This window comes from Mercenaria mercenaria, chromosome 14, assembly GCF_021730395.1.
Source record: "Mercenaria mercenaria strain notata chromosome 14, MADL_Memer_1, whole genome shotgun sequence".
NCBI lineage: Eukaryota > Metazoa > Mollusca > Bivalvia > Venerida > Veneridae > Mercenaria > Mercenaria mercenaria.
The window spans coordinates 62762440-62834528 of NC_069374.1; the positions used below are offsets into that span (position 1 = coordinate 62762440).

Here is a 72089-nt window from a genome sequence, read left to right on the forward strand (position 1 = left end):
AGACCCACAGGATTCGACCTTAATTTTTCAATGTTGGAGTTAGAATTCTGTCTCATTAAATATGTTTACTTGAGGCACCATAGAAAAAATGATTTTACAGTTTTATTTTATGTTTTATAATTGTTTAACAATAGTTTGATGTTTCATTTATCAAAATTAATGCTGTAATGAATTCTCTGCAAACGTTTTAGATAGTAGCCATCACATAGAAATTTGTCTCTTCTTGAGAGTGAGGAAATACCATAAATTATACAAAATTTACAAAAAAAAACGGCACGGTAAAAGTTGTTTAAAATTTGCAACACGGTGTGAAACATGGTCAACTTTAAGAATATACAAAGCCAATGCCATTTTTTAAACATTAGTACTAGGGGTCCAATACCTTAAGTACTTTTACATGACGCAATTGGTAAATATTTGTATTATACTAATGTTATAGAACAGACATGTTAATATATCAATGGAGTTGTTCCGTGTTCCATCACTACTCGCAGGAAATATGTCTTAGTGGAAAGTTTGTCGCCTAAATGGAACGATGCCAATTCTGTTATTTTCCATAATCCAACAAAGGGAGAAATGACGAAAACATTTGTTTCAGTCTGTGATTTTGTAGATCCTGATCTTGTAAGACTTGTATAACATTTTATTTTCATTTCTCTGCAAAGTCACAGTTTTATTTTGTACACAGAGCAAATTAAAAAGATTAAAGAAAAGAATATTGACCATTTGGAAGACAAAACGGCAAAATTGCATTGTCTTTAAAGCGATTTTGAGCAATTCCCGATCAAGCTATATGGACATAGGACACTCTTCTACAAAGACATAATATGACGTGATTACTTTAGGTGCATGATTGGTAAGTATGGATGCCGCCATTATTTTAACACTGCAGTTCTCTAAGCCTATTTTAACATTGCAGTACACCAAGACTTGGAGATAAAGCAATTTGTCTGTAAACGATATATTTTAACAGTGGACATAGAGCATTTCACAAATTATGTGTTCGTTTTCTTGAGCAACTGAGGCTTTCAGGACAAACAAACTGGTACAAAAGAATCTCCCTTTTTTCTTAATGGAGACAGAGCACTTTAAGAAATCAAAATACGGTTTATAAAAATCTAAGGTGAGTTAGTTTCAGTGTCTTTAATTTTTAGAGCATACATCAAAATGTAATTCATCCATGGTGGGAATTGTGGGTTGCTGAAATTAAAATAAAAAACATGATCATTTTAATGCAGTTCACTACTCTGTACTCTGAGTTGAAAAGTGTCCATAGCTGTATTATAATGAAGGCCTTAGGAACTTGTTATTATGACAACAGTATCCATATGTGCCGCGCCATGAGAAAACCAACATAGTGGCTTTGCGACCAGCATGGATCCAGACCAGCCTGCGCATCCGCGCAGTCTGGCCAGGATCCATGCTGTTCGCTTTCAAAGCCTATTGGAATTAAAGATACTGTCAGCGAACAGCATGGATCCTGACCAGACTGCGCGGATGCGCAGGCTGGTCTGGATCCATGCTGGTCGCAAAGCCACTATGTTGGTTTTCTCATGGCACGGCTCAATTGTGTATATAACTTGTCTTATTCTTAACAGATAGATTATCATTAATTCTTTACTTTTTGATTTGAGAGCACTGGATGGCAAAAAGTGAAGGCTCCCCAAGTTAGAGGTAAAATAATCAAGCTGAATTTACAGCCACAATTGAACAATTCTGACATTCAGAAATACGTAAGCTGATTAATCAAGCTAAACTTAAAATGCCGCGTATAGAATTGAATAAATCTTATCATTCTGGAACTAGGGACCTATTTCATGGAATGTTTTGTAATATTTCAAACTCAACTTACGATATTGACAGATGTAGGGACGACGCACGTTTACGTTGTTGGCATTCACAAGAAAACGTCGCTGTAAGTCATCATGAGAACACAGCGAATCATCCCAGAGACCATTGTTCTGCAGCATTACACAGTCCTCGTGTTTATGCTGAAGATGATTGTTCTTCCTGTTTGGATTCCAATTTGAGTAGGTCAATCTGACTCCTGAATAACCAAACATTATAACCACTATGATATATTTACCGACTTCTTTTGTCGTTATGTATTTGTTATTTATTTGTTACTATACATAATTAACAATCTCTATTGATGATATTTTACATACTAACTAACACTAAAAATAGTTGCCAACCTGTGCGGATATCTGTTTGTTGATTTTTATCTACTGTCAGTATATTGTTTATAATTTCTTTGAGCAAAACAATCCCCTGTGCGATGATTGTATCAAATTAATATAATTTCAGAAATATACTATACAGTCATGTTCTTTCATGAGCATAATAGAAGCAAACAATATCACATGTGGTGGAATTTATTTAAGCTGTAATAATGTTTATCAAAATATATTTATCAATATATCTATATGACTCCCTTTATTATAAAGGACGAATTTACAAGCAGTTACATTGTATTTAATGTTCATGGTAGTTACTTTTCATTCCGGTAGTTTATGAACTTTGAATAGATTGTAGAGCGCGTAGATAGTGAGGTAGAAAAAGTATTCAGGTCTAACAGTACTACAAGGATTAGCGCGTGTAATGGCGAGGCATGTCTATGAAGACGAACATTTTGCTTTGGGTAGCCAGGGGTCAAAATTAATGCTGATTTTTGTTTAAATTTCAATGCGGTTGTATTTTTTATATCATAGGTAGAACAAAGCTAGATCATGTTGTATTTAGTAAAGGCAAGCTCGATTTGTGTGTGAATAGTTATACCAGGACAGACCAGTATGATTTTTTTGTAATTTTGCAATAACAAAATATATAAGACCCCATTTTTCTGTTCAGTTTATTTTGTACTCTGAAATAGATCTAGCTACGTACGTCAGCTCTATTTTATGTAAATATACTTGGAGTAATATCAAATGTGTGTAGGTCCATCATGTACATGTTGAAGTGAACAGACGTCAAATGATTTTAACATAATTCTGACTTAGTTGGGAATTGGTGCTGACCTTGTAATTTGTAAAACTATCTCCTTGTACTTGCATTTTATCTTGTTTGACGTTGTTTAATACTAGACTTTGGTTGAATAATTTTGTAAGAATTTTAAATGTTTAATTCGTCTATCGCAAACTGGTTTTCGGGATATGTATCTTTACAAACGCCTTGTATTTTATAAAACACTTTACAGCTGAACACAGTCTGTTATCATAATGGTAAAATGCTGAAACTGCTTCGGGAGGAAAATCCCAAATTAATTCAAAGACAATTTTACATGCAAACTCGCCTTCTGTTTATCTTGCTCTTTGACATTAATATGACTAACATGTATTTGCCTAGCACTCAAACTGGTATTGGACACCAAGACCCGTCTGCATAAAAAATATGAACTAAATGCAGTATCTGCATTGTTACCAGAGTCCCAAGCAAAATGTTCTTCTCTGTCAATGTCTTGTAAGCCAATCCATAAAAAGCGATGGTTTCCAACTTCACGGAGAAAATTCATAATAAAATTCTGGATGTCCTCGGTGTAGATTTCTAGAAGCTCCCCACCATGTCCAAGCCTATTCCAGCAGTCCGTCTCCGCATCGTACCAGTTCTAATAAAAATAATACTTCTTGAAATAAACTGTTTAATATACGAAGGAGTTTAGTACATATTATTCGCCGGTCCCTACTTTGTTCTGTACTTGACACATGTGTACTGGGCTAATAAGTAAACTTTCAAAATAAATATGTGAACACTAATTTCTTAAGTCATGTAATAAAACACTTACTGACCAGGAAGCCATTCAATAATTTAACTCGCGGTGGTTTAACACCCGGCTAAACTTTTGGACAAATGAGTCCTGCTGATATTGGAACAAACGTTGATCAAGCGGCAAAACGATTGGCGTGTTCTGTTTCCTTTTCAATATTAAAAACCACTAACAGTAGAGATAATATTTGAACAGTATCAATCCAACTTAAATGTATTTTATTTACTGAAAACAGAAAAAGGGTGTATATTAATAAGGGTATAGTCTGTTGCTTGGCCGAACTTTTATCTAATATATTATAAACATTTATAGAATATTCAGAATTGTACCTTAGAATTGTGGACAAGCTCGTAGCAATGACTTTTAAATTGTCTCAGCCATTTTGCGTCTTTTGACCTTATCAGGATGCCTGGGCATAAGTTTAAATTACCGTGAGCTGAAATACAGAAAGAGAAAATGATTTTTCAAAACAACTGACGGACTTATACATAATTCTGACTATTGAGATTTTACAAATCCATTACATCTGCGTTTGGTTACCGTTTGTCTGGTTGTGTAAACAATCATTTTTCGAAATAGTCCCTCATTTACTCTTACTGTTATCAATGTTTCATTATCATACTTAAGTTCTGTATGATTGTAAATATATAATATTGAGCAGATACAAAGTCTCTTACTAAGATGAGGTTTGTGTAGGAGGTGAATGGTGAATAGGTGTTGATGATTTCCATTGGTACGTAGCCAGTGCTGTGTGAAAATGATGTGGTGTTTCTTGGTGGTGTAAGGGCCAAAGTGCTGTGTGTGTTCCTGGGTGGAATTAAATAACCAGTCCGATGTAGTCGACCATCCTGAAGTTGTACATGTATGTTTTGTTCTGGCAGTCGTAGAATGTGTGCCAGAAGTTTTCTGTTTGGTTGTTCTTGTTGTTGTTGGTTTCGGCGTCGTAGTAGTAGTCATTGTTGTTGTCGGTTTCGGTGTCGAAGTTATGGTTGTCGGCTTCGGTGTCGTAGTTGTGGTAATTCGCTTTGGTTTCGTTGTGGTAGTGCTTGTCGTTGTCGGTTTTGGCGTCGTTGTGGTAGTGTTTGACGTTGACGGCTTTGGTGTTGTTGTGGTAGTGTTTGTCGTTGACGGCTTTAGTGTAGGTGTGGTAGTGCTTGTCGTTGACGGCTTTAGTGTAGTTTTGGTAGTGCTTGTCGTTGTCGGTTTCGATGTCGTTGTTGTGCTCGTGCTTGTCTGTTTTGTTGAGGTAAACACTAAATTTAGGATTGATGGATAGTGATAAATTTAGACATAATGCTAAAAATATGATTGGTTGAATATTGATATATTGGACAATTGCATACTACTGTAACATACTATCAATGAGGGAGTACCGGCTATGCATATACCCCCATAATTTAACATTATGTTTCGGTATCTTGCATTGTAATTTTATCTAGACTACGCAGACTATTAAAATTTAATTCATTGTAAGGAGAGGACAACCGTAGGCTGACATAGCTTTTTGTTAAATACCTTAACGTCTATTTTGTCAATATTCGCTGCATGTCATGCATTACTGAAATAAAAATATATTTAAACAAATTGATGATTAGATAGGCATTTATCACGCACACGACTTTATGTTGAACAGAATAACAATACAAAAACATTGAAAAATTGATAGGTACATGCTATGTTTATTCGTTTACCGTTAAAAAGCAACATCCACTTACATTTATCTTCCTCTGGGATACTCCCGGGACAGACTTGCATTTGCAGTCCACTGTCTGTCTTCACATACGCCGTCTTCAAGAGAGAAACATTATCTCAATGTTTATCATTTCTGAATTTCGGACGAACGCCACGTGCTAAGCATATTAGTCACAATATTTAAGTCTTCATGAACACATTTCATTTCGATAAAGGTACATTTGTTTGCTGTTTTTCTTTCTCTGTTTTTATGATATACAAACGGTAAGAGTGAAAGATTTCGCTATTTAAAGCAAAACTTCAAACGTATGTCGTTTAATCAATTTAGACAAATGAATAGGTATGTTTTCAACGACTGCATGTTTAAGTATTTAATACAATTCTTACTAAATGTTCAGTCATGTTTAAGTTTTTAATACGATTCTTACTAAATGTTCATTCATGATTGCAAACCATGTTTCTTCCAATTTGTTAGTAGATACAGCAGGTTTACAGTCGAATTCGTACATGTACCCGACCGGACTAGAGTTTTCAGATGGTGCGCCATGCATTTCAGTCTCCACACGGTAATTACACAAGCAGTTGTATTCGGCATATACATTCAAACTGAGAACACATAGTGTTATGCCAATAATGCTGAAGATTAGCCTTAAACAGAAACATTATATAGTTAGTCCTGACAATATTGGTTACCTGAAATACATACATGTAGTGTTATACCATTGGCCTGAAATGAAACCAAATTATGATATACGTTACCTATAATGCTGGAAAGTACCCTTAAATAGAATAATATCATGCAGTGCAGAAGACAAGGCTGGACTACAAAAAATGTTAAAACAGAGTGTAATACGATGATGACAACTGGCCTAAAAAGTAATCACCACAAAGTGAAATTACTGATAATGCTAAGAACTGACCTGAAATCGTGTCGGCACAAAGTGGAATTACTAATAATGCTAAGCACCGACCTGAAATTGAGTCACTACAAATTACAATTACCGGTAATACTAACGATTAGTCTGATAGAGTGTCAAACAGTGCGATTGCCAGTACTGCTTAAGACTGGCCTGAAACTGAGTCATCGTTAAGCGCATTTATTGATGAAAAACGAACATGAAAGAGAGTCATCATATAGCGTTACTGTTGGTCTTGCCAAAAACTGTCCTCAAACATATCATCACAAAATGTAGTTACTGATAATACCGAAGGATGATATAAATTAGAATCACTCCAAAATGCAACTATTGATAATGCTAAAGATTGGCATAAAGTAGAGTCACCTCAAAGTGCAGTTGCTGATAATGCTAAAGATTGGCAATATAATAGCGTCAACACAAGGTTTACTTGCTGATAATGCTATGGATTTGTCTGAATTAGAATCACCACGAACGTAAGTTACTGGTAAAGCTAAAGATTTACATAAAATACAGTCAACACAAAATGCAGTTACTGACGATACTGGCGACCGACCTAACATAGAATCACCACAAAGTGTAGTTACTGATAATACTAAACACTGGCATGAAATAGAATTAGCACAGAGTGTAGTTAGTGATAATGCTAAACACTGACATGAAATAGTCAACATAAAGTGTAGTTACTGATAATGCTGAACACTGTCATAAAATAGAGTCAACACAAAGTGTAGTTACTGATAATGCTAAACACTGGCATGAAATAGAGTCTACACAAAGTGTAGTTACTGATACTTCAAAACCCTGACATAAAATAGAGTCAACACAAAGTGTAGTTACTGATAATGCTAAACCCTGACAAAAAATAGAGTGTAGTTACTGATAATGCTAAAACAAATCAAGGATAAATATCAAACAGAGAATGCGCCGTTCCAAGAACGCACCACCACAAATGTTAACCCAGCACGCGGACGCGCACACGAACAAAATACACACACTCCTACATAAAGCAAACACACTAACACACACTCTCACACAAAGCAGACACACTAAGACAGAACGAACAAACAAAGGAATACAGTGGGGCCCGCCTTGGAACGGTCAGTGGCAAAACCACCACTGGGGAGCTTAAACCGGTTTATGGTACGCACCCAACCTCAGTCTTACCCCCACCATGTTCCAAAGACACCTGACAGTGTATATAAAAGTAATCCCCGCCAGGTGAATCTCTAACACACGTAGTGGAAACAAAAAGGCATGGCATGTAAAACACAAAAATGCTCCTGTATAATTATATAAAAAGCAAACCTTTAGAACCATAAACGTATGTACTCAATGCCTTTGCAGAAGACACAGCATTGGGAAAAACACTCTTAAGGGCCCGACGAAACAGGCCAGAAGACAGATATCAAAACAGTTCAGTCCTGGTGAGATTTAAAAAATGCTTATCATAGAGTCCTCTCCCTCTTCCGTCAGACACAATCGAAGAGGGAAGCGTATTGTCCAACTGTAAACGGGTTGAACACTAAACATGCGGTATGTCTCAAAACAGTAAGGTCGTAACCACTTTTATAATTTTACCAAATACAGTTGGAAAATTACCATGACCCAAGATCTTAAGAAGTTTGTAAACCACATCCCCATAAAAACGGGTTTTGAAATACCTTCTCGCAAAAACTTGCATGAAATAGAGTACAAGTACAAAGTACAATTACTGATAGTGCTAAAGACTGGCGACCGACCTGACATAGAATCACGACAAAGTGTAGTTACTGATAATGCTAAAGGCTGTATGAAATAGAGTCAACACAAAGTGCAGTTACTGATAATGCTCAACACTGGCATGAAATAGATTCAACACAAAGTGTAGGTACTGATACTGCTAAAGACTGGCGGCATGAAATAGAGTTTCCACAAAATTCAATGACTGATAATGTTAATGCATGGAACCACAAAGTGGTTAATGATAATGATAATGATAAAAATTGGCATGAACTAGAGTCATTTTACTGTGTAAGTGCCAGTGTTAGCGTCACCACAAAGTGAATATGCTATAAGATAGAAGGTATTAAATGCCCCCGCTACTATTTTCTCTGTGTAACTTACAATTTATAACATATTGTATCAGCATTTCTAGCACCTCACCTGCTGCGAGACTACCTTGTCTTGAAGGCAAACATAAAATATCAAAAAGAAAACAATATAGGGTTGACAATAACGCGATGAAACCATGGCCACGTGAGACACGTGATGAAAATGCTAATATTCAGAAAATACCGACTTTCACTTTCACTTTACCAAACAGCTTCGACTCAACTTTTGAAGTATATAACGTAGCTTAAAATCACTCGCAGGCATTCCTCTTTACAAATATGCATAAATAAAGCTTATATCTACCATGAAAGTGGCATTTATTGGGCGGGAACATTGCACTATATATTGATATGGACTACATTCGACCACGGAGGCATATCCGGCGAATTACTGCCTTCATGCCAATAATTCTAAAGACTGACCTGACACACGCACCATATAGTGTAATTGTTAGCAGGGAATTTATCCACGGCGCGAAGCGCCGGGGATGAAAATCCTCGAGACGGTAACGTCCGTATATAGTTATTCGTCTTTGTTGTCTGCATATACTGAGGCAATTCTTTCGATGTTTTCCTGTTCCGGTTTATGTACACACCGCAGACTGGTTGTCTGCATGAACATCCGAGCACCCCGAATCAGTCACAGAAATTCATAAATCGCGCCAACATGATTCTTTTACATCTTTTCGTAATGAAAACTGTACATACAACTGAAAATACACTTTTAAAACAGAGCGAGAACGCTGTGAATGACTTCACCGTTACGGCTTCTCGTAAATTTTGCAAAGTATGATATTCGCTGTAAGAGGTATGATGACACTAATTGTAAACTTCACTGTTTGGAGCGAAGTTTCACTTCCTTTTGAGTGTTGAATATTTCTTTGTAAGTGGCTATAAAAAAGATAAATCCCCATGCTAGGCGGTGCCTTAATTCATATTATAGTCAGCATATAGTGTAATAGCTAAAGCAATTAAGCCTCAGAGGTGTTATATGCTGTCACAGATCTCTGATCTGAAATGAGTCCCATATTGATACCTAACCAGAAATCGTGTCAGAAATCTGTCACGCTATAATGTCATCAAATCAAATGCCACAGACTCACCTTTTACTTTAATATATATTTAATCCAGCTTTCGTTTGATCCTACATAAAATGAACCACGCAACACCAGTTGAAAACGAATTATACACAAAAGTTTCAAATCGGTTCTTCTGTCTGCAATGTTTTGCTCACCACACAGTTGTCGCATGACAGAGGTACTCAACACTAGCGTTAAAGAATTGTTAATTATGGAAATATTTGTGAATTTAAACTTTCTACGGTATGTTTTTATGACCTTTGTTAAATGCTTATATTTATAAGCCAATTTAATTCATTCAATGAAAAAATGCTGATCCTGATATTCAAAATTAACCAAGTGCTAGGAACGTCTCACGACGTCGTCAGTTCCTCACGAGAGTCAGTGCGCAGATGTTGCGTTGCGGTTCGACCTGGTTAAGTAAACGAATAGGGTTACGTCATAACTTAATAGACGCGGACATCAGAATACGTTACGTTATGGTCGCCAGAACTAATAGTGTAACTGTTGCTATTGCTGAAGACTGGCCTAACATTGAGTTACCACAAAGCGCAGTTACTATGTAATTATGCTGCGGATTTGCCTGCAATGATGCTTTAAATTGGTAGAAAATATAAGATGCCAGTCTAATAAGGAATCACCACAGAGTGTATTATCATTAGTGCTTAAAGTCGACCTAAAATAGAATGATTGCTCAGTGTAATACAAAAGGTATTTATGGTTATCATGAAATAACATTGCCACATAGTGTAAAACAAAACAAATGGAAATTTGTCTGAAATAGAATCGCCATATAATTAAATACTACTAAACACCAAACTACTAGAATGTCGGTCTTAAATTCAGATATGTCTTCCGTGATTTTGTTCCTGTACCATTCACTTGAATACTAATATATTACATAACCCTTTGCTTCTGTTCAAAATACCCTGGCCAATGTCAGTACTTAACGTGAATACGCAGTTTCATACTATTGTTACATATAATGAAACCTGACACGCCAATCTGTTCGTATATTTTATATGCTAAATAATAAGAAGTGGACGTCATTTACGCCATTTGAACATTTGGATATAACGTGTTTGTCATACCTCAATACATAAGAAAAGCTTGCAACCAAGAACGCACTCTTTCGGTAGTTATCACGTTTAGGCTAAGAACAAGTCAATAAAATACCAATACCAATTCGTGACCATAAAGTCCTGGAATACTATGCAACAGTGCAGCGGCACGTATTTGAAAGAGTGACATAAAAGGACAGTCACTATGGATATTACCAGGCAAAAACGGCGTATGCAAAACAGGAAGCAGAAATATGTTGGGAGATCTTGGAACAATCATTCTTCAGCCCATTTCATTCGTGTTTGAAAGGTAATGAAAAACCATATAAATTCAAAGCTAATAATATGAAAGATAAAACAAAGATTCTCAAAAATGTATCAAATTTTACAAAGGAACATGGAGATTACCAAAAATGTAAACATAACCTCACAATACACTTTACAAAGCTAGCCGAGATGCACTAAGTCTTGGTTTGCTCCTGATTTCCAGATTTGGCTATTGTTGTCAGTTCACATGTAAAGGCATATACATCAGTATGCACATTATGATTATATATTTTCTAACATAGAAAAGATCGTATTTTAAACTTTTATATGACAGAAGTGAATACATTTGTATGCATACTAACATGTTTTACTCCATGTAGAAATGAAATATCAGGTTATCTTATCACGTTGTCCAACACTTCACAAAACTATAGCTATTTGTAGCACAGGTCAAATTGTAGAAATTGTACATATTCCGATGTAATCGAGTCATGCTTAACTTACTAGCCAAACAAAGCCTCTCTATTCATAAACAATCAATCTGAATATTTAAATGCGTATAATTATGAAATTCTTTAAAATGCTGGGCCTATTCGTTTCAACCAACCCGGGACCCGCCGGTCACTTGAATGTCGAGAAAAATTGCCCGCCGGTTTATGAATGAACAAACGATCACATGAGCTGCAAGTAAAAAGTAACAACTTTTCTACTTTTTTACGCTTTCCATGTGTGGCATATTCCTTGTGGCTGGTATTAACGCAAGGTTTCAGAAATCTGCATTTTGAAGCCCAACGATTTCGGTTTGTTTGGCAATATGTATCTATCATTATGCTACAGATAATTATAAGGCATAAATTAATGTAAGGTTTCTACATTTTAATCAGATACACTTGTATATTTTATTACTGGCTTTTCTTAGATCTTAAAAGTAAAAAGAAGTATAAATTGAGCTACAAACATAAAATATATACATATACAAAAACATATTAAGTGACCTATGTTAAAATTCTGCTCTACGCAGTGATATGAAAAGGTAAATGTATGGGTCAGTTTGCGGAAGGTTGTACAAAGAAATGGGTTTTAGCAGGCTATTGAAAGCGGCCAGCTTCCCTAATTCTGACGGGATGGGAGTTCCAAAGCTTAGGAGCATTGAACGAAGAGTTATAATTGCTATACATCACGGTTTTAGTCTTTTGATCTTAGTATTCTGACCGGTCTATACACTTCTATCATATCCCTTATATAAGAAATGGATTGATTGTGTGGAGCCCTAAAGGTGTGGGTCAGAACCTTGTACTGTATCCTGTATTTCACTGGAGCTCTTCAGTACCGGTGTAATATGATTGTGACGGGCTGTCTTAGTGATGACCTGAGCTACTGTGTTCTGGATATGATGCACTTTGCCAAGTGTGCTGATTGAAATACCACTAAACAAGGCATTACAGTAGTCTCACTTCGAGGTAAACAGGCAGTTGATAATGGTCGGAGTGGCATCACTGGTAAGGTACCATCTGATGTGACGAATTCCGTGTAATTGTGCATATCAACCCGGCACACAGAGTTGATCTGCAGTTTCATATCCATACTGTTGTTTAAAACTGCACCAAGATTCCTTACACGTTTCGTTGATTTATCACAGTCACCAGCCTTCAGTGAGACGTCCTTAGTGAACTTTGAGTTACGCTTTGATAAGAATAACATTACCTCTTTGTTATCACCATTGAGCTTCAGCATGTTGCGATGCATCCTGAAGACAATTGCAGCCAGGAAACTCTCGATGTGGCGCAAAGCCTCGCTTCTAGCCAAAGCTTCCATCGGCTTAAAGGACAGGTATAATTCAGAGTCATCGGCTGGCAAATGATGAAACTGTCCATAACGTTTGTATACGGCACCATGATATAGTGCTTTGATTCTTCTCACTAATGACAGTTGAGAATATTATGTATTCTTCCCAATTAAATGTCAGTAGACTTACACAGATGAACAAGGTTTCGCCGTGCCCTTAGCGGTGTTTCTGTTGTTGTCCTGCATTGCTATGTGGTCTTAAATAAATATTAGTCTTTTACACAGCCGTACAAGTACTTTTGTAGGGTTTCGTTTCTGGGCGGCTGCGTTCTTTGAACGAAAGTATTCCTTCTGGATATTCGTCCTTTCTTATATATTGTATATAATCTTTGTCTGCCAACGTGAAATAGCAATATTCTGAATTTTGTCGGGTTTTTATGGATAAAATTGAAATTGAAGTTCCGAAATTATGCATAAAGATGTGACATCTCATTTACCTTAATGTGCACATATCAGCTTAGGGTACATTTGGCCAGGCTCAAAACTCTAGGTCAAATTAAACAGTTTACAATTCAAATGTGTTTTAATGTGAACTTCGATGGGTCTTTTTTTCATTTCACATGATTTTTATAAAAATTATGTTTTTTGTATTTCAAACTGATTATTTGTAAAAACCCTTTTTTCTGGAGATCTACTGTACAAAAGCTGTTCAACTTTTAATTGAACGCAAGGAAATTGATGTTTTTGAAGGACTGGCATGCAGAGAATTTCGAAGTTGGTGCATTGCTCTGTTTTGTTCATTTCAATATCGTATAGATACATGTACTTTGATTCGAAAAATTCCAATTTTCCAAGCTTGCACGAGCGAAAAACGGGGATATAATTATTAGAGCAAAACTTTAAACGACTTTTTACTACGGCAACGCATACAGTTCTTTAGTCAATCGCTCTTGTTATTGCAAAAGTGAGCTACCGACATAATGAAGTTGGGAAGTTCTCTCGTAGCAACAAACGTTGGCAGAGTATTGGAAAATGTAAAAGCGGATTTTGAACCTATCAGCGTAGGCAGTTTTACTTCAAAAAGGTTTACAACGATCCTGCGAAACTGAAGATGTGTGATTCTTTTGCTGAAAGATATATTGTCTGGGTTGTAGTCTCATTTCAAGGCAATACTGAGATTTCTATTGTCAAAACGTGAACCAAAGCGAACTAAAATACAGAGAAGGTTTTAACGCTTTTGGACGATTAGGGACTGTTGTCAGTAGATTTTTCTAACTACATTTTGTATTTGGTTTTCCATCAAGACTGAGCATAAACAGACATAGGCTATCTTAAAACGAAGAAAAGCAATTTCATAGCACCCGAGTATTGTTTGTTTTGTGTTTAGTTTAGTTTTTTAACAGCATTTCAGCTATATAACGGCGGACATTTAACCTAAAAGTGTTACTGGAATCTGTACCAGTACAAACCTGTTCTGCGCTAGTATCTGCCAACCTCTCTACATGAATCAGAGGTGTGGAGGACGAAACATTTCAGACATTTTGTTTTATCAAATCGTCACGAGAGACATAGGCTTCGCCCGAGGATCGAAAGCACGATCCCGCTTTCCATACATGCACTTTCCCTATTGATTTTAGAGGGACAGGTTCCCAGGGAATGAATTCAAAAGTTTCTGTATGCAGCCCCAAGGGCTTTTGATATCTAGTGAATCCTTAGACGACTGCATGAGTTTATTAGCTCACCTGAGCAATGCTCAGGTGAGTTTTTGTTATCGTTCAATGTCCGGCGTCCGTCTGTCTTCTGGCGTTTATCGTCTGTCGTCTGTTTGTCAACATTTAGCTTGTGTATGCGATAGAGGCTGTATTTTTCAACTGAATTTCATGAAATTTTGTCAGAATGATTACCTTGATGAAATTTAGGCCAGATTAGAAAATGGGTTATCTGGGTCAAAAACTAGGTCACTAGTTTAAATCAAAGAAAAACCTTGTGTATGCGATAGAGGCTGTATCTTTCAACTGATCTTCGTAAATTTTGGTCAGAATAATTATCTTGATAAAATCTAGGCCAACTTTGAAAATGGGTCATCTGGGGTCAAAAACTAGGTCACTAGGTCAAATAAAAGAAAAACCTTGTGTATGCGATAAAAACTGTATTGTTCAACTGATCTTCATGAAATTTGGTCAGAATAATTGCCTTGATGAAATCTAGGATGTTTGAATTTGGATTATCTGGAATCAAAAACTAGGTCAAATCAAAGAAAAACCTTGTGTATGCGATAGAGGCTGTATTTTTCAATAGATCTTCGTGAAATTTAATCAGAATGATTGGCTTGATGAAATCTAGGTCGAGTTTGAATATGGGTCATCTGGGGGTCAAAAAGTAGGTCACTAGGCCAATTCAAAGAAAAACCTTGTGTATGCGATAAAAGCTGTATTTTTCAATTGATCTTCATGAAATTTAATCAGAATGATTGATTTGATGAAATCTATGTAGAGTTCGAATATGGATCATCTGGGGTCAAAACCTAGGTCACTAGGTCATATCAAAGAAAATACTTGTTTAAACTCGAGATCACAATTTTGGTCCAATCCTAATGAAAATTGGCCAGAATATTTGTTTCCATGAAATCACTAGGTCAAACATGTTTACAAATTACACTGTTATGTTGTATTTCTCAGGTGAGCGACCTAGGGCCATCTTGGCCCTCTTGTTATAGACAACTTTTATTCTACTCAAAGCGTTTTAGGCTGATTCATTACCGTTATGGATCTCCATTTGAACCCTTGTTTCATCACAATACAGGTCACTGAACATATATGTATGTTTGTATTCTGTTCAATTGTACGTGGAGTATATTTCGTATAATGATACCATATGAAAAATGCAATAAACATTGAATTACACTTTGATAACCAAAGAGGGACTTGATTCCTAAGATGTCCCTACGTTTCCTACAAATTGCTGACTTACATGAAGTCTATCTGTGGACTACGTTAAAGTTGATGATTTTATCGGTAATTTAAGGTAACGGACCCGTATTGACAGTCAGTAATATCCGTTCATATAAGTATTCTCCACGTGTGATTTCAGCAATATCCGTTCGTATACGTACTCTCTACGTGTAATTTCAGCAATATCCGTTCGTATACATACACTCCACGTGTAATTTCACCAATATCCGTTCGTATACATACACTCCACGTGTAATTTCAGCAATATCCGTTCGTATACATACACTCCACGTGTAATTTCAGCAATATCCGTTCGTATACGTATTCTCTACGTGTAATTTCAGCAATATCCGTTCGTATACGTACTCTCCACGTGTAATTTCACCAATATCCGTTCGTATACGTATTCTCTACGTGTAATTTCAGCAATATCCGTTCGTATACATACACTCCACGTGTAATTTCACCAATATCCGTTCGTATACGTATTCTCCACGTGTAATTTCGGCATTTTCCGGTTGTTATGAAAAATAATTTTCTGTTATGACCGAATGATGCCGAAATCGCATGCTGGGGATACGTTATCGCACACGGAAATTGTCGATTATCATTGCGGTCCATTACCTATTTAAATTACAGGGAAGGAAAACATTCGCTTTTAAAACTTACTGTTAAGTTTATTCATACGAGTAGTCATGATATAACATATATTGTATGAAAGCACTAGTCTTAAAGAAGTATCACATACTGAAAAGAAACACATTTAATTTACATCTAGTAAGCTTTGACATGCATTTAATGTTTCATCACTTTCCTACTTCTAATACTGATTGGTAAAATAATCGGTACAAAATCTTTTTGTTAGACAAAACAAAAAGTAAATTAATCAAATAAGCCTACATATATCATTGTTAGTTCCTAAAGTCTAATGGTACTACAGAATATAGCCACTGTGTTTAATGTTCGTATTGTTATAGTATTCTACTGAAGTCTGTTCGTTGTACGCTTTGTTCTTATACTTCTTATCACGTTTCTAAAATAGGCCGTTTAGAGTAGGATTTTGTAAAAACTATTTCATATTCTTTCAAAATAAAACTAAAGTAAGACATAAGTAATTTGGAATTTAGAACATACATGTAAGGATGAATATAGATGTACAAATCTCAAAATATCTATTGCCATTTACCTCATTCCTACCAATACCTAAAGCTTCAAAAGTTTTACGTCAAGCACTTACTCTAGTACGGTAAGATTTTAGCATCTACTTGCATACATGAAATGATATAGGAATTACTGCATAATTGATTTTAATTTACTATTTTCATACAAAAGCAGAAAATAAGAATATACTAAGATTCTCAAGGTATAGGACCGGTAATGCCAATCGGGAGAGTACGTTTTCTTTGTTTAAGATTCGAAGAATGACTAACCAGAATACGTTATCAAATTTGATTACCATGACAACAGAGTACTAGTGAAAGAGAGATATTGCTCAAAAAGGATCTTTGAAAAAAAGACAATATAAAAAATACAGTGTAAACCCTTGCTTTTCTTGTATGATTTTCCCGTGTTTTGCCAGTACTGGAAAAACTTGTCTTACACATGAGGGTGTAAGATGACTCATGTGCTGTAATTTATGAATGAATGCGTAAATTCATACGCTACCTATGATAAAAAGTGCTGAAAAGAAAAAAAAATATTTGGTTTACCTCATTTTTTTTCTATCAGTCGAACTATACGGTATATGCAAAAAAAGAATTTGTCACTAGTTGAAGGTGCTGGTGGAAATATCAGGCTCTCGGTAACTGTTTTATGGTAACTCGGCAGTGCCTCGTTACTGCCTGAACCGTAAACTCTCGGACACCATATTTCCATCCACACCTTCAACCAGTGATATATTCTTATAATGAGTTTAATTGAGCAGAATATATCGTATGACTGTGTTCGAATGCAAACGCTGACAACACAAATGAAACATCTACATAGCAGGCATTTACGTTTGCAACCTTTCTGTTGTCAATACTTTAAGACCACTATATTTAGCTTGATACAGAATGAATCAACAAACTAGAGCTGCTTTTGAGAAAAGCGCAAGTCTCCCACAACTTTCTAATCATCTGAATAGTAGTATATGAGTCAACCACACACCAAGACCTCAACTGCCTTATCAGACTTTCAGTGCTTTGATTATCAAAAAACAAGTTTCAAGGGCCATAATTCCGAAGTGCCTGTGCCGATTTGGCTAGTTATCGAACTTACCCGAGGACATATTGGCAAACACATTTTGATCAAGTTTGGTGAAGATCGGATGAGAAATGTTCGACTTAAGAGTGCGGACAAGGTTTGTGACAGACACACAGACTGACAAACATACAGACAGGAGTAAATCAATATGTCTCCCACACAACTGTGTGATAGGAGACATAATAAAGCTACAATATAAAACTTAGTTGCAGAAGAAGTATTTCAAATGTTTATCACAGTGTATATAATTATACTATCACAGGGGTCTTCTCAGAAATGTGTTAATTCTACGTAATTTCCGTCTTCACGTAAACCTTTCTGTGCTCGCTGACGTTACGTATCTTTTTTTCTCAGTTCGAATTCTTCTGTGATTCCGAAAGACTGAAAAAATGAAGAGTAAAGTTAGAACTTATCTACAAAGCCGAATGATATAAAATGAGTGGTTAAGGCTGTTGTTGCTGTCTAGCTGACATGCTGACAGTTCATTGTTTGTACCTTTAATATTTGCTGCTTCAAGAGATGTTATGATCTTAGCTTTCTTAATGTTTTGGGCGGACAACACAACAAAACAAAATGTATACATGAAGGTATGCACTGCTACAAAAGAAATACAACAGTTCTAATATCCTGAATAGTTTCTCTAAATTTTCAAAGTTGAGTTCTGTAGCAGATATTATGCGGGGTTTCCACTGCCTCAATTGTGTCGATTAACTTTTAGAAAGTCTATAACACTAGTTTGGCATGCTTGAAGTATATATCCACAAGGCTCCTATGGTGTAATAGTAAATTCATGCAAACTACAATGTACTATCTATTGATCATTACAAAAGCAGCTATTACAACTACCTTTAATATTTCCATACCCCATGCTTATCTTAACAGTATTAAGGTAGTAAAATGTAGTGAGTATAAAATTATATACAAGTATATTGTATATCAAATTCGTAAAAAATCGTATCTACTAGTTCAACTCAATTCCATGCACTATCGTATTGCTGAAAGCAATGTTTGAATAAAATGGTGATATACAGATTTGCTTCACATACTTTGCTCAAATGCTTCACACGCCGATATAACCTGGAAATATTTACATTTTACTCCATTTTAGTACAGGCTGCCATTTTTACCATTTATTTACTAGTTACTGATATCCTAGAATCATTCTGTGATATCCTTAATTCATTTTATGGCATTCTTAATTTATTTTTTGATATCACTATTGTTAATGATAAATATAGTGTATTCAATGATGTCACTAAGTTAAATTATAATTTTCAATATATCTTTAAAGCATTTTGAAATACTCTAGATTTAAAGATATCATAAAATCTTAAATTAGAATATCTTACATTTTTAAATATGAATATTTTTTATATTTTTTAATTCTATTTGATGATATCCTAAATTAAGACCTTGTTTTAAAGACTCTAAAAATGTGAAATTAATTAACCATGAATTAACAAACAAACAGGTATTTTAACATAAACTGAAAGTTGATAATCTAAAGAATTTTCACTGGTTTTAATTGTTGATAAAGCTCCCATGTGAATTGAACGGTTATTCTTTACGAAACATGTGTGAATGTCAGTGAACAGACGCCATATTTGTAAATCCTTACCCATGAATAGAAGGTCGCTGCTCCAGCACTTATTATCACAATGTCCTCTATGTTGATGTTTTTCAACAAAGCTTTTGTCCGGCTCACTGTGTCCTCCTTCAGTTTGTTTACATCAAGTTCCTGGATTCTTCTTTTCAGAGATACTTTCCCAGTCTTACCAATCAGAGCCTGAACATTTCTCCAGTCCTAGAGTGGATTAAGATATTACGATTATTTTAGAACATCCTTCAAAAATCATGAATGGGAACTGAGAAATGCTTAGATATGCTTACCGTGGGTGGACGGATAGCTCAGTGGTTTGCACTCTGGCCTTCCAATCCTGAGGTCGGGGGTTCGATCCTCGGCAGCTACTCGGGAATTTTCAGAAATGCTTTTCAGTGTTTCCTACCCAACTAGAGGTGTACTGGCCAGGAACCCAGGCAATCCTTGCGTGTATCAGTGCTATACACCGGACACGTTAAAGAACCAGGCTGTCTATTCGCAACGAGCTAGGCTAAGTTAGCCAGACAAGCCTGTGTCTGATTTCTGATCTCTCTGTCGTGGGGGCTTTGTTTCACTCTGTCCCTCTGGTCAGATCGCTCTGTGTCTCTACTAGTAGAGGATGAATTATGCGCCCTGTGTGGCTGCATTTGAACTATGTAAAGCGCCTTTGAACGTGAAATTGATCATGAAAAGGGCGCTATATAAATCTGGTATAATAATAATAATAATAAATAATAATAATATAATAAATATTTCAAAAGATACACAACGTTATAATTGTATGGGTGTTTTTTCCTCTCTAAACATTCATTTGACATAATGAAGATTGGCTGCATATTTGAATACTCAACTTTACATATCATCATATAATATATTCGAATGGTTTCAAAGAATTGGACACTCGGCAATATCCATGTGATTACGTACAACACGTGAAAAAAACGGATAACGCTAAAATCTTTGCCGCATGTCATTATTACGGATCCACTAAGTTAATGTCCATAATATAACGGAACCTTTGAGGTAATAAGAATGAACGTTTCAAATATAGATTTGGTCATGCTGTTCAATTTAATGAAATTCTGGTTAAAGAGTGCGAACTATTAATACCTTCGTTTCCTCTTCCTTGTTGCCTAGCAACAGAAGAGTTCCTCTCATCACTGTATGAACCTCGTCGGGGGGATGAGCGTATGACTTTATTTCGGCAATTGTTCTCTGATTCAATGTCATAACCTATAAAACAGATCATGTTAATATTTTAATTCGTTTCTAGAGTTATAAATGAAGGCATTTGCCTTCAAGTGTATGAATTATATCCTGGAAGTGCTCAACTCCCAATGCCGTGCGACATGAACACAAAGGTCGGCACTTAAATATGTTTATTGAAAGCCAGCTGAACATTGTGCTTCATCAAAAACTTTATCCCGAAGGCTTAGACAGTTTAGCATTCAACTGGACCGAACATTTTATCCCAAAGGCTTTGCAACTTTAGCATTCAGTTTTATCATCAACCTTATCCTAAATATTTAGCCAGTTGTGCATGGAAGGTTCATCAGTTTTCCATTCAGCTCAATCAGAACCTAATGGGCATAATGTTGGATCAAAAACATTATCCTGAAGGTTTAGCGGCCAGTTTAGCGTTCCTTCTAGAATTATAACATTAGCATTTGAATGTGTTTTATATCAAAATCAAATAGATATGATAAAATCAAATAAGATTATTTTGTTAAACTGACCTCATGGATGAGTTTCTGCAGACGTTTCAGTCTTGCAATAAGATCTTTGGCCTCTCTAAGTTCAGGTCCAAGTTTCGGAGCGTAACCTTTACTCTCCACCAGATCAACTGTTCGCTCGAGTTCCTCAAGGTTTCGTGAATCTATCGCCTCACGTAGCTCTTGAAAAAATATCAAATACGACAAATTTTAAAAAGTATTACAGTTATTGCGTCACAATTATCAAAAATAAATTCCTTCCACCGATTTCCGGGTGTAAATTACGAACCATGGACTCTAATACTTAGAAACGAATTAAAATGAAAATAGAAGATAATTGCTGTAGAGATGGTCTTTTGTATACACTTGATCGTAATATGTCTGATGTGGAAGCCACACACTGCTTACATGTTTTTCATGTTCATTTAACATGTTCTAAAACTAGGATTATTTAGCCCCAGTTTCACCAAAACACTTAATTACTAAGTAAAGTCCGCTATTTTAAAATCGTGCTATTGCTTAAGTTATTGTTATTTAATGCTGATTTTTTTCTTTAACAATGTATTTATAGCTGAATTATATTATGGTTAGTTGAATTTGTATGCAGAACTTATTTCTGTCAAGCATTTATGATATTTCTACTTAAGAACTTAAGTCAAATTATTTGCTTTTGTATACTAAAGCATTTCTTATTTCTACACTTCGTTTTCAGTAAAAATTCCGAATTGTTGCATTTTGATCTATTGAATAGTTATGTACCGTTCTGATATAGACGAAAATGTCAACATTGAAGATGCATGATGGACAAAAACAAGCATCTGAAATAACAGGTTTAGCTAAGCAATTACTTAAGGTTTTTTTGGGTTTTTTTTGTGAAATTAGGGCCAGGATTCTGGTGAGCATTTTCTTTCTTATTAATACTTTTTGATTGAAAAAAAAAATCATAATCCATTGCTGAGCAAGTTTCTTAAAGAGCTTTTTATGCTTAATAAACTTACTTTCTCTCAGTTCCCCCTCCTCGTCCACTTCTGGTGTAGGTGTTCTGTCCTTCTCAACCGTTTTGGGTTTTGGCGGGAAAGTACTAATGATGTGATAGTTGCAAATGTTTCTTTCATGACCTGAAATATAAATTTATGTTTATTTATTTCATGTTTTCTCTGAATTACTGTACACTATAAAAAAAAGAAATTAGATAAAAATAATTCGACTTTTCTGTATTATATGTTAAAACCAAACTAATTTTAATTCGTGAATACCAGATCTTACCACGGGTGGTAAACGCGCAATCCTATTCCCATTGGGAATACGCTTAAAATGGGTTGCGCGACTTCCGGTGCTGGTGTTGCGCATCAATATATACAAAATCGAGGTAGGTAGGTTTTTGTTTTTGTAAATAATGACACATTTATGAGTGTTTTCGAAAAAAGCAAAATGCTATTCGATACAAAAATGAATAAAGATCATATGTTTGAAATGCGAAATTATTAATTTAAGAATCAGCCCTGATATCATGAAAACTCTGCTGGCTCGGTCTGTCAGAAAAGTTTGGAATCATAAAAATGCAAATTTTCTAACTCTTGTGCCTTCTTTCTGGAAATGTGACGCTTCTAATGATCAAACACGTGTATAACAGTCATGAATATTACATACACTTGAACGAAATGTTGCTTTAGGGGGAAAGATTGGCAAAAAAACAATCGGGAATGGGGTTGCGCCCTGGGAATGGAGTTGCGCGTATACATTATATACATTATGATGTATATTAGCAACTCCATTCCCGGTGTGCAACCCCATTCCCGATGATTTTTTGTCAATTATGTCCCTGTAAGCAGGATTTGAAGCAAATAATTTTGATATTCGTTACTATATAACAGTTGAGTTATCATAAAAAGCATCAGATGTCCTCAGATTAGGTATATGAGGTCAGAAACTTCCATTTTTGTTGATTTCATACTTTTTTCACACTTCGTGCCGCCAGAGTTTTAGTGATAATAGAGCCGAATCATAAATTGCAAACCAGATATTTTATATATACGATGTATCATCATATTTGTGTCAAATAGCATTTTCCTTTTTTCGAGAAAAAATATTCTTGTCTCATTCGAAGCAAAATCATGACTTCACATATCTCAATTTCGTCTATTTTTACGCGAAACACCAGCACCGGAAGTCGCGCAACCCATTTTAAGCGTATTCCCGGCGGGAATTGTGTTGCGCGTTTACCACCCGTGCTTACGGGTTTTTTTCTCGTGGCTACGTACAGATAGTGTATAGGATATGGGGTCCTGTAAATGATATTAAGATATTACCCAGAAAAAGTCATTTTTACTAATGTTACTTTATCTCTTTTATATTTACTTGCTGGAAGACAAATAGCTGTGCCAAATATAGATGGGAAAAGCTCTGAATGAAAAAGTCCTTACAGCAGCATATGTATTGAAGTGTACGGGATAGGCTATTAAAACATAGCCTGGCAATGTAAAGCAAATACACGAAGAACACAAAACAAATCCGTGACAAAATGTACAATTTACTGACCACAGAAGTACTCGTGTAAGTCTAGACAAAAATAAATAATGAACCTTAAACGAATGTTCTAAATACCGTGTCTGAAGTCTGAGCAAAACACGTTTCGTTTGGGTTTAGTGACAGCAAGACCGTATGTCATACGTATAAAACTACCATTCAAATGACTACTACTATTCTTGCAGACTATAACAATTTTTCACTGGTTGAAGGTGTCGATGGAAATATCTGGCTGGAGAGCAACAGTTTTGACGGTAGCGAGGCTCTGTCGAGTTACCGCAAGAGTTACCCGAAAACCAAATATTTTGATCCACATCTTCAACAAGTGATTGATTCTTTTTCTTGCATGTTGTATTCTTCAAATAATAGAAAAAAATAAAATAAATCTATTGCTTTTCTTGTACGCACTATATAATGACGTATGAATTCAATCATTCATTTATAAATTACAGCACATCAGACATCTTACACAACGGTTTTTTTTCTAGCACCGGCGAAAACACGGGGAAATCCTGTCAAGCGTACTATAAACCGTGTTCCGGACACGGGTAAGCACCTATGTAGACCCTTGACCTTTGGAATGAAACCATTTACTAGCTTTCTCATATGAAATAAATCAAAACCAGGACAGACTCAACAATCATCAGTAAATTAAAGATGCCCCACGTTTTGCAGTCCCTTTTCTAAGGATTTATGTAACTTAAATTTTAAATTTTATAGACATAGAAAATAAATTTAATGGCAATCATTTTATGATATTAGTATATTTATATAGTTAGGAATGTGTTGCAAGGAGTTTTTGTGTTCGCTTACCTTCTCCAAATACGTGGCTAATCTTCATCTTATATTCCCCTTCATTAACCGTAAACCCTGCTTCCAGGATATCCCCATTTTGTTGGAATGGATGTGTCTCCGCTAGAACATCCTCCTCCTCACCGAGTGGTAACATCTGGTATACGATATTTGCTTTCTTGAACTTGTTATGATCAATTATCTTGAACTTGACCTCTAATGGGCCAGGTGCCATCTTAATGACGCCATTCAGATGACTGAGTGCCTGAAGACCAAACTCTCCCAAGATCTTTCCAGGGCCCCACCCAGCCGCTTCTATAACTGGGAAGAAGGTTTGTCGCTCTGGGATACTGTTAACTGTTACTTTGTAAATGGCCACCCAGTCAAAGTCGTAATCAATTTGTGTTACGGAGACATCTTTACCAACTATTTCCAGTTTGTATGTCCCAACCTTTGGGAACCTGACCTTAACTGATAGCACATTGTCATTAGGTCGGTTTATAAAATCTAGCTGAACATTCTTTTGCGGCAATTCTACAGGTTTTGTACGTGTTTGTTTCGCATTTTCGATAAAGTGTGTAGGGATACATAAGAAAGTGTGATTTATCGATTTTTCTGGGTGTAAACCAAACAGTATATCTATTTCTCCGTCTTTCGCTTCAGCATTACACTCTGGGTGGGATAAAACTCTCATTTCTAAATTGAAAAATCTGTCTTTTAGAAAAACCATGGTTTCGAATTCTTTGATTGTTTTCTTTGAGTCGATGAGTTGCCACATGGGTTCTTCAGGAAAGTGTGTGTAGATCAACTGTTGTGGATCGGTCAGGAAGAAATTCTCATCGCATGTGTAGAAATAATCTGTACAAAGAGAAAACAAAAACATTTATAAGACAATGTACTATTTTATGGTTTCTTTACACAGACATGCATTATGTAATCAGGTCAATTAAAAGGAAAGAAAATTTGGAATATACTAGTTCATGCTAACAAAAAACTTGAAACATGAATTAGAAAATATGAAATTTAGCATTAAATGTTATTGTTAGATCAGTGATATAAATTAAATATGAAAAGTGTCAAAGCACACCTGACTGTTTACAGGATTTTTCAGTACGTTTCATGCGATGCAGAAATAAAATAAGCCTACTGTACAATACGAGATGGCGGATTGTATATAAATAATGATGTTATCTGATGTTATCGTTGACGCGAAATGCCTTACAGATATTATGTTGATAAAACCAGTAAGTATTTACAGTTGAAAGGCGTTTCCCTCGAAAAATAACTGTTTACAACCAATGCAGTTTCATTTACAGTAAATGTTAATCTCATTGAAGCCAAAGGTGGGACATTTTAAAGTAACAATGCGAGATTGTCACCACTTGTTTACATACGTCCAGCCATCAAATGAGACGTTCGTGAAAGTTCATTACGCCAAGAACTAAGATTAAATGACGATTTGATCTCTTTACAGAGCGACCAAAACACTGGATGAATTGAAGCAAAGTAAATAAGAGAGAAACAAAACCGTACATAAAAAGGTATAAATCGATTTGAAACATGTGAAATGAATGTGGCTACCAGACACTTTTAACAAGCACATGTCTATCATATCTAAACGAACTCTCATTACTTAAATGTGCACAACCTTTAATGACAACTGAATCGTTATTAAACGTTAGTATTTCAGTACCTGATGACATCACAGGAAGATCACAGTTTACGAGAACACATAACACCGTCACGTTAGACACCTGATGTTATAATAATCCTATTGTTTACTTAATACTAGATCTAAGAATGTATGTAAGAAATGTATAAAATATGACTTCTTTTACATTTTTGTAAAGCAAGTCGTGAGTATTTTATATTTTTTTAATATATATTGCTCTGCTCATGTTGGACGTGTGAAGAAACATAAACGTGATAAACAAACTATTTGAAATGAATTGAATTGTAACCATCGTACTGTGTACCGTCGTGATATCGCCGTCATACTACTTGGCGGTCATAAGACGCAGGCGCTGGCCCTAATGGAACACCGTACATTAATGCATAATAAATCGCTTTATTTTCAATGGACTTCTCTCTAAGGAAAACCGTAAGGAATAGATAACATGAGTTGTTTCCCTTTAAGATTGGGTGTAGTTTGTCTCTTATATGTTTGCAGCATGTGTGTCAGTTTTGATTGTTGCTTCATACATCTATATAGATCTTTTGAATGCGAATATGTAACGACACCTCAATTGTACCAACTATTCTTTAACAAAATATTTGAAACATTATTTTCACTGTATACTCATATGTGATTATATGATATGAGTTAATAAAGTTGTGTTCTGTTCTGTAACAGTTGTTGACAATGTATCTATAATACGGTCAAACGGTTGCGCTGCCAAGTGTAATTAAACAATTGAGAACAGATTATACATTTATAATATGTCACAAAAAATGTATTAGTTTGTGATAATTACTTGAAACCGTTGCACTTTAATTGATTTGGTTTGAAAAGCAAACAGACTACGTTACAACAGACATTATAAATGATCGATTTCTTAAGCTGTTGTTTGTATTTTCGTTTTGCACGTTAGCTGGATGGATTTTATAGATCACAAAACTTAGTGCGGAACATTTCCGGCTACACTTATCGGAAGGGTCTGAAAACTCGGGTTCTATACATACTTTGTTTAGCATCTTCATCTTCGTCACCCGACAGCACGCATGCGCCCCAGAATGCATTGACCAATCGCCAGTTTCCGTCGATGAGGACAGCATTCCACTCTCCGCGGTGAAGATCTTTGTTGATTTTCTGACCTACCTCATATGTAGAGCCTTTCAAATATCCCCGAACTATGGCACATGGTAGATTGGCATACCTTAAAATAATAATAATGATAATTTGAATACTTTAAGCTCAAGACTGAGTAGCTGAATTACTCTTACCGTCTTCCTTGTTTATGTTGGGATGACTTTTATAGATTTTTGTTTTTAAATTGAATGATGGACTTATCAAACGGATAGTGACTGAAAGACGAACAGTGCAGATCTTGTTAAGACTGCAGGGATGTGCAGGCTGATCATGATCTAAACTGGTCGCAAAGGCAGAAGCAATCCTGTCCAGCATGATAAAGATTAAAGAAACTTGGTTTGAGTGTAATTAAATATTGCCGGTCTATTACAATCCTATCAAACAGTGATTGAATTTGACTGATTTCATTAAAATTGGATTTGAATACGCAGTGATTCATTTACATTGTAATTATTGTTCGGTTTAAAGTGCCCGAATTTAATTTAATTGTTCAATACATTGTCGTTATCTTTTTGAGCATTTGAACACCTGATAACATAAAACGGTGTTGCGGCATGAACTAATCCTATTCAAATAAAATATATTCATAAACGTTTATAAAAATGTCAAAGTATTAATAATATCGAATCTTTAATAGAGACATGTTATTCATTATGTAAGATACCTTCAATAATATTCTACGATGAGTGAAGATTTAAAGAACGTTGCATTCATGTTATAGCATAAATCAAATCTTCGTGATATAACACAGATATTCATGTTTAAATGAGTAAAAATCAAAGACATATATTGTCACAGAAAAGCTGATCATTCCTTGCTTTACGACCACAACTTATGAAATATACTGATGTCATAATTGATCGATCCCATTTCAATAAACATCTTAGATACTAACTTGTAATAAAATATATAGAATCTTAACTGATCTAGCTCTTATGAAATTGTAAATAAAATTAAACTTCGACATTACTTAACCTGCCATAGACTTTAAACTTTAGATAAGAATCAAGGTTTTTGAAAAGGATAAACACTTGTAGCATGTAACAAGTAATCGTTGGCACTTTTACGACCCTTAATGTTGTGTGATGTGTTTATAAGAAAATCCCCATGACCAAATAAAATATTTTTTATTTACGAGTTGCTTTAATATTCTTTGCAAACACCGTTTCTATACTGGTTGGGACACAGTATCCGGACATGACCAGTTTCCGGACACATGTAATAACCGCTTTATTTCGGCTTTATTCACGCAGTTGTTTCATTTGGATCATTTGGATGTTTGTTCTTCATATCTACAACAAACCACTGTTTTACAAGGCTGTATAAAGTTAGGTTTTATGAAGATATGTCACCTGTGTTTACATAACAACTTTCGGTCTTTACGGGGCATGAAAATAGCATTGCGTATGCGCAGTAGTTTACCCTTGTCGAGGTATCAAGTGGGGAAGAAATAATTAAACTACATATAGATTGTCTGCTGATCGCATGTGCTATTTTTAATGGCACGGTAATAGTTACATAAAATGCAGGGCTGTCGATTTTTGCACTAATTCTATTCTATATCTATTTAAATTATCAAGAATTCGTGTTAGACGAAATTCGAGTTTTTTAAAGTTAGCCTTTCTTTGCTTTCGTAGCTGCTATTGAAAGCCGGGTTATCTTTCTTGTGATTTTTCGGAGAGATTAATGATAATGAAATATGCAAAAATAGTTTCATTACTTGCTTCGGTATCAAAACAACAGCAAAACATCGTCAAACTATTTGTCCGGCTACTGGTTTACCTCACGGGGAAAATAGCTTCTTTTTGTGACCCCATTTGAGGCCCCATGGAACCCGTATTTTACGTCACAACGCGAGGCTGAATACAACATCGGGTGCCGAAGGAGCTGAAGTTTGTGCGGTGTTGACTTCATTTTATGCCAACTATTTTTTGAGGAAATAATGGAGACGAGATATGAAAATTTGTCCTTACCAACATAACAAGCTGAAAAATCCAGCGTATGTGTTTCTCTTGTGTTTAAGATTCCACAGCTGGAACATGGCTGTGTTGTGTTTAGCATTCTTCTTGTAATCGCTGGTCTCCACTGGCTGGGACGTAAACCAGCGGTACAGGGCTCGAACCTTAGATATATCATCGTCATAGTCACCAGTCAATAGCCGGATCAGTTCTGTTAGAGGCTTCTCGAGAGCTTGGTCTTTTACCTTCGAGAATAGCGTGATACATTTACGAAACATTTTATGATAAATTTTCATAATAATAACAACAACAATCATATTTGTTTATTTATTTTGTTGGGTTTAACGTCGCACCGCCACAATTATAGGTTATATAGCAATTTTCCAGCTTTGATGGTGGAGGAAGACCCCAGGCGCCCCTCATTGCATTATTTCGTCACGAGCGGACACCTGGGTAGAACCACCCATCTTCCGTAAGCCAGCCGGATGACTTCCTCACATGAAAAATTCAACACAACAATCATAAGAATAATGATAATAATAATGATGGTAATAATAATAATAATGATATTTATTTTTTTTTATTATTATTATCATCATCATCATCATCATCATCATCATTATTATTATTATTATTATTATTATTATTATATTATCATTATTATTATTATTATAATACAGATAATAATAATGATTTCTAAAAAATCATAAGAAACAATAATAGTAATACATATTCAAAGGCCGTCTTACGTTTACTTTCGTTGCATGTGCTACCATACCAACAATTTAGTAGTAGAAAAAATATTATGGCAAGAAAAAATGTTGTAGGTCCACAAATACAACCTCACATATTAGAAGAATAGCATGAAGAAAATAAAGCAGACGATTGCAAGAGCTGGCAAAAAGGCAATTTGTTGCACTGGATGGAGTTGTAGTGGTAGTGTAACTTTGTTGGGTCTTGTCCTATCTGATTCAGATTATGGTTTGTTAAAAAATCTATTTCCGTATTTATATTATGCTATTGACTTACCGCGTCTGTACGTTCATCTACGTGAACGTAATCGTCTGGGTCGAAAATCTCGTGTTTTCTCGTGGGCGAGGTATGTGGCGGCGGTACGTCCTCCAGCTGCGGAAGATCATTTGTATACAGGAAGTGGGTGTGAGAGTATTCAAAATCTTCACCGTATGGCGGAAGGTAAGTCAGCAGCTCCCATGCATCTGGTGTATCCTGAATAATAAGAAATTTGTCTCCAGCCATTGTAATTCATGTAACCACTTATCAAGAACTTATTTTCTGTTTCGAAAAGAATTTAGATCGCAAATGTACAAAGGAATAATACTTGCAAATTTATGTAAAACAAATAATAAAAGCTACGCTTCCGCATAATCTGTAACGATTATAAAAGAGTATTCATCACTTTTTTTCATTATTTAAAGATTTGTTCTATAGCAAAACTTTGTCAAAGGTAAATTTCTATAATCACTGGTATACTAAGTTTATATTTTATTACAAAATAGCGGCCTTTTTAAGCAAAACAACATGTTCGTCAGCGCAGACTTACTGATTCAAGATTCGTATCTAAAACTTCAAATAATTAGCATCATGTATACATTTCTAGTAACGAAGTTTATATTTTTCTAATCTATGTACACAAGTATAAAGACGTGAATAGTGTAAGAAAAAATATATTCATTTAGAGTCCAGTATAGTTGTTAAGTTCTTATAAATGTAACACAATGTTGCGAGTCTGACTAGGATAAATGAAATAAAGTAAAAAGTATAAAAGATGTTCATACGTAAAGGAACTTTTGTTAGTGTTGAATATAAAATTGTTAGCGAAGTATAAAAAAAAGACGTCTGTTTAATTGATATCAACGGCTATTTAGATCTAAAGACGATAAAAACCAGAAGGAAAAACTATCAGCTAAAAGACAAAAAAAAATCATATTACCAGTATATCATAAGGATCTTCGCATTTCATTTCCTGTGGTTCTGTCTAAAATAGTTTGTTGTTGTTTTTTTTTTTGTGAGAAAATGATTATCAAGCTGTCCAGTTGCACCAACCTTTAAACTATATTAAGATCTTTTTCAACAATAAGTAATATACAGTTCAGTTTTTGAAAAACTTAAGTTAGATTGATGCGCATAATTCAAGTAAGTTGGAGAGTAGCAAGTCGGCTTTTTACTGAAAGCTGCTGAAACCCTGCCTAAATAGTCATATTTTATGAGCACCCCTAGTTACTCGGGTTATCATATATAATAAACGATTTACTTTTGTAACTATATTTTCTTTCTGCACAACCCCCTTGAAACAAAGGATTATATCTAATACTTAGTACATTCAGCTTGGTGAAGAGAAAACTTGAATCTTATGTAATTGAATGACGTATGTTTTGACACCATATGAGCCGGTACCATTCTGAATTATGCGGTACTCAAACCCGCACCATCCGGACTGCTGAAGACTCTAGCCGCTTGATCACCGCTCTGCTTATTATAAATACCACATGCATATGATTAAGTTAAGAGATATTTAAATTGCGGAAGCAGTGATGCACTACTTCATTAGAGTGGACGCAGTGGTCCATTGGTAACGTTGTCTGACTACGGAACAAGGGGTGCGAGTTCGAACCCCCGCTCCTCCAACTAAAAATTACTAACACTGGGATAAAAGTCCCGTGTATGTGTGCTTTACACCTTGCACGTTAAAGAACCAGGGGAGCTTCTGGAATTGAAGAGTCTTCTGTAACTTGCACTTTCCTCTCATTAACATTACTAACAGTCTGGTGGCGTCGTCCATATGGGTTACTGGTGGCGACTATAAATAAACTTACATACAAACAACAAACAAGCACTACTTCAGGTAAATTACTACTATCAACTGTAAGGGTGTCTTACACCTGGTGTGCTAAAGAACCCGGGAAGATTTCGGAATTAAAGCATCTTCTTTATCGTGAACTATCTTATTAACAGACCTCCAGAAGAGCCACCCATTTGTGTTGCCATTGGTGACTTGAATAAGCTTAAATACGAACAGACTGTTTTATCAATGAAACTCGTTTTTGCTAAAAGTGATAAATAAACCTCGCAACCGAGAAGTTTAATGCCTTTAAGAAAGAGAATTTTTTGTATATCGTATTAAAGGTTTTCTTGTCATATTTGGAAATCTGATAAATGAAACCTGTTTACCAGGTCTCGCTGCATTTTTGAATATACAGTTTAAAAGTCTTTTGTACAATCATACATAATTTGTTTATTTAATTATAACTTTAAAAACCTGTTCGTAAAACGTTGAAACCCCTTTGCATTTCGCAAAATTTGCTTGCGGATACTATCTCCATAAATGATATTTTTTCTCGAATTTAGGACAGATTGTCTCAAACTTTTTCTGTTTTTTAAGCAGGGTACTATTAGATTTGTGTTAATATATAAGAGACACTACCTTTAACTTAATCGCATTTTACGATTAATAACAATCCATGAATGCTTTGGTTAAACACAATACATTAACCTGTTTGCTATAACACATGTGTAATGTTCGAAAGAAAATGTCTAAATTGTTTCTGAATTGGCCAACAACAAAAAAAACATTATCAAAGAGACATATGCTATGTTTTATATGTACAGAGTTGTATATTGGCCTTGTACGGTGATAAAGCATTCGTCCTATGTGGTAAATTGCTTAACATTTTTTTTTCATAAAACGCATTTATAAAACTATATATATTAGATATCAATGCACATAGTTAAGAAGGTACTTTAAACATTTGTTTTATTGATCACACGCAGATGATATTCTTATCGATTAATGAAATGAATTTAGAGACATAACGTCATAGTCACTGAAAGGTCACCTGTTCCAAACAGTGGCTCAACATCAGATAATTATACTAGCTTATGGGAACTTAAAGAAGCACAATGCCCATAATTATCATAAGATACTGATTTAAACCAAATATATTATATGAGCCGCGCCATGAGAAAACCAACATTGTGGCTTTGCGACCAGCATGGATCCAGCCCAGCCTGCGCATCCGCACAGTTTGGTCAGGATCCATGCTGTTCGCTAACAGTTTCTCTAATTACAATAGGTTTTGAAAGCAAACAGCATGGATCCTGGCCAGACTGCGCGGATGCGCAGGCTGGTCTGTATCCATGCTGGTCGCAAAGCCACTATGTTGGTTTTATCATGGTGCGGCTCATATATATCAAATCAATTTAGCTAATTTAAAAGATATGAACTAACTGTGTACTTGTATATAGAGCCACATTCACAATGTTATATCTATTTAAAAAATCTTACAGTAATTTAATGGCATTACATATTCTAATCATTGTCTTTTAGTTTATACCGTACACACAGAACTCTGTATACATACACTATGTTTAATTCATTATCACATTGATACCCTATAATATTTGCTCGTATTTTCCAACATGGAACTCGTGCATGATTTCCAACATGGAACTCGTGCATGATATGTTGAATTATTTTGAAAGTACAAAGACTAACTCCATCAAAACCGTTAGTGGAACTAACAATGTGCATTACTTGCACCTTTTCTCCTACCCAAACCCTTGGAGTAGCCAAGTCATAGATAAAAATACAGTATAATAATGACATAAGATAAACCTTTACATTTAAGACATCTACAATAAAGATAAAAAGCTCGACATATATCCCTTGACCCGTGCCTCCACCATGTGCTATAAATCTAGAATACCAAACTGCACCTGTGTTCGATAAAACCAGTACGTGCAGGATTTTACCCGTTTTCCTTTTGTAGATGTTTTTGGTCTGGTTTTACTTTTTGGTCTTGTTTGTTTATTATCATTTTGATTAGGTGCTGTGCCATTAGACTTTGTCTTGTCCTCTTCACCATTTTTCTTTTCAACTACATCATAAACGTTGACGTTTTTTCCTGACACCTCATGCTATGTATGCACGATAAATATAATTGTCAAAAACATGTAAATCTTAACGATCTGAGCAATGCCGACGCAGTTTTATACGTGGACGTTCCCCTGGTCATACAATACGGGATAGGAACGAACGAACAAACGAACGAACGAACAAATCTATTTTCACATAACAGGAATGGGAGAACGTGGTCTAATTTCAGTCCTTATGGGATTCGAGGCAGGGCCTCCGAACCAAAAGTTTGCCGCACCGTCTTTTACACACTGCGTCTGTTTTAATGATGGCATTTATTTTGACATTTATTTTAAGATATTTGAGATACGTGTCCAGCTGTGGCAGAGCGCGGACACCAAACAGCGCTCTGTAGTAAACACACCGTTCAACCGAGTCTATTGTATACCGTTGATCTGCCGACGACACTACAGTATATACATGTACCTATTTTGGTAAAAGTGGGTATTGGCCTGATTTTAACATTTTCCCGCAATATCTTAGCAGAAAGAATTAAACAGATTGATTCCCTGAAAAGGACTCTATAGACGAAATCATGGCGTACACAGGATATTATTCAGCGAGAAATTGCAGAAAAAGTGTGCAAATTTTCGATAAAATGAGTCATTTGATGAATCGGCCGCAAATATTCTTTTTTATTCGCAAACCTGAAATATTTGAAATATTCCATGATAAATTAATTATTCGAATTCGCTTTATCTGCAAAGATATTTACCTCGCCTTGATAATTTAGCTAAAGACAACGGCCGTTAATATTGAAATACTGGTACAGAAGAACGCAGTTAGATCAGCAGTGGATGGCAGTCAAGTGAAAAACTTATTTGTCACTTCAACGATTACTGCCGGTCTTTATAGACTGAACACCTCTAAATCCGGATGTTCTTTATTTCATGTAAAGGGACACTAAACCTTGTAGTGTTGCGTGTGAAAGTTCTCTAGTCTAAGTCAGTTGGAAAGTTGCTGATTTATGTGACAAGGAATAATAAAAATTCAACAAACTTCGATACCAATCATTTGAAGTTTTCGTAACATTTATGGAGAAAATAAATCTGTTATCATACTTCTTTGACACTGGCATACGCGGAAAATGATGTTCTTTTTCATTCATGCGCGTTAGTCAAATGAATTTTCTTTAAATTATTTAATCTATCCCTAACTGACCATAAAATAGTGTTTTCTTTGCCAACAAACAATGGTTTCTTTTCAAATCTAGATTTCATTTTTTACCTGTCCGTATCGAGTTTCAAATTAACTGTTCGCAAATTCGTGGATATACAATTACTGTTGTTCTTATTTTGGCTTAAATACGTAAATAGGAGTTGCAATCATACACCGGCTGTCATTTTCCTTTCAAAAATTTTGACTTAAGTGAAATCTGTCATAAAATAATACATTTCCTTTTGAAAATATTTACAAACAAATCGTCCTTGGCGTATGCTTGCGACTATTATTAACGTTTTTTAAGGTAAATAACTGGAAAAGTCAAGGAAAAGTGCGCTTGCAACATTTTAACTTAACTCTGTTGGAAGTTAGTTGGTATTTATTTAACTTATTCGTATAATAAAACATAATAAAATATGAAATACAAGTTGAACTTGAAAATTGTTACAGCGCAAAGTTGAAAGTGCCTATGGTTTGCGGAAGACTAGCCCCTACACTACCTTAATATAATAAGAATTAAACACTTTGTCCTATTTTCACATCTGTATAATTCATGCAACCATTCGATACTCCATGTCTTTTCTTTTTAAGACATTTTACTAAAGGGAAATGCATCTACATGTACATTGAAATCTAATTTAAAAGAAAGCAGGCAGCAGTATTGCTTAAGTTTATCATTATAAGATACAGCAAGAATCCTTCTATATTGCTTCAAATCTCAAAAGTGTGACTAACATATTTTTGTCAAAGGAGAGTTTTTGAGAGATAGAAAGTTTTTAGTAAAATGCACAGAATCACTTTTTGTTTGTTTTTATTGCAAAATATAACCACAGAAAGCATTTTCTAAATTCTGCAAAATCTGACAAAAATATGGAGGCAAACAACTTTAAGAAAAAGAAAAAATAAACTAAAGTCGTATGATAACATGATCTTTATCAGGTCTAGGCATAAATCATTATTCAATTTTAAATATTGTCAAATGACTGCACGGCCTGTTTCTACACTGTAAATGGGAACACCGGACGCGTTCATCTGTATTCAATTTTGGAACACTATGCGTTATACTTTGAACACAGATGTTTAGTACAAGTGTTCTGTGTACGATTGGAACGCTTGATTTGAACGCCAGCATTCAATATTAGATCGCCTTCCAAGAAAAGTCTAGACATATTTTACTGTTTTGAGTTTTTATGAACTAGGGGTAAGTTATTTTACCGATATATTGTTAATTGAAGTTTCAGTGAATGCATAAAAATGAAATAACTATATAAAAACATTGACAGGAAATTTTATATGAACAGGGGCATTTATTGCATGTTCTATCTGAGAACGCCGGTGTTATGTCTAAAAATAGAATTTTTCAAGAAAGCGTCTATCAGTACCGTGAGTACGTCATCAACAAGCGTCTCAAGTTTGGCGGAATCAGGAAACTGGAAGGATAATCCCGAATAATTTGTTATGAAGTAATTTTTCTGCTATTTGCATATCTTGTTAGCTTGAATACTTTGTTCATAATTTATATTTAAGTTCCACCCGCCAGATCTATCGTGTTAACTAGATAGATATTCCATGTAAATTCAAACAGGCAGCACTTATGTTGTTGTTGTCGTTGTATTGCAAATGCTGAACTAAAGAACATGAAATGCTTAAACTTTTATTTTAGGTCACATCTTGAGCAGGTGCAGTTGGCTGCTTATTCAAACAATGAAACTGTCTGATAGCTCTACATAAAGCGTGTAACGAACAAAAGTTGAAACAAAGTTTGATCGGAATAAGAAGGGCATAGATATATCATTTCCAGACTCCTAAAGTGATCACTGAGGTTTGTTTGTTAAAGTTAGATGATATTTCTGTTCTGTTAAACAAACTAGTACGCCAGAATCATTGAACAATACTCTCATTAAATGCTAGTATGATTTTCTGAACCTTTAGCTGGGACTTGAACCTGCTCTTATAAAACAGTGCCTGGCCTTTGGAAGTTTGAGTTGAATTACTGATGTTCATGAATAAGGTGTATGATATTTTACATCAGCATATATACCTAATTTTAAAATAAAGCATTATTTCACATTTAATAGGTTTATACAACATTCAAATATCCATCTCTGTACCTATTTTAAAACAGCAAATAGTTTTATTAATGCTCCTATATTGAGAAATTTAAATGTTGTTTATGTAATGAAATCCATTTTTCTTTTGCCAGGTTGTTAAAGAACAGGATTTTGAGGTCATATTGGAGGTAAAAGAAAACACTCCTCCAAAATTAGTGATATTTACCAGAAATGACAAAGCAGAGACAGCCTATTTAGTAGAAAATTGTACTGCCACTAGGTGCAATAGGGAGAGTACAGTGTTATTTGCAGTTCAGTTATTTGTAACATTCTGTGTTTTCAACATTGAATATCATTCTTAAGCAATGTCTTTAGGATTCTTGCAGCAATTTGTATTTGAAGAACAGTATACAAATGAAAGTTAAGAAAATCTTCTTTTTTTTCTGTGAGAAGTATAGAACAGTATTTAAATAAATGAGTTACATGGTTAAGGTGTTGGGAGGATAATAAAATTAGCAGTCATTCTTTCTTCTGAAATATCATTCTGGTTTGTATTTTGCTGAAATCAAATGCAGCAGTTCAAGATAGAGAATAGTTTTCAGTAATGCTAATACCACTGGTCTCTTCTGAGCAGATATATTGACATTTTTCAAATAATATTACTGGGTTTTTCAAAATAGTGTTTTTGGTACTGAGCAGGGACATATTTTACAAAATGGACTTATTGTTACTGAACAAGTTGATTGACATTCTCAAAATGTTACTATTAGTTCTGAGCAGACATGTTGGTATTTTCTAAATGCAATTGGGACTGAGCAGGTTTTTAACATTTTACAAATGAAATTGTATATATATATTATTGCATATTACAGTAATTCATAAATAAATGTGTACTTTCTTATGTTCTGAGCTGTATGCAAGAATAAAATAGTAATATATCTTTCTATATTATTGTATAAGTCTGTCAAGGTTATGTCTGGTCGAAATGTTGGTTTTGTGCCACTGATGAAATAATTTTGTAACTAGTATTTCAACCTTACCTGATTTATTTGCTTTGGGAAAAGGTCATATTCGTGTGCCAGTGTCTTTTTGTTAAAAAAATATCCTTTTTTGCCACTGATGAAATAATTTTGTAACTAGTATTTCAACCTTACCTGATTTATTTGCTTTGGGAAAAAGTCATAGTCATGTGCCAGTGTCTTTTTGTTAAAAAAAATATCCTGAATTTTTCTTAAATATCTTTGAAACTTGGATTATGACCATCATCTATTTGCAGGAGTACAAAATTCTGTCAATATTTTTTTCATTATGGTAATTTTTTACACAGTTTCTAAAATTTTTAGGACAGGGAACACTTTTACAGGAAATTATGTTCAAAGCATAATATCTTCTTTCACGTTTTTATGACAGTTTTTTTTTCAGGTATGTTTAAAATACAACTAAAGAACACTATACAAATGTACATGTACATAAAAAGCTTGTAAAATAGTTAGATTAAGTAGTTGCACATGATGTTGGTAGTTTTTCTTCAAAATGTTTTTTGAAATAAAGTTGTTGTTTTTTTCAACTGTAAATGTTATTATGTATAACAAATGTCCCTTAGAAAAAACATGTCTCTTATCCAGTGTTCAAAACTGAATGCAGTATGTTCAACTTCATAACGTCCATGTCTTTGAACATGTTCTAGGCGTTCAATATCAGTTGCATTGGAATTGAACACGTCCGGAGTTAAACAAAAGAACACCTGAGTGTTCACAGACTGTTCATTTACGAAACTGTAGGTGTTACCAATCTGAACACTAACATTAAAAATAGAACATGTCTGGTGTTAAAAAAGAACACCTGGCTGTTCATAAGGTGTTCCACAACAGAACAGCTGGCTGTTCATCGGGCGTTCTTTCTTTGAGCAGCTAGTGTTAAAAATTTGAACACTAGTATTAGGATTTTGAACGCAAAGACGCGTTCAATATCTGTTGCAAATTGGCGTTCAAAGCGTGTTCAGTTCCTTAACACTTACATTTACAATTTACGTGCATTGTAATTGATAAAAAGAAGATAATCACTTTGTTTGAAGTCAGTGTTCAATGTATAATATCGCATGGTGTATGATATTACAAATTGATGAATAATAAGTTCAAGTTATTCTTTCAATCATCTTGATGGAAAGATAAACTTTATATTCGTGATCCAGCAATTATAGAACAGTTGACTTAATTTCGGGATAAGTTAAAAAATATATTCGAATGATTTATTCAAAATACAACAAAAGCTACTGTTGTTTTACATTAACAATTCATTTTCGAACAGTTTGATTTAAATAAAGACTTTCTGTTATTTTTCCTTCATGTTTACATTAAAGGTCCTTTATCAAAATTTTAGTTTTCATAGCCATTTCTTTCTTTACTAAAAACGGACGGTTTTTACGTGGCTGGAAAACTTCTATAATCGCATGATACATGTACGATACAAATTTCTGGAAGTACTATTTTAAGTGCAACACTGCATGTTAACATTGGACAAAACAAATCGATCTGACTTCTTCAATATAAAAGACAGAAGTTCATTTAAGCGTTTGCATTGTTCTCTCGCAAATCTTTAGAAAATTTATTGAAATGTCGATATCGTTAGATTGTATAAATGTATTGAAATCATTTGTCGCATTATGTGCCAACTGTGGTATTTAAAACGAAGCATACGGAAGCATGGAGATCTTCCAACAGTTATGCGTTGATATATACAAAATTACGTTGAGTCATAGTCCATGTTCCTGTGTTATAATTCCTTAATTGTGTTATAGCCGATTACAGAACATAACGTATTTTGTTAGAATTGTACATAGTACATCATAAACATATAATTTACGTGTACATTACATATAAATACATATATGTGCGACCACTGATGTTAAAATTTATTGAGCAATAAAAAAAAACTACTAACAAATCTGTATTATACAAATTTGCAAAATATGTGAAATCAGAGAAGTAGCACAAATCAAAGGATTTGACATATCAGAGGTCATGACTTCGCTGAATGACATTTAGTAAGACCATGACGATATTATGCACAACAACGCTTCACACTAATTACTTGTGAGGTTTTCACTAAATTTAGCCTAATCGTATACAGCAAATAGGGTAAGATATGACAAACCAAGGGCAATAACTCTGCTGAAATTCACAGAACCAGAACATGCTGATCACTCCTGTAAGGTTAGGTGGGAATCCGCCCTGCTATATCAAAGTCGCTGAAACATCACAAAAGTTGACTAATCAATCATCATAACACTGCTGAAAAACATCAAACCGGGACATACCCATAAAATGCACAGCTAGGAATGACAATGATCACTTTGTGAAGTTTGATGTAATTTCTCATTGTGGTGTCAGAAAAGTTGCCAGGACAATGTAAAATACAACAGTCATGGGCAACAACTTCACTGAAAACTACTGAACCGGATCATTATGCACTACGAGGCTTAGCACTGATCACTCCTGTAAGCTTGATGGATATCCACCCAATAATATAAGAAAAGAGGTCAAAACATGATAAAATCTTATGAATCAAGGGCCGTAATTCAACAGAAAATTATCCAACCGAAAAATATTGATAATATGCCTAATTAGGCTTGACCTTGATCTCTCCTATAAAGTATGGTGGATATCCACCCAATAATAAAAAAGAAGTGGCCAAAACATTATAAAATTTGAATAAAGGGCCACAACTCCGCTGAAAATCATCAAACTGAAATATCCCGACGATATGCACAACAAGGCTTAGAAATATTAACTCTGGTGAAGGTTGGTGTAAATCTGTCCAGTGGTTTCGGAGAAGTTGTGTGTACAAACTTTGTGACAGACAGACGTACAGCACTTAATCAATATATCTTCAACACTACATGTGGGAGACATAATATTACCATTTATGACATAGAACTGAACATTTAATTAACTGTTAATCGCATTTCTCATTTAAAAATTTGACTGGGATTATGATCATAATATGTGTTAATCAGCGATTAAACCGTTATTTGAAAACTCGCCCAACTATCGACCTCAGTATGAACAATGAAAATGAGGGTAAATTATATTCAAGTAGAAATACGGTATTGCTTCACAAACACTGAAATGGTACGAACGTTTTTAAGAAATTTTGTCTCTTACAAAACGTTATGCGATAGTCCCTTACAAAAATATACATTTTAGGAAGTGAGGGAGCCTTCGTAAATTCTCAACTGTTTTCATCCATGCGTTAACTTATACACAATTATGTAATCATTTAAAAAAAGACAGAAAACTTACTCCCAAAATTCACCTCTTATATTAACCGCTAATTGAATAAAACATAATAAATAGTATAAATACAATACAGCTACTGTGGTTAAGGTATACTTATTTGATATATGCGCAAAATTCCGCGTCGAATATTGAAAGAAATCAAAATAATTCTAACTATACTTACAGGTGCGGGCGGTTTAGACGACCCGCTTCCCATTTTCCCTGTCCGTTATCTCGCTTTAATCCACAACAGTCTATTGAAATCTAAGTTCTTTTATCTTCGATTTGTTCGTTCTACGTCAATAAACCGTTTTAACTTCCTATTTCGCACTATGTATGATGCCTGCACACAATTATACCCAATTGATAATTTGAATGAATCGAGCATCTATTCGGCATACTATAAATGAATCTATTTATAGTATAAGTACTCCAATATCCGCTTTTTGGTATTTTATTTGATAAAAATCAATGGATTGTATTTGATATTAATGTTCTAGCATGTTATAAGTAAACAAATTTCAAAATAATTAATTTGCAGTTTAACGCACCGGTTATGATATCGATCCGTCAAAAACCCATTTAGCTATTTGTTGTATGATTTAACAATAACTTTTGAAATAATATACCCGTTTTGGTTAAAAAGCAGAACAATATGATTTTTGTGAATTTTGTCACGACAGGTTAACATTCCCTGTCTTTTGTTGGTACGAACGACAAAACAACGATAAACAGTTCGTTAAAGGTACTCTACTTTAGATAACAGTTTTTATAGTCTTTACAAAGGTCAAATACCTGTTATACGATTGAATTGTGTTATCTCTCGAAGTCTCATTTAGCGTTTGTATGACATAAATTTTGAATAAAACGTTTTACGTATTTGAAAAGGCATGTTTACTTCTCTTTAGAAATCTTGTCGCTTTCAAACTTCTTAACACGTTTCATACCTTGTTGCCTCCTTATGGAACAACAATAGCATGAGTAATTGGTCAATATACGTACATTTGTATATTAGTGTCTCATCCATAATAATGTATTGTGATGTTCAATATACTACTTAAAATAATGTAATACAAAGTATATGGTCATGCCCATATTTCAGAAATATGAGACATTTTTAAATTAATTTAAAAAAAAAAAAAAACATCAAATAAATAATCTATAAAAAGATCCCTTGGAAGCATAGAATGCAACCAAAAAAGAATAATAGAAGACTCGGTTTGATTGAGTCTGTTCATGAGAGGTAATAACATGTACAACTGAAGACATACTAACCAATTTTCAGTTATAGACTAAAATAACAGCAAACAACCGCTTTAAGGAATACGGTAGCATCGCCTTGGAGCAGCCGAAACACTATCAGGGGAACCCAGTACGAAAGGGACAAAACTCATTCCAAGAGGAACTACAGTGAAGCAGAAGTAATATCCATTTACAATGTGGTAGATCGATTTTACAACCTTACAATACCTATGTAACAGATTTCCGCTTAAACCGGCGCTAGGGGGCGTGCTTTCCATTACCTCTCATGAATAGACTCAATCAAACCAAGTCTGCTATTATTCTACTTGGTTGCATTCTATGCTTCCAAAGGATCTTTACGATTTTATTAACTATCAAAACAGCAGTCTTTAGTGCCCTGTGGCGGCTGTAAAATGTCTCCCCGCACTTGGATTCAGTGTTGTTATATTTTCTGGTTCTTTGGGGTCGTGGAGTCCATTTAATGCCTATGTAATATAATTCCGCTTAAATCGGTGCTGGTGGGGCGGGGGGTACCAGTTTTGAACGAAGACATCACCGCCGAGGCACATAGCAAGGTATTGGAGTGGAGTGCCTTTGCCGATGTTTGGGAATTCAGGGGGACTTCCCCAGGGATTTATTTGAAACACAGGTATGAAATGGTATCCTCAGGTGCATTTAATGATGTGTGTACTCCCCTCCTATTGGTAGGGGGGGGGGTGGAAATCAGGGGGCTCTCCCCTGGTATTTTTATTAATACAGGCATGCAATGGTGGCCTCTGGTGCATTTTTAGGTCTACATTTTGAGGTATTGTAGGAGTACGTTACCCCCTTCTTGATTGGGTGGTCAGGAGCTCTCCCCCTAGAAAATTTTGAAATACAGGTATGACATGGTGGTCTCTGGTGCGTTTCTGGGTCTAAATTTTGAGAAAAAAATATTCCTTTGCCAAAATAGTAGGGTGAATCTTTGATGAGTATAGGTCATTTCTCAGCCAACTGAGGGGGGGGGGGGGGCACGGGCCCGCTCGGCCCGGCCCTGGATCCGTGCCTGTTATGAACCGAGCGAGCGTAGCAGGTACTTATGGAGCTAAAGATAATACTTGTATGAAATCCAGGAAACTGACTGACCAACTTAAATGAAATACTGTTCAAAAACTGCGGCATACTTAGATCTTACCCACCACCCACCCCCGAAAAAAACAAACAAACAAACATGGACAAAACATTGTACACTGGAGTACATGTAATTTAGACATTCTGTCTAGAAGCATAAACATGTTAACATTGATTTTATATTATCAATAAGTAACTCTAAGAAGAATGGTGTTTTGTTTCACAGACATAAGGTCCCTTTTAATACTGAGATAAATCGCAGGAACTGTTTAAAATTAAATGTTAGAATTTTACCTCAAGGTCGGTTTTAGGACAAATTTTAAGATTATTTTATGTAAAACTGATCCAGAATCTATATTTATAACAGGTCAAACTTATAAACTGATGTCTTATTAACCTTTTACAATGCACGTACTCGTGTTTCGTTAATGGCTGCATGGCGTCAAATTTTGATAAGCCGCTCCAAATCACACAACACGGTTTTCAGTATGCATAAGACGGCGCCAAGCTTTAATGAATCGTTTCATTTTACACTGCACGAATTCATGTTGCGTCATGGCATCAAGTTTTTATACACCGTCCTTGATAACACAGAGCGGTTTCAATATGCATTAGATGGCGTCAAGTTGTAATAAATCATTTCACTTTACACTGCACGTACTCATGTTGTGTTTAACGGCTTCACATTGAGCTGCATGATTTCATGTTTTGTTGGATGATTTCATAGCACGGTGCATCGCAACAAGTTTTTCAATGCATCGTTCCATGTTTAAATGAATGGAATGGAGTTCTGTATTAAATGGTCTCAAAATGCAATGCGATGAATGCAAATATATTGGACGGGGTTGAGTTTTAGATTAGACGGCGTTGAAATGCACTGCACTGACTGACTTGTTTAGGAATGGATTGTATATTTACTAATTTTGGCGGTTACCGCCGCCCATACGCATGTTCTCTGTGACGATTTGATAAAAGACAGTGTGTCTGACATTATTCGTCCTCCACCTCTGTTTCGTTGGGGAAGTTGGCACTTACTTGCGAGAACAGGTTTGTACTGGTAAACATGACTGAAATACTGTTGAAAAACGGCGTTAAGTCCGAAACGAACAAAACACAACCGAGCCTTCTATTTATTATTCTACTTGGTTACATTCTATGCTTCCAAAGGATATTTTTACAGACTTAATTGAATAAATAGGACTTCTTGAAATAATCGAAAGTGGTTAATATCCAGATTCAATAGTAATTTAGTTCTAGTAACGTTTGATCTGAAAAAAAAATATAAACTATTGTAAAGTATTTTCCTAACTTCAGCAAAACTTACAAATTATTAAAACTGCATATCTGTATATATACACGGCATAATTTGCTGATATTGTTTCACTTCTCTGTTTGAAGACATCAAAAACTTCCTTTCTTTTTTTAAACCTATATGGACAGGAAAATCAAATGTGTGTAGCGAAAGATAACATACAGGCCTACACAAATGAAAGGCAAAGTCAGGCTAAAAGTTTATGCCTTCGTTTCATACCACTATACCGTCAGCTTAACACAAACATAATATGATTTACACATACAGAAAAAGCGTGGAGAGCAACCAAGACTCCAAGCTGATTCTCTTCCTGAGAGGTAATCATCCTCACAGCTAACTCTGTTATTTAGTGTGTGTATTCGGGTTTAACGGCTTTTTCAACATTTTTTCAGTCATATAAACGACGGTGTCTACTTGTAGTAGTGAGCACAATGCCCAACTTTATAGTGCTGCCTCACTGGAATATCACGCCGTAGACACGTGACATGATACCCCACCCAGTCACATTATACTGACACCGGCCTGACCAGTCCTAGCACTACCCTCTTAATGCTGAGCGCCAAGCGAGGAAGCTGCTAGTACCATTTTTTACGTCTTTGGTGTGACGCGGCCGGGGATCGAACCCACGACCTCCCGCTCTCGAAGCGGACGCTCTACCACTAAGCTAACGAAGCGGTTTAGAAACACTGAATGAACGTCAGTGTCGTAAGAAATAAACACTGGCAAAAAATAAAAGATGCAATCCTAACAGCCACGAAGAAATGCAAGAATTGAAAAGACTGTATTCAGGTTGTTATTTATGACTGTCGTGCTTTTGGCTGTGCAGTTAGGAAGCTGAATGGTTGACTTCGTAAACAATTATCACTTTGTGTTGCGGCTAGAGTGATTGTGATTGAGAGCATTTGTGTGATAGATTAGTAAGTAGATAGAACTCGACTGTAGTTTCATCCTGAGCTTACAGCCTGTACTCCTGAATGGGGATAGGGTTATCCTTCCCGCAGGGGGTGCCCGCATATGTCCACCATAACATCCTGTTCTTTGCAATCTTGCAAAATTCAACTTTTTGCTCTTTGCAGCAATCAGTCAGGTTAGGTATCAGTGGTAACACTGACAAAAAAAGGTTACTCTACACTGTGCATGTTTTGCACTGTTTGATCTACCCTTTGTGTTCGGTTTTTTCAACCGTAAGTTGAACACAGCTATTCCCCTGATTAGCTCCCTTGATTACTCTTCATTGTTAACATCCCACAAGTTGTGGAACAGGTACATTTTGTCATCTCTGCTGTTATTTTCATCATGCTTTAGGCTATTTTTGTTATTAGTTTTGACTTTATAAGTATCCTTTCCTGTTGCAAAGATGGTCCCAATCGACAATTACCGACGAAAGCATCCATACAGTTCTCGGTCTTTAGTCAAACAAGAATACTGTGCAAAAGATTTGAAAAGACTACAAACCGTAAGAGTGTCCCCAACACTATTATCCTGTTGTGTCTCCTGCTTGCCCTATTCCATGACATTGAGAGCAACCCTGGTCCTATTCAAACAGAATTATTCCTCGAAGGTAACTCATCAGTTTTCCAATGTGGAAACTGCCAACAGCCAGTCAGTTTGAGTTGTAAAGAAGTCCAGTGTGACATGTGCATGGTCTGGTTCCATGCTGACTGCCAGCATATAAATGATTCTCTATATGACCGACTCGGAGATTCCGCAGCTGGGGTTACAGTCTGGAAGTGCTCCCTGTGTGAAAGTATAAATATTTCAAATAGCTCCGTCCCAAGCTTGGATTCCATTTAAATTTCAAACCCCTTTGCAAATCTTGATACCTTTATCCTTCTCTATGGCCCATACATCTACACCTAAACGTGATCATTCCTTATCACAGTCCAGACAAAAGTCAAAATCAAGTAAGAAAAACAACATAAGAAGGTCACTTAAAGTCAACTTGAATTTAGCAATCTAGTCACATCAGCTAAACCAGACATTGTGATAGGTATTGAATCTTGGCTACAGCCCAAACATTATACCTATGAAATATTCGATCCTGATCTAGGTTATTCTGTCTTCCGCCGTGATGGCACCAGTCAAGCAGGCGGTGGAGTCTCTTTTGCAGTAAGGGACTGTATAATAGCCCAGGAAATGCCAAAAGTCCGGTCGGACTGTGAGGGCCTTTGGTTAAAATTATACCTAGTAGGAAATAAGTCCATTGTGATCGGTGCTTATTATAAACCCCGTGAGCTCGACACAAACATCTTCACCGAGTTTACCAAATCCCTAGAAAATGTCAACAAAAGATTCTCTAACATCTAGGTTGCTGGGGACCAAAATCTTCCCAAGATGGACTGGGACACTACTAGTCCGGCCCCTGATTGTAAACACCCTTCCTTCTATAGAAAGGTTATTGAAACATTTAATGATATAAATCTTACATAAATGGTTAATCTACCAACCTGTGAAAGTAATATCCTGCCCTATTCTTCACAACAAACCCTTCTTTTGTAATCAGGGCAATATTCTACCAGGCATCAGTGATCATAATATAGTCGAAGTTAAAGTCAATACATCTGCAAGGATCTGTTACCAAAAGCTACGTAAGATGTCACTATACAAGAGAGCTAAGTGGCAGGCCATAAAACAGTCACTAAACGACTACCACCAGGTTATGACCTCTCAAGAAAAATATTCCGCACTAAATACAGAAGAGTTGTGGGATAGTTTTTCACAGAAACAGAAAAAAAATGGATTCCATCCAAACAGTCAACAGTAAGGGATCATCTTCCCTGGACCAACCAAAGCGTTAAGAGAATGATTAGAAGAGGTAATAGGGCCTAAAATGGTTAGGATATCAAACAAGTTTTCTGATCGGAAAAAGTTCCTAGACCTAAAACACTTAGTGCGGTAAAAGGTCAAAGAGGCTTATCACCAATATCTTGAAGTCATCCTAAATCTACATAGTACTGATGCCAATGGCAGCCTCGAAAACTTGGGCTCGTGGGATGGCCCTTGGGATGGGATGGAATGGGCTCAAGGTCATGGGATCGTTAGCCCAATGTCAAAGAAATATAAAGTGATGAACATGAATTTAAAGTTCATTATTTTTTTAAGTAATTAAGAAGTCAGCTCAGGATAGCAGGGACACAACCTGTAAGTAAGTGCATATGCTGCCAAGAAGGGAAACAAAGAAAAAAATACCAATACTTAGTTCTCTAACTTGTACTGTGCCATATAAGTAACGAAAACTTTAAAGCAAAAAAAGTAATTATTTGGGAACAAAATATAAATCATTTATTGTCCACTTGGTGTTAATGTAAACATCAAAATTTATTTATTTTATTTGCATTCAATAAATAAAACACTGACTACTGTTCGAGAATACCCTTTTTGGTATGTTATAATAAATCTAATTATCAATTTTATAATCTTTTTATATTGAATTTTGTGAATTAATGTTTTCTTTTTATTTTCAGTAACTTTTGTTTCAGAATGTAATTATTTCCATTTCATAATTTCTCTCAATTTAATTTTTATTTCCTAACAAATTAGTGTTAAAGAAAAACAGTGAAGTTTCATTCTCTGACTTGGTTTCGAGGTCACTTTTTCTCCCTGTGACATATATAGTTTAAACCTTTATCTTCATAACTCTTCACTATATCGAATTATTTATTATTTTGATATACATTTTTACACTATATAAGTCTACTGTTATTTCGTAAAAAATATCACTTGTAAGTACATATACAAGAAATATATATTATGCGTTTGTATTCTTTTTAATTATTAGGCCTACTTTAAAATTATTACTGTTTAAAATGTGTATTACTGACTGGATTAAGAATATTAACAATAATAACGGTAACAATAATAAACAAATATTATTTTCATTGTATTTACTGATATATGCCCACTGATGAAGTCATTTACCCCTTTTGTTGCTCTAGACCAGATTTTATTGGCAGGATGGCACGAATTCCCAGGAGTATCATTTATTTTGTAGAGAACAGTTTCACCTTAAGAAACCATTGTGAATCCGAGAAACTTTTGGGGGCAAATGGGTTCAGCCCATGTCCTTGAGCCCATTCCATCCCATCCCACGAGCCTATCCCACGAGCCCATACCAGGTTTTCCAAGATCCCCAAGTAGATCAAATTCTAAGAAACTTTACTCATTAATTAAACATTCCAAACAAGACTCTTCTTCCATACCACCCCTAAAGTAAGATAAGAACCTCCATCATGAGCTAAACGCCAAGGCCACAGTACTGAACAAGCAGTTGCCACAAATATCCCCTGAGACTTTCCTCACTCTGTAAAATGAAATTGCAAGACATGTTTATCAATCAAAATGTTATTTTCATCCCTTACATGCCAGATATTAATGTTAGCTCAAATGGGATAGAGAAACTTCTCAATAACCAAAACCCCCATAAGGCTAGTGGCAATTAAAACCCACAATACTTAAATCTTTATCTAAAAAACTTGCCCCAATCCTAATGGTTTTATTACAGAAATCCCTTAATGAGGGATCCCTACAATCCCAGTGGAAGTCAGCTAATGTTGTCCCTGTTTACAAAAAAGGTGAAAGGTCAAACCCCGCAAACTACAGGCCTATTTCTCTAACATGTGTTCTGTGCAAAGTATTGGAACACATTGTTTCCTCTTCAGTTGTAAAACATTTCACCAACCACAGTATCCTCTAAGACCTACAGCATGGGTTTCGTGAAAAACGATCGTGTGTCACTCAACTAGTAATGTTAGTTAATGACCTGGTTAACGCAGTCTATGATAAGAAACAAGTTGATCTCATACTACTAGATTTCAGTAAGGCTTTCGATAAGGTCAGCCATGAGAAAGTCTTACTGAAAATGCACATTTATCGAGTCAGAGGTCAAACTCTCAAGTGGATTAAAAGTTTTCTTGATAACCGTATCCAATCAGTTCTCCTGAATGGCACCAGTTCCGATGCCATCCCAGTCCGTCCCATGGGGTCCGTCCTTTGTCCCCTGCTGTTTTTAGCCTATATAAATGACCTCCCACAATATATTAACGCCAAAGTCCGTCTCTTTGCAAATGATACAAAAGTCTATCTCACACTGTCATCTGCAAATGAATCAGTTACCCTCCAAAATGACCTCAAAATGTTAGAAGAGTGGGAGTTGGAGTGGCATATGGAATATAACCCCCTCCAAATGTCAAACTATCCGCGTCACAACTATCCGCGTCACAAGAAGGAAACATCCTATTCCCACCCAGTACTACCTCCATGGAGTCCTACTCAAATCAGTCGCCTCGGCCAAATACCTCGGCATGAATATATCAAATAATCTTTCATGGGACGCCCACATCAATAGGTCAACAAAGGAAGCAAATCAAACGTTAGGGTTTCTGCGCAGAAACATCAAGGTCAGATCTGAACCCATTAAGTCTATGGCTTACTAGACGCTCGTTAGACCCCAGCTGGAATATGGCTCTGAAGTGTGATCACCCTATACCCAAACCCTCATAGACTAGATAGAGGATGTCCAGGGACGGGCAGCCCGCTGGATTAAGGCTGACTACCGCCCAACCTCCAGTATCACAGACATGTTACAATCCCTCAAACATCGTCGCCTTGATTTCAGATTTATTGATAGCAGTACAAAGTCCACCATGAATTAGTAGCCATCTCCAAAGAAGGTGTTTAAGTTCCCTTCACTCGCCCAACACCTCGCTTCCATTCCCTTAGTTACAAGATACTCACGGCAGCTACAGATTACTTAAAGTTTTACCCTAAACTGCCTGAGAGCTGCTTTTAAACTTTTACTTTTAACCAAGCTATTTTTCCTTGCTTTTAACAGTTCAGTCTTTTAATATTCTTTGTGGTTTGACGCGCCAAATGTCTACGTCCCCGTGAGGGGGACTTGTAACGTAAAGGAATGTATAAGCGACTGATTGCGTTTCCGTTGAATCAACATTTATTATAGGAAAGTCATTTTGAAAATCTGGCTGAAATGTCTACTTAGTCAGCAGCTTTCAGAAATATCTGACATATAAAGACTGGCACTTTAAAAGATATCATCAAAAAGGGCCTTTTGTACGTTTGATGAAATTATACCCTTGTTCCGTTACGGACCCCTGTGAGATTTGTGGGGTTTTTTTCCGCCTACATTTTTATAGATAAAATCAAACATGACTTGCTTAACCCCAGATATTTTAGAATCGTTTGAAAGGGCTAAATATTGACAAACGACCTCCGTGTGATTCTAGATTTAGCTTGTATACTTCCGTTTTCTTTACTCATGAGAAAGCTGAAGGTCGCTAGCTGTCATTTCCTGTGTCAGTGTCCTGAAGATATCTTGAAGTGTTGTCTAGCGACACTTTGCTTTAAAGATACAACGTGTATAGGCAGCTGATGTTGCGACTTTTAGCGGTGATTGCGACATTTAACGACAGTTGCGACAGTTAGTGGTGGTGCGACTTTTAACGGTGCCGCATGGTGGCAATAATCTACAATATACACCAGCTGGAATTAAAAAAGTTTAAGCTCAAAACAGAAAAAAGTTGGTTTTTTTTATCGCCGTTAATGCAATTACCTTCTCCAGCAATGTCTATTTTTCCTCGCAAAATTTCAACGCTCCATACAAGGTGAGCATACAGTTGTTTTGGAGATTTTAATGACATATAATATTATTTTGCTAAACCTGTTGACCAACAACCTACATTGCATCTTAATTAAAGAACATACTATTTTAGATGGATCACGTATGGACAGAGAAGACGTTTAGGTATTTGGTACCCCCATACTTATATAAGATGCATTTCAATCAGTCAAAATCAAGTAAATGTGTGCGTGCGTGCGTGCGTGCGTGCGTGAATACGTGTGACTGTTCGAGTTTAACGTCTTTTTCAACAATTTTTCAGTCATATAAACGACGGTGTCTACTTGTAGCAGTGCGCACAATGCCCAACATTATAATGCTGCCTCCCTGGAATACCAAGCCGTAGACACGTGACATTCCACCCAGTCACATTATACTGACACCGTGCTGACCAATCCTAGCACTATTCTCTTAATGCGCCAAGCAAGGAAGCTACTTGTACCATTTTTCACGTCTTTGTATGACGCGGACATGGATCGAACCCACGGCCTCCCGCACTCGAAGCGGACGCTCTACCACTAGGCTACCGAGGCGGTTCAAGTAGTTTTGATAGTTTAGATATTGTATAGATATAATATTGTACTGAATACCAAGAATATGAATCACCTCTCAACACAAGATTTTATTTAGATAATACAGCAGCTGTTTCTTACAATAAAACTTTGTGAAAAATGAAATACATGCTTCTCTAATAATATTCAAAATTAGCTTTGTCTTTTGTTAATCTAGAATGGTTTATTTCAAAACTTGTCCTGTTGCGATCAATAGAATAAGTGTCCTGAAACTGCTCCTATGTGAAAGTTGCTCGGTACCCGTACGAATGTCAAAGTACTTAAAATGTATCAGGTTGAAAGGCAATTTTGTTAAGCTTGTGTAAGTCACTGTGCGCTTTGCCACCAACCGACAAATGGGCACTTTTTTGAAAAATTGGCTCGTTAGACCGGGATTCCGCTATTGGCTGTATATGAACTATTGAGTCCAAAGGGGTCCGGCACATGGGTGGATTGAGTTTAATGACTTATTTTAGTGTCCTAAAGCCATATTCTTCAAAATCCCATACTAATATGACTACTAGGGAGTAGGCAGTATGGGTTTTTGATAATTATGGCTCTAGGACACTAAAATAAGTCATCAAACTCAATCCACTCATGTGCCTGACCTCTCGGATTGAGTCTATGGTTGTCATTATTTGTATATGGATTTCCAGAAAACTATCAAATGCATATTTTATGTATGTTTTGTTTCTTTCAAGTGTGTGTGTTGATGTGATTTCTGCTAAATGTAAGGGAAATAGTCTCCGGTATTTTTAGTATAATTGCAAACGGAAATAACCGATGATAGGAAAACGTTTCATCGACAATTGATTATTTCCCTTTAAACATTAGATTGTTGAGAGGACAAAAACTACTCTAGTATCTAGGGTCGAATGTAAATACATGTACGTGCGATCAGAGCCAAAAAGCTTCAATGATTCGGTCAGACTTATTTCGGTCATCAGCATGTATTTATTAGAAGAAAAACGCAATTGGATATCGATTAACCTTGAAAATTGTATAATCGGTGATACAAACGTGAAGGCAACTACATGTGTTACAGGACAATTTGAAAATAATGTAATTATTGATACAAAAGAGAAATATTTGGATTGCATGGCCACACTGGAGGTGCTGGAAACAAATTTTAGAATATTATTAAATACCTTCATCTAGCAGTGGAACTATCCAAAGAGACATTCTGTCCAGTAAATGGAACTGCTGTATTTGAAATTTTCAATTCAGTAAAGTAAGTACTAGTGGGATTTCCATGCACTACTGAGAGTGTGGAACGGCTGTGCCCATGTAAAAAAAGTGTATTTTTGTGTCTGAAAGGCCATTTGATAGGGGAAATGACATCTCATGGGTCAACGAATGGTCTGAGGGGGTCATAGGGTCATTTCTTACAATGTACGCCTATGGGAAAGTTAATAACATATTATGACAATTTATTAGTGTTAAGTATGGCCGTAACTCGTTTCCGTAGATAATGCAGTTTCAAACGGAAATAACCAATCATTGGATAATGCTACACCGACAATTGATTACCTCCCTTTACACATGTTTACTTGAATAACACCATACATCATATTTCATAAAGAAAAATAATAATTACTGCCATCATTGTGAGCGTGTATCAATCTGAATAAAAATGGAAACTACCAATAAATTTTCAAAGACAGTTTTGTCAAAACAAATAACCATAACATTTAAAGACCATTAGCAGAGTCTTACTATATACATGTAACGACGGCCCGCCCGCTTAGCTCAGTAGGTAGAGCGTTGGTCTATGGATCGCGAGATCGTGAGTTCGATCCTCGGGCGGAGCGTATGTTCTTCGTGACTATTTGATAAACGACATTGTGTCTGAAATCATTAGTCCTCCACCTCTGATTCATGCGGGGAAGTTAGCAGTTACTTGCGGAGAACATGTTTGTACTGGTACAGAATCCAGGAACACTGGTTAGGTTAACTGCCCGCCGTTACATGACTGAAATACTGTTGAAAAACGGCGTTAAACCAAAAATAAACATACAAAACATGTAACGACTTCTGTGTTAAACAGTAAAAAAAGTCAATAGCAAGTCAGGATTTTCTATATTAATATCGCGCATGGCATAGACGAAAATAGTGGTTAAAAATAGTGGTTATGTAAATGCCTGCTTTTTTCTTATATAATCACCCGTTCAAAACCGTGATATCGATCCGAGGTTTTAACCTGCCTGTATACCGAGAGATCAAATTCTAGTAGGCTATTGTTAACATAACGATCTATAAATATCTTTTGCACTAGGTCATCACCCACATAGATTATTCATGTCTAGCCTTGTGCTACTAACCCAATAATTATCTGAAACAGACGGTACGGTAACCTTGAAGGCGCATAACTTTGTCGAAATGTATAAACTACAGTAGATTTCTGACGAAATGAGGTGACCTAATGCATTTAAACTGGGACTGTCTATCTACTGTTTAACTGGTATATACATTTTATTAAATACAATGGTTTACTTTCAAGACAACGTGTATATGTATGATAGAACGATACTTTAAAGACTATAAATGTAAAAACCTGGGCCAAGAATTTTAATAATAAGCTGATATATTTTTTATAAATTCTTCCAGTCAAAGAAAAAAAACACCTTGGTAGTCTAGTGACAGGGTGTCCGCTTTCAAGGCGGAAGGTCGTGCGTTCGCTCTCTGGCCGCGTCATATCAAAAAGGTGAAAAAATGGTACTGACCAGTAGTTTTCTCGCTTGAATTTCAACACTTGGACTGATCAGCCCAGTGTCAGCATAAGGTGACTTGATGTCACGTTTCTACGGCGTAATATTCCAGTGAGGCAGCACTAGAAAGTTGGGCATTGCACTCACTGTCATTTTATATGAGACTATGCTTGAAGTTGATTTTAGTACTTTGAACATAGACATTTTAAAACATATTATAGAACTGGGAGGTGAAGGCCTGCAGCGATATGAAGATATTACAATGCAGTTTTAACCCCGTTTTAGGCTATTTAATTAATCAAAATATACAAAGACAAACAACAAAAAACATTTCTACCTAATATACTTCCTAGAAATTCAAACATTAATGTAAGATGTATTAATCTCCTTTAAAAAATGTAAATGTATTCAGTGTCGTTACAAAATATGTTGACAATGTCACTTTATTTACCTAAACGTGACATACAGTATCTGGTGTTATGTGACCTACTTTTCTAAAAAAAAAACAGCTCAGAACAGCTGTTACACCTATGAACGTTTACAAGTTTTGATATGTGTTGTTTGATACATGCAAATAATAGCTAAATCTAATATTGCGCTTCATGCTGTGTTTGACTGGATTCACCTACAGAAGACGCACGTAGACCAGATTTCGTTTTAACCAAATATATATCAAAACTATTAGTCGATGTGACCAAAAAAAACAAAAAAAATTAACTATGAGCCGAGGCAATTATTTATTTTTTAAATATCATGAAAAATTTAACTCAGGAGAAACTATAGGATATTTTGTGAAACACTCCCATTATAATAATTATGTAACATACCAGAAGTGAGTGCATACCATTTTATATGCAGTTCATTGTATGTCTGGCTGTTAAGCAAATTCTACTTATACATAAATCAAGAGTTTGCACTTAAAACAACTACATCATTTTCAGCGTGATTCGGTCATTAGAACATGTCGGTGCATATTGCATATGTGCTGAACCAGCGGTATTGCAGATCGTGATGTATCTATTGGATTACATAGGCTTGTTGTTTTTTTTGTTGTTTTTTTTTTCAGCATAAAGTAAGCACGAAAGACGGGAAATAAGATCTTCACGATCCTCTGGAAGCATAGGGCAGCCAGGATCGATTTGGCTGAATCTAATAATGTAGGGGAAATTGAATGTTCAGCACCCGTCTTGGCCCCTGGCACCAGTTGAAGAGGAACATGATTCCAAAAGTCCAGAAAAATGTATAGGATGGTTATATTCCTTTCAACATTTTTAATCATTGACCAGTGGCTTGAAAAAAAATACAGAAATGCTGTATGTAACCAAAGGGGATAGAGATCTTATTTTAACACGAGTTAAAACACTGGTTCGATTTTCCTCCAGTTTAATGAGAATCCTTATTTAAAAAGTGTTGGTTTTTTTTTAGAAATCTCCTCAAATGCCATGCATTTACAATAAGTAAAGATTACAGTTTCGTTTTTGCTGCCCAGTTCCCAGCGCTGAGTAATAAGACTCTAACCTACTTTTTGTGATATCACTTTAAGTGACAGCCAGTCCCCTAAAATGTGTTTTATTATCCGATTTGGTCATATTAAACATGTAGCTAATTTGAATGACTGTATAACCAATTAAAGAAGGCTTTTTTATAGTGTAAGTACATAATATCACGTAGAATGCAAAGGGCTTCTATGTAACATTTAGTGTTTTGAATAATACAAACAGAAACACCCGTTTTAATGACTTAAGGTTACCTGTGTTGACATATATTTTTAAAAAGAATCTTGCCTTTCCAGTCAAATATTTTGACAAATTGTGGGATTCCGGCACTTAGTTGAATGCGCACATTGATTAAAACGTTACACGTCATGTACTTGGGCTAAATCAACCTCGAAATCAAGGAAATATACTGGCTGACAAAAACGCAAATTGGCAGAAATTGTATACGTACTGACATTGACTCGAAATCAAACAAATGTATTGGCCGACGAAAATCATTCGATTTATTTGGGACAAATGCGATAATCAATTTGTTAAATCAAACGTCCTTCAAAATTAAACTGTAGCGACATTCTTTTGTGTTATTTGAAATCATTCAGATTACTGTACAAGGAAACCGCATTGTCACGCTCGTACCAGCTATAGGACACTATTGACGTTTTAATATATCACTTCAGATCTTCCTTATACATATTCAATATTGTATTCTATGCGCTTAGCTATCATTCTATCCGATCAGGAAGTTTCGTGGCTTCTTTTATTAATACTACGTACGTAAGATTAAATTTCCGAAATTATCCGGTTTGACATTGTGTAAATAATTTCTAGATATATTTGAAGTCTTGAAAAAATACTCGAGTAGGCCTAATTCTTAGATGGATTATCTGCAGAGTGTATTAAGTTGCTAAGTAATACCAATGGCTTTATGGAATATTAGTCAGTTTCTATTACACGATTTCTTATATAAATCGCCGGTCCATAGTTTTGTACTATAAGACCGTTCCATATTCAACGGCTAATAATAATAATAAAAAAACTAAAAATTATAACTGCGAAAATTAACTACTAGTACTGCTGTCGTGTAATAAAAGACTTATTGAATTGTTTGTCGGTCAATAGTCAATCTATCGACCCCCGTTCTTTTGGATCCCGGGCAACAGTTTTAACCGACAAGCTTAATATATTATGCTGACAGTGAATAAACGAAAATAAAAGAAAGCTGCTGATTTCTAGACATGACACAAATGAAAAATTGCAGAAAGTAGTTTTTTATGTTGTGTACAGTACATCGTTTTGTGTAAGAAAGATTTAACATTATCTTTACCTGTCAAAAAATGTACCAAATAACCGTAACTTGTACCTACCGTTCCTCAAATATTTGTGGCATTCGCGGTTATATTGGTTTTCTTTGTTTGTGATATAACCTTCAGATACATGTACACACCAGCATTATCTGACGTTCACCTTGAATAATTTTATCACAAAGAATTTGCGATATTATTGGAAGTTGCCCATCCCTTCAGTAAAAGACAACAATATAGGCCAGTGTATTTTCCCTAAGAAAATTATAGAAAATATCCATGATTATTACATTACTTGGTCTGAAATTTAGGTATGTACGAGATTTTTTTTTCAAGATATCCGCCATTTTGAAAAAATGCTATTTCGAATATTAATTTTCTTTCTAAAAAAACATATGCCAAATATCAATGGTAAATATATAAAAAAAGATGTTTGGATTTAACGTCGCATCGACACATGAAAGGTCATATGGCGACTTTCCAGCTTTAATGGTGGAGGAAGACCCCAGGTGCCCCTCCGTGCATTATTTCATCACCTAGATAGAACCACCGACCTTCCGTAAGCCAGCTGGATGGCTTCCTCACATGAAGAATTCCCGAGTGAGGCTCGAACCCACATCGATGAGGGGCAAGTGATTTGAAGTCAGCGACCTGAACCACTCGGCCACGGAGGCCCCTTAAATAATGCTAAATAATTAAGATATGGTTAACCAAACAGATTCTACTTGTAGCAATTTTTTTCACCCTTTATAGTTTGGGCTGACATCTGCCTAAAATCGATGTAAGATATACAATGCGGTAGGGGTCGGTGATTTCAAATATCCTTATGGAATTAAAGTATGTCAGGTTTGGCTCTGATATTTTCTGACTGATATATAATAATGATAAGCCACGAGTAAAATAAAAATGTTCAGCATAGCACTTTATATTATCTAGGAAGTATAAATTAAAACCAAAAAAAAAATAATAATAATAAATAAAAATATCAAAATTCTCCAGTTTTTAATATTTTTTTCCCTAAATATATCTCTTAGATGCACGATGACCCAAACATTTTTTCTTTCCATTTTGAAGCATTTTTGTGCGTCATTAACGCAGCAGAATATTTTTGAAATCTTAACAGCAGAACTGTTTTGAAGACTTTAATTCTTTTAGTTTTGTTTTCATTGAAAAGAAGTGGGTAGGGTAACTAATGCCGACATGTAAAAATGAGATTTGTTAGTGGCATTTATGCTTGTATACTACTGATATCACCTTGTATTCATAGTAACCTGGAAGTCCTGAAATCACTATAACATTAAGTGGGATATTATATGTTTTATAAAGTACCCCAATTTATTCATTGTTACTTAATTTCAGAAATGTGAAGAAAATGCCCTATAAAATAAAAACGAGTGTGGTGATCAGTGCTCAGAGAGTATGAAAAAAATTCTATACTGTAGAAAAAATTAAAGTCAACAAAGAATAAAATACTTATTGCATAGCTTACATATATGATATTAAGCTGTTATTTTTCTGCTTAGTCAGTGTCAATTGTTCTAAGATTCAACTGCAACTATCTAAAACATAATCTAGTCAGTTACCATATTACCGTCAGCCCTTTTTGAATTCCGAACGGCCTTACACTGCTTGTGGAAATGGCATAAATATTTATTATGCTATATTGTGGGTAACTTGTTGATACAGTAAAACTTTCACATGACTGTTATTCAGAATTCTGAACATTGTGTAACCTTAAATGGAAGGATGACCACGCAACATAAAGCCTGTGAATTTGAAACATTAGTGTTAACAGATCAATTTTCTAATTCGTTGAAATTCATTGCAATTTTATCTAATTTAGTTTCTTTTAAACAACGTAAGTTAAAGGTTTTATAGTACACTTAATAATGCAGTCTCCTCTTTTATACTAACAATAGATCTAGCCATGCAGAGGACAAATCTTTACAGTTGTTAACCTCACGTTCGCAATCTCGAATATAGTTCAACATAGAAAACGGACAAGGTCGAAGCTTTTAATCTTTCCTTAACAAGATATAGTTATTGGTAAATCGAGCCAAGGTCACCGCCAAGTTTTATTAATGTATGGAAACAGCGAATAGAGAAAAAATGCTGTTAAAAGAGTTAAATTTCAGCACCTTTATTAATTTTTTTTCTATTTTAGTTTAAAGAAAATGCGTGTTTTTAGCTGCCGATTTATATTTTACCCGAAATAAGCCGTTATTTCAAGTACCTTTTTTTAAGTGGAAGAAATAATGAAATAGTTGCAGAATTGTACCAGTTATTAGTGACTTATACATTATTCTGCTGAGTTCTGCCTCTTTAAGAAAATGACCTGATACGGAAACTTTCTGTCGCCCATACCCACTGGTCTGTTTACCATGTACCTTGTACATGTATAAATATCCAATAGGTAGGTAGATAGTTCGATCTTCATTAACTGGAAATAGAATGGAACTATATAACATTTGCACATCTAATCACATTTTATAAATCTCCACTACATACCAACGTCTTTTATTCTCGATGATTTGAAAAATGAGGCCGATGCCTTTTCAGTGAGAAATACAATTAAGGAAAGTGAAATACGGTATAAAACACAAATGAGCTTTATTTTCACAAGACATGGTGCAGAACAGTAGCATCAACATAATGATGCACTTTATGACCTCTACATGATTAAAGATTTAAATCAAACTGCTGAGAATAAACAACTGGCAAAACAGTTAAAAATAATATTATATACTGCATCACTTAATCTATGTATAGTGCAAGCCCTGGATAAATATTGTTATTACAAATCTTAAAACTCTGTATATCATTAAATTGAAATAAAATCTGTTTTAAATATTGGCTCAATATGAACTGATCAACCAATCAAAGTATTCAAATATATTTGACTGACCACTGACACTTTGAAAGTACAGTCCATGTGTTAAGCCACCGCGTACGTACATATATTTACACAAACCCCTGTTTCCATGTACAGTCCTGTCTGAGCAACTGCGTCCTTTAATGTCACATCTCCTGTCAGACTAACTTATTTATAGTCATCCCCTGAAACTTCTCTAGAAGGCTGTTGCTAATTTTAGTTTGAGGATAGTGCACGATACTGAAGACGCGCCTGTACCCTAGTTCTTAAGATGTCATTGTAAAACACTTATACAGGAGACTCTTATCGGAATGTTAGTCACCAAATGTAGTAACTTATATTAGCGACTTATCCAGAAGGATGTAAAAGACAGTGCAATATACACAAGGTACTCCAATTCAAGAAGCTATATCTAGTTCTTTAACATTTGATTACTAAAACACCCATACAGGGGACTTATATCTGAGTGTTAGCTATTTTAGTTGGATGATCTAGGTCTTGAACCCATGACCCAGGCAGTGTTACCGCTCAGACAGAGCTTATGTTCTTCTCAAGTGTTTAACGACTTGTCGTATTATATAAGACTGCCTACGGATATTATTAACTTAATTAAAACTCGGCAAAATGCCTTTGATTTATCACATCCCTTTTTCATCGACCATGTAGACAACTCTAATGCAGTTTCTTTGGTTTAAGTCACAAAAAGCTTTAAAGTATTTTTTATGTAAGGGACTAAATATACGGTTTGACACACTTATTAAGCCTTCAACTTTGACTATTTCGTGTTTATATCATATCATCATAGCACGTGAGCAGAATTTGAAATAGCGTCGGATGTAATTCAGTTTTAATCCAAACATAATACTGCCGCTCATTAACGTAAATTTCTCAAAACAAACAACAGAACAATTTCTAAATAATAATGATTCAGAATTTTACCAAGAAGGAATTTACATATTTAAGAAGAAACAAGAGTCACCAAGTGTGGCATGCACTTTATGTCCTCGTAAATAAAGTAAGTCTAACATACATGTGCACATTTGTTCGTGTACAGCCTTGTATACTTTTTTTACCTTAATTTTGCATCTGTCAAGCTGTTAAGTAGCCTAAATTCTTATACATTGCTAATTATAACACATCATTTCATCATAACACGAACGTTAATTGCGTTATCATGTGCTTCAAATTGAAACGAGCCCTGACCTATTTGTAAAGACGACTGACATTTTATTTTGAAGTACAACAAGATGTTGATGTTGTTTTTTTTTATTCCTGTTTCATATTTGAACTGTTTTACTTTATAATCCGTGGTTTACGGAAAAGTCCTTGACTGACCGAAATAATGATGCGATTGTCTGTAAAGTATCAGCATATTGTCCGCTTTAAGTACGCTTGTTGGAGTCATAGTATCGTGTTTTGATAACCAAATAGAGCTATTCAGTTATAAAGTCTGCTTTTTATTCTTTTTTTACATTGCAAAATATTAAACACAGGTTTCTTGTATGTTTATTCTTTAGTCATTTGTCTTTTTTTTTAATTTCTTTTTAATTAATTTACCTTTTCTCAGATATAACATGAAAGCCCACCCATAAAGTGCCAATCTACGATGTACTGACGTCGTGAGTTCAGCGTATGTTCCCCGTGATCATCATAAAAGGCATTTTGTCTAAAATAATTCGTCCTTCACCTCTATTTATGTGGAGAAGTTGATAATATATGCACTGTTGCTTTTTCACCGAATATGGCTAGTAATTACTATTATTATATTTTTGAAGATGGAGCGAGAAACAGTGGTTTATTATGTGTAATGGGTACTCCTGAACTTGCAAAACTGGTACGAAGATAAATCTTTAATATGTTCGTATAATATTCTCACATTCATTAATTCCTTGTCAACCAATGAGCTGTGGAAATAACACATCCTTCATTCATTGTTTTACCGAATAACCCTCTTTCAATCTCCAGCGTACGTGATACATCGAGCGAATCCTTGCAAGTTGTTTATCGTAAAGTTCTCCGGAAACATTGTTGATCAGTCTGGGAAAACACAATTGTATGTACATGAAGTAACCTTGAAGTTTTCCTATTGATGTAATGTTTGCGTTATTTAATCTTTTTTGTAACAATGTTTTTCCTGTTTTGTGGTGTTTTGTTTATTATACATGATACTAGTCAATGTGATTGTGTCAGATACAGAATCTGTATACTAGGAAAAGCTTAAGTGTTCCGGGAAGAAAAAAAATGTCGAACTACTTACGAGTTCCTGGTACTATTCTAAGTAATAGTTATAGTATGTGTGAGAGTGTGTTAGTTATAGTATGTGTGAGAGTGTGTTACCAGGATATATCAGAGCTAGGGGTACATCGAGGGTATTTTTCTCTGCACATATCGTCGAGGCCGTTAGGCCGAGACAGATATGTGAAGAGAAATATACCGAGATGTACCCCTAGCTCTGATATATCCTCGTAACACACGAGCATCACATGTTATAACTGTTTTATCGCATAGTTCTATCATTTCAATTTATTTATTATTTTTCGTTTATAGATCTATCATTTAAATTAGCCCGCCCGCTTAGCTCAGTAGGTAGAGCGTCGGTCTACGGATCGCGGGGTCGTGAGTTCGATCCTCGGGCGGGGCGTATGTTCTCCGTGACTATTTGATAAACGACATTGTGTCTGAAATCATTAGTCCTCCACCTCTGATTCATGTGGGGAAGTTGGCAGTTACTTGCGGAGAACAGGTTTGTACTGGTACAGAATCCAGGAACACTGGTTAGGTTAACTGCCCGCCGTTACATGACTGAAATACTGTTGAAAAACGGCGTTAAACCCAAAACAAACAAACAAACAAATCATTTAAATTAATTTTTATAATTATTTTTACACTTATGATTCCCTTTCTGCACCTCACTGACTGAAACCCAGAAACGTTCTGTTTTAGAAAATGTGTTCCCCAGGTAAAAGTATCCAACAGATTTCTACATTTGTATTTACTCTTTGCATTTCATTGGCCAAACGCTTATCTCGGAGTCTAATTTGCTTCAGCGCCCAAGTAATATTTTTCATTTCAGTGCGCTATCTCATGCTGTATAGCTACGTAAACGCGAACAAGCTATCAGAAATAAAACAACGTAAAAAAAACAACAAAAACGGAGTATAAAAAATCAAAATATGTCGGATTCCGATTTAAAATTAGATGATGGACAGGACATATTTTTATCTCAGGTTCTTGACGAGATTGAAAGTATGCAAGAAGACGATATAGTGTTGTCGCAAGCTCTGGATTTATTTGAAAACAAGGAATCGTTTGACTTGTCAGATTCTCAGTTTAAAAATCTTGTAGAGGATTGTACCAGTGCAGACTTTTTCGGTAGTTTTACGTTGAAACTACCGACTGGAGAAAATTGTGAACTGTTAGGTGTGGATACACATTGTGAAAATCGCTTTGGAAAAACTACCAAAACTGAAGATTTTGACGCACTGATCAAGGACCAGAAATCGGGTAACACCGAGAGGAGTACAAAGTGGGCCACCTCTGTATTTGAGGCTTGGAGATCCGTTCGGAAACTGGACGGAGAGGAAATTCCACCACTCGAGGAATGCGATATCAACACACACCTTTCACGGTAAGTCAAAAAGCACATGTACCTTTGTTTCAATTATAATGCAATCAAGATGTAGCATTGTGAATTATACAGGTTTGTTGAAGTGACGAGATCAGTTGCAAACGCTTTGAGATTTGGCTGCGACTGCATTCTATATAAATTGGAGCCTATTCACTGTAGACTGGATATTTCGAACTAGCCCAACAGTTTCTAGTTTTTGCTGAATGAACTCCAAATGTTGTTGAAAAATATATTTATGGTCACTAAAAATGGCATTCTTAGGATATATATTTCTAAATACAGTTTTATCTAACTCATCCTTAATAGAGCTTTGCTTGGCAAGATAGTTTTAAACTAGACATTCCTGAATAAAGGTATCCGATGGTGATTAAAATAGCTTTTAAGAATCACTTTTCATGTTTAATGGCGTAAAAATGTAGCTTTCCAATTATGAAAATAGGCAAAATTACGATTTCGAAAACTGGTACTTTTCAGAAAGTTTTCAACATTTTTGCATGGAAATGTACGTTGTTAGTCAAAATAAATCGACGGCCATGTCGATTTAGATTTGTAACTGGTAAAATCTTAGTGTGTGTGTTCGGATTTAACGTCTTTTTCAACAAGTTTTCAGTCATATAATTTATAAACAATGGTGTCTACTTGTAGCAGTGAGCACAATGCCACATTGATATATTGTGCAATTCTTTTTAGATTTTTGAATTCATGGAGAGTACAACATTAACTAGTATGTTTTTATACTTGCAGTTTTGTGGTAGAAGCAAGAAAGCAGGATGGTTCCCCCTACCCACCTGGATCGCTATATAATATTGCCTGTGGACTCTTGAGAAATCTCCGATCTGCTGGCATCTATGATAAAAACTTCTTGGATGAGACGAATGCACGATACGCGAGGTTCCGCGAGGTACTAGATGCTCAGATGAAAAAGCTGACAAAGGATGGGTTAGGTATTGGTCAGAGGGAGGCAAAACCAGTCAATGAAGAAGATGAAAAGATTTTGTGGTCTAAAGGTGTATTTGGGAACAGTTCATCTGTTGCTCTTCAGCATACCATGTATTTCTATAACTGTAAATTTTTCGGATTAAGGGCTTTGGATGAACACCGAACATTAAACTGTAACCAATTTGCAATCGGGAGTGACGAAAATGGTCGTTACATAGAATTTAAAGGTACAAACAGTAAAAAGTACAATGGAGGATTAAAACACAGGCGTATTGAACCAAAAATTATAAGACATTATGATGAAAATAGTGGAATTGTTGACTTTTATGAGCAGTATCTGAATGCATTGGGGCTTTCGGGTCCATTTTATCGGCGGCCTTTAAACAAATCCGAGGGCACTTGCGTTACGGGGAACAAGTTGTTGGAATTAATAAGTTAAAAACTTTCATGAAAGACATTTGTTCGTCTGCAGGTTTAGAAGGTAGATACACAAACCATAGTGGTAAGAAAACGTGTGCCACAACACTCTACCAAGGAGGAATTCCCGAGGAAGAGATTATGAAACGAACTGGCCACAGATCCACTACCGGGGTTAGGAAATACCAAAAACCGTCTCCCGCAATGTTGAAAGAAATTTCAAACACACTAAATCCACCGCAGACGACAATCAAGGCACAGTGTGAAACGGTCAATGAGAAAAATGCTGAAAGTGTTCTAAAGGATAACGACGAGTCAGTGGATAATAAACGCAGTGATCCAAGTTTTAAGGGTTTATTTTCTGGAAATCACTCATTCTCTGGATGCACTTTTCAGTTTTAATATCGTACGAGAACTGTTGTAACAGTGTGTTGGAATTGTTGTTCATAATGATTATATAATTGACCTACCCGTAGCACATACATTATAGTGCCATAGCAGATACATTTTAGCAAAATAGCACATAACGGATACTTTTTTAGCGCTTTTCAGTTTTAAGAAACATTTAAGAAAACTTTGAATTTCATATTTCATGACAATCATGTATTTCTGATGTTCATTTAGAGATAATGATAAATATCGAATCTTCGAAATATTCTAGTTTATTTATTCTTTTACTTTATAGATGCAGGTATTTGTGATCACTCTATCTCCGTGAACAATAAATTTGAAATAAAATCATGTTTTCATTGGCAGGAAAAAATAATACTCCCTCCATAGGACCTTGCCATTGTAAGAAAAAAAGTGTTGCGATAAATATATTCTTTCTCTGTGAACTGTAAATTGGAGCTAAAATCATCTTTTCTTTGAAAGGAAAAAATTATACTCCCTTGATAGGACCTCAATAGAGAAAAAGTGTTCCGATATATATCAGAACAGTTTTACTGTGCTGATATATATCGGAACACTTTTTTTCTTATGAAACTCATAGAGAAAAAGTGTTCCGATATATATCGGAACAGTTTTGTAAGATATCAGCGCAGTTTTGTAGTAATAATGTGTGTTACTATGTATAACATGCTGCAAAGATCAAAGGAAAATTGCCGCACTATGCGATAAGAATCAATACATGCATAGATTCAGCTAAATTTGTAATATTCTTGAAATAGATCTAAGCGCATTTACCTTTGTATTTCGCGGATATAAATAACTGTGAGCAAGCGTTCCGTATTACTATGACCGATATCCACCCATAAATATGATTGTAAACATGCTAAAAGATTATTATAATTTTTCTACTTAAAAATTGGTAGATTCAAGATTGAGAAAAATAAAAATAGAATGCGTGTCATTACATAATTTTTCATATCTTTTATTATTGTGTTGGTAAAAGCCAACTTAAATATTAAAGATAAATATTTAGGCATAAGCGTAGAAGCAGGGGATGTGATGTCTTTTGTCAATAAGGGGGAAATGCTTCGTTTTGTTTTATTGTTCATGTTTTTTTTTTTGTTGTTAAAATAAAAAAATTCAGGAAAAAAAATATGGGTAGGTTTACCTGGCCAGCCTTCATTTTGAGGTCGCTCCTACATACCTAATAGCATATTAACTATGTGCACTATTTACCTGGCAATGATGTGCATTTCGGCATGTAGAGAACAAATACTGAAGACGTCATTAACCAAGTTAGACCTTATCTTATATCGGCCACGAGTGTATGTCGAAAACAAACAGGTGTAGGATCAGTGACTGGCCGACTCTTCAGAAACTGTTGTATGTCATTTGATAACATACTTCCAAGAAGAGTTTTTTTTTGTTTTTTTTTTTTTAGCCTTTGGAGCAATCCTTTTAAAGTATCAAACGATCGGAATGCTATTTCATATATTTTATATGGCATTTTAGTGCATTTTTTTATTCATCTGTCGTAATGATAATGCTAAATAAAAAGTACTTGGATTTTACCATGTTTTTTTCCGGACATTTGATATATATTATTACATTGGATTTAACCTTCAAATCTGTGTAGCAATCCGGATAATCCTTTTTGTTTGCAAGTTTATGTTTCGGCGTCCACAAAACAGAAAATCGAGGAATGATGTAACCGACTTCATAATATGACCTGTTTGTACTGGAAATTAATACTACCTTTCATTGCGAGGCCCGGTTAATGGAATAGCCGTATTTCAGGCCAGTTTTAGCTAAGAACCAAGTAGCGCATATATATTTGACATGTCTTCTAAATATAGACAACTTAGTAGAATGTATTTAGAACATAATTGTTAACTATAAATGTCATTTTAATTTTACATAACTCTGTTCCGTATTTAGATAATATAGGTAAGTATGTATATGCATAAAAAGCTACATTTAAAGACTAGTAAGTTTAACATCAAGTAAAACTGTTGCATCCTGTGAGGAGTGAAAGAAAGAAAGAATGTGTTATGAAGTATTTTACCTTGTAGACAAACCTTGACCGAGATTGTTACTGGCATACTTACTATGTTTAGAAGTATAGACGTACCTTTTAACCTGATACATAGTTATAATCCCCGATTTAGACACTAAATATTCATGACTGTCCGGTCTATTCCAGCGGCATTAGTTGTCGTTCAGTTTATACCGGTATGAACCGGAAGAAAATGTTTGTTGCCTTGCTACAGACTGACGACATAGTAAAACAACTAGGGCCCGTTTCACGAGAAACTTACCACAAAGTTAAACTTGCGTGTAAGGTGTTTCACAAACATATTTTTAAGCATATTCATTTATAACTATTTGGATATTAATGGAATCTATAAGCAGTAACAATACATAATAGTAATGTCAAAATATTTAGAATTAATGATATCTTTTGAAACTGGTAACATCCTATAAATGAAATATGTTTCAAAAGTTCATACTTAGGAAAGAACTTTCGGCATATCTTACGAGCTTCTGTAAAACAGGCCCCTGACCAGCAATTCACATATTCAATTATGTAATAATTTTGAATATGAGTAACTATACTTAGTATGAATATCATTCCGCACATGTCGCGTCAATGTAGTTTGGTTTGATAAGATTTAAGCCTGCAAATTATCAAGCGGGGAAAAAAACCGTTTATATCGTCACGGCAAAGGAGCACTTATTTATGTCCACAGTAGTCATTTAGCCAACAAAACAACTCAAAATGACTTCATTGAGGACATGTATTCAAAGTCTATTAAATTTTCTTTGGACTGTTTCAAGCGAAATATCTGATAGTAGTTATTTTTTGTCAAAAAGCAAACAACAAAAACGACTTATTATATGAATTCGAGACATAAATCTAAGTATTATTATCAAATATCGTAATGTGTAGCCTTTTAGAAGACAATTTGTTTAACATTTTAATAGCTACAAAACAATTATTGATATATTCGTTAATCTGAATAAACACCTTATATACATAAAATCAGCTAGCGCATTCTATAGAGGAGTGTATTTTGGTCTGTTCGTCCTTGACGGTAACTACCACTGGATTACCTTGACATGTTTGGAAGTACAGAAAGTTTAGGACGAACTTTTTAACCTGTTACATATCTTTAATCCCCAGATTAGACAGTGTAAATTCATAACTGACCGGTTTAAATGCCTGATTAAAACTACTTGTTTGAAAGTTTCAGTGACCACAAGGGCATTAGAACTACATATATCACAACCGGCTAGAACATGTTTTCAAGTAAACCGCCGCTGCTACACATGTAGTTCAAAGTTGGTTAAACAATTTGTGGTCAACAATTCGCATGTTCAGAGGCAAAGAAGCTCGTCGAGATTTTTCGTACGCTCTTACATATACAAGTTATACTAATTTTTACGATAATGATTCATTTTGACAGACTGAATAGACTAGCCACTAAACTGATATTAACCTTTAGCCTGCTGGCGGCAAGTGATTCTGCTTTTGCGACCAGTGCAGCCGGCTGATCATCTGTTCGCTATTCAGTCAGTAAATTTTCAGTGAACACCCCTTTGGACAATAAGTAGTATGGCCCAAATTGAATGATGGACCAATCCTTTTAGAAATTTAGCAGGCTAATCTACAACTTTTTATTTTTATTCCATTTTCGTATAGTCTAAAGCCATTAATTATCATATGAGCCGTGCCATGAGAAAACCAACATAGTGGGTTTGCGACCAGCATGGATCCAGACCAGCCTGCGCATCCGCGCAGTCTGGTCAGGCTCCATGCTGTTCGCTTTTAAAGCCTATTGGAATTGGAGAAACTGTTAGCAAACAGCATGGATCCTGACCAGACTGCGCGGATGCGCAGGCTGGTCTGGATCCATGCTGGTCGCAAACCCACTATGTTGGTTTTCTCATGGCTCGGCTCATATAATGACATTGGACCTAGGAAATATACTGGCTCGATTCACTACATTGAATCATAAAACTGTAGAGAGATATATCATTGTCTAGGAGCTAGTCTACAAACTGATACGAACGCGATATTTAATATGGATCAACACGTCAATCTGTCTGACAATGATATATCAAGGATTACTTTCGTAAATGAATGGCTCACTCATATCAAATAGTAAACATGTGCACGTCTTTGCTCAAAGGACACGCGGCCCTGGATGATTAGTAATCGAAGTAGTAAAGTACATTTCCACCTGATGTTGATTTAAAATTATTCATATCAACAACCTATTGATTCATCCTTTCCATTCAACCAACTGATGAAATAACTCATATTTTTCATTCATGTATCGACCGATAATAATTATGCACTATTAAAGCGCGACCTTGCATGCAAGCTGCATGTTTATCTGTTATGGATAAAAGAAACATTATAGTGATATTTTCATTTTCCTGCTTGCGTAATGCTTACGTCTTTTTCTCTCATTGGAAAACATGTTGATCAGTAACAATTTCGAAATATATGATTTGCAAACATACAGTATGCAAAAGAAATAATCTACACGGATGAGTGAATTGTCGCGTGTGAAACAGAATCACTTTATTACATGGTTTTCAGTGAATTACCGAAATATTAGACAGCAATATAGCTGATATATATATCAAATACATTTTTCACTTGTACGAAACTTAGAATGAAGTGAAAACATCAAATGTTTTTGTGTTTTTTTTTTTGGTTTACTTGTAAGGTCAAAATATCTTTCGCTCATGACCACCATATCTTACATTTTCACTCGTGGCTATGCCTAGCTTCTAGGCTATGGTAATTTTAACATCATTCCCCAAAGAAAACTGACTTTTGTCTCTGCGTAATGAAATTAGATAAGAAAGAGAAAAGAATGTAAAAGTATCTTTATCATCAGTCTAGTGGCTAACCTAGGCTATATCACTCGTGAAAATATTGAATCTGGTGTTTACTCATCCTTCACTGATACAAACAAAATTAATATCCTCTTTATCCCACATTACTTTGTATTATACAATTGTATTTATCTGTGGTCACAAAGTTAATATTAATTATACCGTACGTATAAAATATTAACCAATTGCTGATGTAAATGAATTAATTGGTGGTAATACTTAAATTTAGTGCATGTGACGAAAACACACACTTGTTTCACTGGTGTACGTAAAAATCAACGGCCTTTCATAGTTTGGGCAAACGAAAATGAATTTACATAAATATCAATAACAGTATTATTTCAAGAAAGAAGGATTGTTCGTTGAAAACTATAGTGTATCCGAGAGGGGTCAATCGGTACTACTGTATATGCTCAATGTTACAAAAGTCAACTTTCTTCTATCAGTAAAACAATCTTACTTTTAAAAAACAACAACATATTTTTTTGTTTTCACGTTCACTTTATTTGAGGTTAATAACAAGTATTGACATATAAACAAGACAACAGGATATAACATATTACTGAAGTATCACTGAAGTATCACGGTAAAACGTCATAACATTCCACTTTCAGATTTCGGTCAACCTATTGGAGTAAAACTCAATAAAGCTTGTTGCAACTGCGCACCCTCAAGTAATACAAACTGATTTTGTACCTATAAAATCGTGTATTTATCTTTATCGGGACTGTTTACGAAAAAAAAAGAGAATTTTGGTCTAATGTTAGCATTTTTCCAAGTTAATTGAAAGTACTATAATTTCAGTCAGTCAATAGTCTGCTGCCCGTCACTAGCCATATAAAATGATCACCGTTTGTTGAACTCAGAGGTGGTTTAATTTATATAACCTGCTGTTTGTTTATATTCTTAT

The 72089-nt window shown here is 35.3% G+C and overlaps 3 protein-coding genes across 5 annotated transcripts; 1 reads left to right on the top strand and 2 right to left on the bottom strand.

Annotated features, from left to right (window-relative positions):
- Positions 1-1128: 1128 nt before the first annotated feature.
- Positions 1129-11484, bottom strand: LOC123527918 (aggrecan core protein-like). Its single transcript, XM_053522670.1, has 8 exons — positions 11235-11484; positions 5884-6103; positions 5479-5551; positions 4441-5016; positions 4093-4199; positions 3421-3604; positions 1853-2047; positions 1129-1200 (listed from the first exon to the last, which is right to left on the bottom strand). Coding segments are annotated over exons 1-8 (1383 nt in total). The 5' UTR covers positions 11237-11484; the 3' UTR covers positions 1129-1174.
- A 4780-nt stretch (positions 11485-16264) lies between these two features.
- Positions 16265-42325, bottom strand: LOC123527051 (lim and transglutaminase domain protein ltd-1-like). Of its 3 annotated transcripts, none has more exons than XM_053523673.1 (11): positions 41856-42325; positions 34020-34184; positions 30279-30476; positions 29265-29494; positions 27165-27358; positions 24504-25340; positions 22163-22282; positions 21189-21346; positions 20563-20685; positions 19471-19656; positions 16265-18233 (listed from the first exon to the last, which is right to left on the bottom strand). In XM_053523673.1, the coding sequence occupies exons 1-11, from the start codon at positions 41886-41888 to the stop codon at positions 18186-18188; spliced, it is 2292 nt and encodes a 763-aa protein (XP_053379648.1). In that variant the 5' UTR covers positions 41889-42325; the 3' UTR covers positions 16265-18185. The 3 variants fall into 3 exon arrangements, with proteins under 3 accessions (XP_053379648.1, XP_053379649.1, XP_053379650.1); XM_053523674.1 differs by lacking the exon at positions 34020-34184 and adding an exon at positions 31201-31245 and having other exon boundaries at positions 41856-42322; XM_053523675.1 differs by lacking the exon at positions 34020-34184 and having other exon boundaries at positions 41856-42315.
- A 20734-nt stretch (positions 42326-63059) lies between these two features.
- On the top strand, positions 63060-66209 carry LOC128548539 (uncharacterized protein KIAA1958 homolog). Its single transcript, XM_053523676.1, has 2 exons — positions 63060-64522; positions 65267-66209. The coding sequence occupies exons 1-2, from the start codon at positions 64068-64070 to the stop codon at positions 65898-65900; spliced, it is 1089 nt and encodes a 362-aa protein (XP_053379651.1). The 5' UTR covers positions 63060-64067; the 3' UTR covers positions 65901-66209.
- Positions 66210-72089: the final 5880 nt, after the last annotated feature.

Excerpts from the sequence above, each read along its gene's own strand:
- LOC123527918 (XM_053522670.1), bottom strand. Across the intron at positions 5,017-5,478 it reads TATCCCAGAGGAAGATAAAT|TGTTTACCTCAACAAAACAG; the intron begins GTAAGTGGATGT and ends TCCTAAATTTAG. Across the intron at positions 4,200-4,440 it reads CCTACACAAACCTCATCTTA|CTCACGGTAATTTAAACTTA; the intron begins GTAAGAGACTTT and ends TCTGTATTTCAG.
- LOC123527051 (XM_053523673.1), bottom strand. The coding sequence starts at position 41,888 with ATGGGAAGCGGGTCGTCTAAACCGCCCGCACCT. Across the intron at positions 30,477-34,019 it reads CATCTACAAAAGGAAAACGG|GATACACCAGATGCATGGGA; the intron begins GTAAAATCCTGC and ends CTTATTATTCAG. Across the intron at positions 29,495-30,278 it reads TAGATGAACGTACAGACGCG|GTAAAAGACCAAGCTCTCGA; the intron begins GTAAGTCAATAG and ends CTATTCTCGAAG.
- LOC128548539 (XM_053523676.1), top strand. The coding sequence starts at position 64,068 with ATGTCGGATTCCGATTTAAAATTAGATGATGGACAGGACATATTTTTA. Across the intron at positions 64,523-65,266 it reads ATCAACACACACCTTTCACG|TTTTGTGGTAGAAGCAAGAA; the intron begins GTAAGTCAAAAA and ends TTATACTTGCAG.